The sequence below is a fragment of the Thamnophis sirtalis genome, unplaced genomic scaffold, assembly GCF_051295495.1.
Source record: "Thamnophis sirtalis isolate CommonGarterSnake01/CBP01778 unplaced genomic scaffold, rThaSir2_p1.2 scaffold_5, whole genome shotgun sequence".
Classification (NCBI taxonomy): Eukaryota; Metazoa; Chordata; class Lepidosauria; order Squamata; family Natricidae; genus Thamnophis; species Thamnophis sirtalis.
In genome coordinates this window covers 83,882,190-83,954,278 of record NW_028261385.1, presented here as the reverse complement: position 1 = coordinate 83,954,278, position 72,089 = coordinate 83,882,190, and positions in this window count along the sequence as shown.

The following is a 72,089-nucleotide window of genomic DNA, read 5'->3' as shown; positions in this document are numbered from 1 at the left end:
GGCTGACTCTGTAAACCACTTAGAGCGGGTTGTAAAGCACTATGAAGTGGCATATAAGTCTTAAGTGCTCTTGCTCTGGCTATAGCAGCACCTAAAAAAGTGACTTACGACTGTTTTTCACACTTACGGTAGTTGCAGCATCCCCAAGGTCACCTGATCAAAATTCAGGTGCTTGGGAATTGGCTCATATTTGGTTGCAGCATCCTGGGATCACATGATCCCCTATTGTGACTTTCTGACAAGCAAAGTCAATGGGGAACCGAGATTCATTTAACAAGTGAGTCACTAACTTAACAACTGCAGTGATTCACTTAACAACTGTGGCAAGATAGGTTGCAAAATGGGGCAAATTCACTTAACAAATGTCTCAGCAACATAAATTTGGGGTTCAATTGTGGTTGTAAATTGAGGACTAACTGTACATGATCCAGATACAAGTAATTTCCTTTTTGTCTTCAGAAATAACTTCTGGTTCCTCTAAAGATATTTCAGTAATTTCCCAATCCTATCTGTCAGATTGCCCGATTTGAACGCAGCAAAAGCTTCCCAAACAGCTGATATACCTATGCAAGAATTCTTACTAGGATGTAGCTACCTTAATAGGTGATTTCCCTCTGTCAATACTTATTAGAGATTCCTCTTAAACTAGTCTAAATTTCATTTTGATAATCCTTTTTCCCGCTTGTGCCTTTATGGAGATTTTGCTTTGGGTTTTTCACTCTTGAAAACAGAAGTTGTTGTTTGATAAAACAACTGGTTTCTGATCTTACAAATGCTTTCTCCAATATTACTCTTACATTGCCCATCCAATTTATCCTTTATCCTTTTCCTTTTTCTACTTCTCTCACCTTCGCCAAGTTTATCCCCTTTTTTAGTGCATGATCCACTGACTTCACATATCTGAAATACTGTTTTTGTTTACTCGTCATTGTCTCATGGAACCAGCCAAGCTTACTTGATTCAGGATTGATTGAAGGTCCTAGAAGAGCTGAGGTGGCGCAGTGGTTAAATGCAGCATTGCAGGCTACTTCAGCTGACTGCAGTTCTGCAGTTCGGCTGTTCAAATCTCACCGGCTCAGGGTTGACTCAGCCTTCCATCCTTCCGAGGTGGGTAAAATGAGGACCCGGATTGTTGTTGGGGGCAATATGCTGACTCTGTAAACCGCTTAGAGAGGGCCGAAAGCCCTTTGAAGCGGTATATAAGTCTAACTGCTATTGCTATTGCTATTGCTAGATATTCATAGGGTTCTGGTTGAACATCTCAAAATCCATAATTAAAAGCAGATGTCTTTTTTCTTTTTCTTTTGGTCAGTGTCCAATATCTATAATCATATCTTATCAGTAAAAAGATCAATGTTTTAGCTGGTTCGTGCTAGGAATAGTTGATACATATACATAACCAAACACACCTACATACTATTATCAACTAGTATTGACTAACTTCTAAGACTACAGCTAGATTGTGATTAATTTATTGTTGATCAAGATGATGGACTTCAGGAAATCTGAAGCTAGTACTTTATCAAAAATTGGTCTTGCACTATAGAGTAAAATAGAATAAGAATAGAATAGAATAGAATTCTTTATTAGCCAAGTATGATTGGACACACAAGGAATTTGTCTTTGGTGCATATGCTCTCAGTATACATAAAGAAAAATAAAATGGAATACATTCATCAAGAATCATAAGATACAACACTTAGTGAAAGTCATAGGTTACTAATAAGCAATCAAAGTATAATAGGAAACAAATAAAACAATATAAAATTTAAGATACAAGCAACATGGTTATAGTCAGGAGTGGGAAGAGATAGGTACTAGTAAGGAAGAGAAGAAGAATAGTAGCACAGTCTTAGTAGGTAATATGACAGTTTTGTGGGGATTGGGTGTTTAGCAGAGTGATGGCATTTGGGAAAAAACTGTCCTTGTGTCTAGTTGTTCTGGTGTGCTCCTATAGCATTGTTTTGAGGGTAGATGTTGAAACAATCTATGTCCAGGATGTGAGGGGCTGGTAGTTTTATTAAAAATTGGTTTTGTATTTTAGATATACCTCTATGAATAAAGCTTTAAAAAGTTGAGATCTTCCTTCGCAAGCTCTGTTGTAATATTTGGGTCAGGGAAGATGACCCAAAGTTTTCAGAATCTTTGAAACAGAGAGGTCTGTTTCTTGGGATAGCTGAATGGAAATATCAGGCCTCTTGGAAAATGGTCAAGAAAACTGTCCAAATCTCTTTAGAAGAACTGTAGTTTAAAAGCTCTTCCCTGAGTTATTTCTTGAAAACTTTAAGCTTTTCTACTCTCTTAAAACTATCCTTTTGTCAGTGGAAAAATCCTGTCCATCTCATGCCAACAGATACATTCTTCTTTTCAGATGATAAGAGATTTACACCGAGGCAACAAACTCATGTCTGAAAGCCCTAAATAATAATTCACAAAATTTGTCTTTGAAAGGATAAGTTTCTCTTCCCAATAACTACCGTTACATCTTTATTTAAATTTAGAAAGTTCTGGTTTCATAAATGTGCTGACATACATTGGTGATGATTTTGGGGAGAAACCTCCCCCCCCGGCAAATAAAATCAGTGTTAATCAGCCTATATGTTCCTCTCTGTATTCCCAACATTGTAACACCAAAAGGCTGTGACACAATGGTTTAATTTTGGTAGTGCACTTTTCTAGGCTGGTTTTGACAGTGAGAAGGGGAGCCTAAAATACCAAATATTACAGATGCTACCAAATTCTAAACATTGTTGGCAATTCTTATCCATGTTTCAAGTTGCTCCAAATATAGTGGTACTCAGCGTAAGGTTATCCTTCCCATGATAGAAATGAACCTTAGTAGAAGCAGGAGCTTGAACAATTCACCCATCTGTCAAGTGAAATAGCACTCCAAGCAATATAGTCTAGTACAGTTGGTGGTGACATATGTAGGTGGAAAGCTTTAGTTCAGGAATATCTGGAGAGCCAGGTGTGTGAAGTATCTTAAGTCCAATACGAAGCTTTCTGCTTGTTCACTGGCCTCACTTTTCATTCATGGGATCAGATTGTTGGTCCCAGGACTAATGTTTACAGAAAGGAAAAGTCCTGGGAATAAGTGGTGGGATTCCAAATCTTTTCCTACTGGTTCTGTGACCACGACACTCAAAGACTGCCCTCGGTGTCAGCATTGGTGAGCTGAGCTGTTTTTTAGTTCAGCTGAGGCGTAGCAATCTGCTCTGCCATGTGAATCAGCTGAGCTAAAAACCAAGGAAATATAGGACAGGGAAAGGCGGGGGCAGGAAGGCGGGGCCAGCCAGAGGTGGTATTTGCCGGTTCTCTGAACTACTCAAAATTTCTGCTACCAGTATGCCAGAATGGGTCCGAACTGGCTGAATACCACCTCTGCTGGGAATATAGGTTGGTCATCTTCCATTTATAGTTTGGCCGCAGCCAGATCTTAGTTTCTCAAGTGCAAGCAAGAAGAGTTGTGTACAAAGGATAGGTTCTGCATCATTAAAAATTAAGTCACATGTGTATAATGACTCAAACATCAAGCACTGACAGTATCTGCTGATGATGAACTGCTTCATGTTAAAAAATAATTTGCAAAGTAATGACAAAGGGTTGTTGAGTTTTTGTTTTCTGTTTTCTTTGGCTATTTAGACAGAATTTAATGGGAAAGAAAAACTAATTTCCTTCAGAGAAAGTCTCCCCCCACTCCAATAATTGACCAGAAATAAATACATTTTTTTATCAATATTAGTTTAGGAAATATTTATCCTTCATTTTAATCCATCTCTAGATTACTGTAACTGCTATTATGATTAAGGCTGTGCAGCATTTCATATTTGATGTCAAGTTCACACTCCCAAAAACTTTCTGGAGACTGAATTCATATCTAAATAAGAATAATTCTAATTCCACTAATGCGCCATGGCTGATGTTGGCTGATTTTCTTCAAGATTTTAGCCCTAGCCAAAGATTTGGAAATAATGTCTAATTGATTGTAAAGGGCCAAACAATTCTTTGCAATTAGACTAAAAGTTCAACATTTAGGTAGTACATTTTTCTTTGCAGTATTACATCTACTGTCCCTAAAACAATTAGTATGAGAGTCAACTTCCTCCAAACTATTTTGTAATATTTTTCATTTATTTATCTTCAACATTACAGTACTAACTCTTGAAATGTCTACATCAGTCAAATATGGTCCTTTTCAATACAATGTCTTGTATAATATGTTCTCTCTCCCTCCCTCCTTCCCTCCCTCCCTCCCTCCCTCTCTCTCTCTTATAATACATATGCATGTATTATGTAAATGTGTGTGTGTGTGTATATATTGCATCATTGGTATTGGTCATGAATTGATGATACTGATTAACTGGCCACTCTTTAGGGTAGATTTTAGGATTTTCCTTAATCGTTGCTGGTTGAGTTTCCAAGGTTCCCAAATATTTATAAACTTGTTTAGACCCTAGACCTTTGATAATAGCTTCATTCATGAGTTAGTGGTTTTTCTTGTCTTTACTTCAATGATTATGCATTTATCAAGCCCACATTGCATTGAAATATCATTGCTAGATAGCTGAACAGTACAGTATATAGTAATGATTCCAGATCAGCTTTTGATTTGGCATATAATTTTAGATTATCCATGAGAAAAAGACAGGTGATCTTTTTCTTTCTTTGCTTGGTAACCATATTCTGTCTTATTTAGCATTATGTCAATGGGAAAATTGCCAGATTGAATAATAAAGGTGATAATGAATCACCTTGAAAGATTCTCCTTTTTATTTGGAGTTCACCTAATTTATCACCATTAAGCATTAACTTTTGTCTTCCAGGCTTTTGCAAGACTTCCACAAAACTTTAGATATGTTGATGGGTACCGAAAATGTCCACCCTTTTCAGGATTTAGCCATGCAGAAGGGAGCCAAATATTTTCTTTTGACCAATCCAAGCCCTTGCTAATTAATTTTCTTTGTTTTGATTTTTTTAAGGATTGCTTTATCAACAAATAATTGATCTTTGGCTCAAATTAATGTTTGCAGTTTCCTTTTTTCCTCAGTTGAATAAAATAACTTTTTTCCATGCACCGAAATTGTTGATTGTTGTGAAAAGCATTTAACCTGATAAATAAGCAAGGCATTGACCTGTAGTTTTCAGTTATAGATGTTTTTTCATTATTAAAATGGATCTTCCAGTCATCATCTAATCTTAATTTGTTCTTAATTTGTTTGATATTCAGGGAAAATTTTATGTTACCCATCTGTTGTGGCCCAGCAGGAGCCGTTGGAGCTGCCAATGGACTCCGATAGCGAGGGACCCTAAGAGTCGGCTCTGGAAGATGTGGAGGACCCTGGGCAGGGTTCAGACTCCGAGCAGGGACCAGAGAGGTGGGTTGGTTACCAGGAGGCACCTGAGGCATGGAGCAGTGGTGAAGATCAAAGGGAGTTTGTCCCTAATGCCAGGCAAAGAAGGGTGGAGGAACGGAGGCAGCAGTTACGGAAACAGACTCATAAGAGATAATCAAGCCCAGGTGGTTGTGGCTTGGCTCCTCCCAAGACAGTATATAAAAGAGACTTTGGGAGGAGACCTTTTGCAGGATACAACCTTTCATATCAAGCTGGAGAAGCTCTTGTGTGTATTGTATCTCTTATCTGTGGGAGTCTGGGTTGCTGCCAACGTCTTGCCTGTGAGTAATTGCTGTGAATAAAGCATGGCTAACAGTAAGCCTATGTCGGCATTAATCACCGGACGGAGGGGGTCAGAACACCCATCACTCCCAGAAATACTTCAATTCCTGATTTTCTTTCACTATTCCTGAATCATTCCTTTTTCTTCATGTTTCATATAACATTTCCATTGTTTTTCATTTTAATTAATTCTCCTCAATGGAAATTAATTGTATCCTCTTATTACATCCTATGGAGAAATCTTACACTCCTCCCAGAAATAAATTTATTGCCAATTTTCATTTTCCTCCTTTTTGGCAATATTGGAGCCAATATTCCAAGTCCAAGGATTATATGAATTGTTGAAATGGAGAGTCAGAAACGTATTATTCTTGGTTTTGGTTTTAATATTGTCATATTTTGCAATATAAGTCTTTTAACCCCTCTCTTAACAGAGGGACAGGGATACGATACCACCTATCTCCTGTTTACAATGCAGTCCTTCCAGCAGTTCCAAGAAGGTTCCACAGCCATTTGCACTAATTCAGGTAACCCTGAGGGCACAGATAAACCTCCAAGTGGCCTCAATGACTCTCAGAAAGAGTGCTAACAACCAGATGACTGCAAGGAATATAAATCCTTCCATCCTCCACCTTCAGTCAAAACTGAAGAAACTTCTTGGATGAGAAGTGAAGCTTCTTCAAGGAAAAACAAAGTTCAATTGCCTTTTTAAAAAACAACTTTGGGACAACTATGACCTGGATAACTGAGAATCTCCATAGACATAAGTCTTTTAAATAACTAAATATATAAATAAAGCTGAACTGATACTAAATTTTAAACTTTGAGCATATTGACTTAAACAAGCATCATATCCCTCGATTTTCCCAATAATGTCAAAATTCTCTGTTTTGATTCTTCTTGGACTTCAGCTATAGTTTTAATTCCAAAGCTGCACCAAAGGTGTTTTTTTTTTAAAGAGGCAACTGAATTTTCTGGTTTTTCTTTTAAGACATTTCCCTTCTCATCCAAGAAATTTTTTCAGAGCTGAAGAAGCTTCTTGAATGAGAAGTGAAACATCTTCAAAGAAAAACCAAGAAAGTCCAGCTGCCTCTTGAAAAAACACTTTTGGGACAACCATGACCTGGTTGACTGAGAATCTCCATAAACTTCCAAAGTTATATTAGTCCACTTTCTGTTGTTCATGTTTTTATTTTCCTAGTTTTAGCTTTTATTTTTAATTTGCTTAGATCCACATGCAGTTTTTTCCCCCATTTTCAGTTCTAAGCTAATTTTTCCTTTAGGCTTAGTCTCCTCCCCCTCCCCGCTTTTGTCCTTAATTTCATGTTCACATTCTTTGATGACAGTGTAATCAGCACAATATATTAGCTGGAGTGTTTCACCAAGTGTTGATGTTGAAATGGTTTGCGGTATTTTTCTTCCGTCTTAAAGAATTTCAGATAACACTTTCTTATTGAGACAAGGGCTCTCATTCTTGCTGTCAAGTCAGATAACTTTTATGACTTTTGCAGTCAATTATTTTTGACTTTCAGTTAACTCTGGTTGTTGTTTCTGCAAATTGCTGCATTTTCTTACCTAAAAAAGATCTTTCCCTTGTGAATCATGACTCTCCTTTTTTATTCCTACTAATAGATTGAGAAAACCTCTATTGTGCATTTGTAGTTGTTCAGATTTTTCCAACTCCTTATAGAACTCACATCCCAAAAGCTTCTAATTCTGCTTCAACAAAGACTTTGGTTTGTAGCATGAACCAACATTGGTCATAGAACATACACTAATAGGGTTGGGAGGGATCGTGGAGGTCTTCTAGTCCATCTTCTGCTTGAGCAGAAGACCCTATCCCATTCCAGTCTCTTCTTGAAAACTTCCAGTGTTGGAGCACCCACAGGTTCTGGAAACAAGTCATTCCACTAATTAATTGCTCTTATTCTCAGTAAATTTCTCCTTAGTTCTAGTGTGGTTCTCTCCTTAATTAGTTTCCATCCATTGCTTCTTGTTCTGCATTCAGGTGCTTTGGAGAACAGGTTGACCCTTTTGTCTCTGGGACAGCCCCTCAAATATTGAAAGACTGCTATCATGTCACCCCTAGTCTTTCTCTTCACTAGACCAGATGCACCCAGTTCTCTCAATTGTTCTTAGTAGGGTTTAGCTTTCATTTTTATTCTTTCAGCTCTAGGAAAACTCCTATCCACAATCCTGCTCAGTAATGGTTGAATCCCGATTCGTTTCTTTCCAACTCTGGTACAGGTAGTCCTCAACTTACAACAGTTCATTTAGCGACCCTTCAAATTTGCATCATTAAAAAAAGTGATTGATGACTGTTTTTCACAGGACGGTTGAAAGATCCCCATGATCACATGATTAATATTTGAATGCTTGGCATTCGTGTTTATGATGGCTGCAGTTTCCTGTGGTCATATGGACAGTTTTTGTGAACTTCTGCAAAGTCAATGGGGAAACCAGATTCACATAACAACCATATCACTAGCATAACAACTGCAGTGATTTTCTTAACAACTGGGATAAGAAAGGATGTAAACTGGGGCAAAATTCCCTTAACAAAAGTCTCACTTAGCAACAGAAATTTGGGGCTCATTTGTGGTAATAAGTCGAGGGCTACCTGTACATGAGTTTTGCTTCAAAATAGCATTTTATATGCATCCTGTATTCATCAGTTGACCAGAATTTTCAACTAAGTGTCACACTGGGGCTCAGGATCCTGGACAGCACCCTGAGGTTCAGGATAGCTGGTGAAGTATTTTAAGGGAAATTCGGGTTAATGTCAGGGGTCCAAATGGCATCCAAAATTAAATCAGAGTCCGAGGCAAAGGATTCCTCAAAGTTCCAATTTATTAAAAGAGCCATGTTGGCACATCTGGGAAAACCCAAATCTGAAAGCTTCCAGATTTTCCCTTCCCAGTTGAAAGTTCAAGATCCTGCCCCAACACCCACAAGTTCATCACATAGTCCAATCTTCCACTGTCATGAAGACAGATTCCTCCCATCCAGTTCCAGCCAGGCGCAGAGACAAAGATGACCTTGAATTTCTAAGAAGAATATTATTATGACTACATATCACCCAACTCCATATTTTCCCACAATAGAAAATAGACAATTGAAAGTGTGGCAGGACTGAAGTCCAAAAGAAAAGATGGTTTGCAGGATGCTGTTCTGACTTATGGTACTTGTCATCTGATGCCCAAAAGCTATAGCATCAGAAGTGGTCCTTGTTGATCCAGGTGTTGGCTGATCTGGTTTTCAAATTGCAAGCCATTAGAAATGAGTTGTGTATATAATTATCACTGCTTCTATTGAATCTGCTTGGATGGCTATGTGATAATATCATACCTCTCAATGTTATTGGATCACACAAACCTCACCATCAAAGCAAGACAGAATCCTATGCCTGGGTTGTTGATGATGATCATTACCTTATAAATATTTATATGTGTTTGTGTGTGTGTATGTATGTTTGTATATTTGTAGGTATGTATGTATGTTAATTTATCAGCACTAATGCAACACAAATGTAACAAAGGCAACAGTAAAAATAATGGCTTTCTGTCTGGATGGTCTCTTGGGATGAGCCGATAGACAGAGAAAGGAAGCAGTATGCTTCCTCCCATATTTGGGCATACCAGGGGGTGTGACATTTTACACACACACACACACACACACACACACACACACACACAGAGAGAGAGAGAGAGAGAGAGAGAGAGAGAGAGAGAGAGATGTATAGGTATAGGTATAGGTATAGGTATAGGTATAGGTATAGGTATAGGTATAGGTATAGGTATAGATATAGATATAGATATAGATATAGATATAAAGCTATTTCTATTATGGTGCAATATTGCAGCAGAAAACCTACTGCTTTTGTGGGAATTTGGTATATAATAGTAAAATTAAATTTGCAAGTTAACTTGCCTTTTTAGATTTACTGCAAGGCCCGTTTCATTCTCCAAACCTTGTAATTATTTCTTCTGTTATAGTTCTCTGAAAAGGAATTCCCTTTTTGATTCCCTGAATGTTTACGTATTTTGTCATTGAATAATCAGAGCTTCATAGTTCTATTGAAAAATAAAGCCAACTCGAACAAACAAATTATGTCAAAGTTTGATGTGTCAGACCTGGAAGCCATCTTTTACCTTTTGGACTTCAGGGCTGCCACATTTTTCTACTGTGGGAAAAAGGGAGGGGGGGTTATACAGAGTGTGGGTGATATGTAGCCATAATAACATTCTTTCTCAGAAAGTCAAGGTCAACTGGCCCTGCAGTTGTGATGAGGTGACTGAGAGGCAACTCCTGGTTTGGATGGTACCTGATTGGACCATGTGATGGACATGTGGGTGCTGGGCAGGGGCTTGAACTTTCTTTTGGCTGGGGAAAGCCTGGAAGCTTTTAGATTTGGGTTCTCCCAGATGTGCCAATATGACATCTCTAATAAAATGGAACTTTGAGGAAACTAAAGCCTCGGAGTCTTATTTCATTGAGGGTGATACTTGGAACCCTGACATGATGCCCTTAGAAGCAAGACACCTGTAAGGAGGATGAGATGGATCAAAAATGTCATGATGGCAACTAGAATTATGCAATGAAGCCTTGCCCCCTTTTTTTTTACATGTGTAAACATACTTTAAAAAGAGGCAAGACTTTAATTCCATGGTTGTGGCCTCCAACTTGCCTTTTTTTTAAATATACTATCCTTCATGTTTGTAAACCAAAAGAAGGACAATCTTTGGAGAACTCTGTAGTTCCTAGTCATAAAATGGTTACCCATTCTTTTTAGGGTGATTAAATGGGGAGAGAAACACACATGGCAAAGTCTAAAACTAAAGACACTTTTGCTGATTTAGGCTTGGGTACTTATAGTACTGTGTTCTGACCCCCTCCTACGTCCAGTAACGAATGCCAAGACAAGCTTAGCTGGAATGCCACAACACTTTATTAGCAGGAAACATAAATCTTGGTGGATGAAAGCCCAAGCAGGACGAACAGATAAAGAACCTTGGCAGCAACCCAGACTCCGACAGATACAGATAACAGCTTCTCCAGCATTGATAATTAAGTTGAATCCTGCAACCAGACTCCTCCCAAAGTCCCTCCTTAAATACTCTCTTGAGAGGAGCCTAATTACAACCACCTGGGTCCAATTATCTTCTATATCTGCATAGTTGTTCTCTACATCGATCTGCCCGCCGTTGCCGGACGTCCAAGACCACCTCCCTTGTCTCGTCTCCACTGCTCCAAGGCCTGACATCAGGCGCACACTCTCTTTGGCTTTCACCACTGCTCCATGCCTCAGGTGCCTCCTGGTGGCCAACCAGCCTCTCTGATTCCTGCTCGGAGTCGGAATCCTGTCCAGGGTCCTCCACATCTTCCAGAGCTGACTTATAGGGCCCCTCGCTGTTGGAGTCTGTTTGCAGCTCCAATGGCTCCTGCTGGGCCACAACAGTACTGTATGGCAAAAACAGGCTAGGGTGAATTAATTTTTTTAACAGGCCTACAATTGTAAATAATTGTTTAATAAATAATACAAGATGCAAAAGCAATGTGTTATTTTCTGATGCCAACATTTCTGGTCACAAGTATCAATGCAGTGCAAACCAGAAGTGGGTTGCTCCCGGTTTGGCCCTGCTCGGGCAAACCAGTAGTGGTGGCAGTGGGAGACTCCGCCCACCCACTTGGATGCCTCTGCGCATGTGCAGAAGTGTTGCGCAAGCGCAAGAGCTTGCATACGTGCACGAGCAAAACTAGTTAAAAAAAAATGGAAACCCACCACTGGTAAAAACTATGGATAACTTGAAATGTTGATAGTGGCAGAAAGGCTTTTAATATATAATAAAATAGATTTGTCAATAAACAGCACCCCCCAGCCCAATGTGAATCAACAGGACATCTGTTTTCCAAAGTCCTTTAATCGTATTCCAGCATTGATGTCATGACTATTTTATTTTATTTTATTTTGATTCTCTGGAGCTGATGTTGCAAATCGATGAAACTAAGATACCAACTAAGTTTAAATTTCATCAGCAAGGAGATTTGCATAAACAATGTTGAATTGCGTGACATTAACCTCTATAGGGCTCTGCAGACGGATGCATTATAAGATGCCACTACTATGATCAGCATTGTGCCACATATAAAGAGGAAGAGAACCTTGACTCTGGATAATTTTCAATCTAAAATCCTCTGACATAGCAGAGGATTGCAGTTTATGAGTCAACAGACTGATTATATAACTCCCTTAAGAATTTTGGGGGAATTTTGCAAAATAGATAAATAAATGGTGCCACTGAAAATGGGTCATTTGGTTGTTCAGTTTCAACAGCATGATCTCAGGTTGGCTCAAAATTGTAACCTGGCCTCTAGGATGTTGCAAACAGCTCTCAGCTATAGTTTGGCCACCCTAAACTAGTTTATCTAAACTCAAATTCTTCTAAATTGTTTTCTCTAAACAGTGATATTTGCACATTATCTGTTGTACAGGCAGTCCTCAACTTAAAACCACAACTGAGTCCAAAATTTATGTTGCTAAGCAAAACAGTGATTAAGTTCATGTTAGGACATTAAAAAAGACATATATTCCATCCATCCATCCATCCATCCATCCATCCATCCATCCATCCATCCATCCATCTCTCTTCCTTCAAAGTAAACCACAATCTACTTCTTGGTAAGCTGGAAAAATGTGGGATAGATAGCATCACCACCAGATGGATTTGTAACTGGCTGACAAAACTATTCAAAACTCAATAAATAGTCCTTAGTGGTACTATGTCTACATGGAGGAAGTAAGCAGTGGGGTACCCCAAGGTTCTGTCTTAGGCCCAGTACTCTTCAGTATCTTCATAAATGACTTAGATGAGGGAATAGAAGGGAAACTTATCAAACTAAGCTGGCAGGAATAGCCAACACCCTAGATGATAGGCTCAAAATCCAGATGGATCTCAACAGACTTGAACATTGGGCCCTATCCAACAAAATGAAATTCAACATAGAGAAAAGTATAGTCTTAGGTAAGAAAAACTAAAAGTACACTCACAGGTTAGGTGAAACCTGGCTTAGCAATAACCGTGAGAGGAATCTTGGAATCCCAGTGGATAATCAACTAAAATTGAGCCAGCAGCGTGCAGCAGCTAAAAAAGCTAATGTAATCCTAAACTGCATTAACAGAGGGATTGAATGAAGATCATGTGAGGTACTAGTACCACTCTATAAAGCCTTAGTAAGGCCACACCTAGAATACTACATTCAGTTTTGGTCACCACACTATAAAACAGATGTTGAGACTCTAGAAAAAGTGCAGAGAAGAGCAACAAAGACAATTAGGGGCCTGGAGGCTAAAACTTATGAAGAATGGTTGCAAGAACTTTAGAGAAAGAGAAAGACCAGGGATGATATGATAGCAGTGTTCTAATATTTGAGGGGCTGTAACAGAGAGGAGGGGGACAACCTATTTTCCAAAGCACCTGAAGGCCAGACACGGAACAATGCATGGAAACTGATCAAAGAGAAATTCAACCTAGAAATGAGAAATTTTCTGACAATTAGAGCAATAAGCAATGGAAAGTTTGCCTTCAGAAGTTGTGGGTGCTTCATCATCGGAGGCTTTCAAGAAGAGACTGGACAGCCAAAAAGGTATAGGGCCATGATGGCGAAACTATGAGAGATGGACACAGAGCCCTCTTTGTGGGCGCGCAAGCTGTCACCCCAGCTCAGCTCCACTGCGTGTGCACCGGCCAGCAGTTTTTGGCTCTCTGCTCTGCATGCAGAAGATGTGTGTGCATGTGCAGGAGATAGGGCATGCAGGGGGGTTGCAGAGACATTGCATTATGGGGGCATGCCAGAGGTGGGCTGCTCCTGGTTCGGCCCAGATTGGGCGAACTGATAATAACGGCAGCAGGAGTTCCCTTCCAACTCTTATTCTGTATTCATTCTAATCAGGATATAAATAGCCTTATTATTTCAGGTGCTCATTTTATTTTATTATTTATTTTGAAACACATTCTTTTTTGTTGTTCCAGAAATATGTGTGATGATCTAAACATTCTTCTCCCAGAAGGCCACTGAATTCAAAGAGAGAGAGAGAAAAAAGGATAATCTAGCTGTGGATTTAGAAGGACTTTGACCTTTCTAAGAGGACTACCGTTCTGAAGAACAAAAGCCGTCCCCTTTATTTTTCCTGGAGGAAGAAGGGGCAGTTATTTTCTTTCTCACTTGAATGGTTGACTACTAAACCTTGTTTTGTTCTCAGTTAAGGGAGTTGAAGTAAGAGAAGAAAGCTGCCTTCAGCACACGGAGGTACAATTCAGAGGCAAAGTAGACCTGAAGAGCTTTCAAGGTGAACTCTGATGTTTTATCAGTGGCACGGTTCAGGTGCATGGACAGCATCCTTTTCTTTGCAAGGCCCTTTTTGCCAAGGAAGGCAAAGCTGTTGACAATCACCATTCTTTCTGAAAGAGGCACACACACAACAACGAGAACAGAGGTGCTGGTGGGAAGCACAATCCTGAGAGTGACAATTAGTGGCTAACTATAAAAAATGAAGGAAATAATGGAGACAGATGACCAGATTTAGTAAAAATAAACCCCGTCATTAAAAACTAATTAAATATTTGCATTTCAGCATTAAGTTTTGGCATCAAAGTTTGAGCAAACAGCAGGGCGACTCTGAAGCTTATTGACTAATTTCTTGAAGTTTTAAAAGGAGATTAGTTGCATGTAATGTATGTCTGGTCTACAGCACTCTTCCAAGCAGCTGCTTTATTATTCTTTTGAAAGTGAATCATTTGTAACTGTTCTCAAAGATCTTTTATCAGCCACTTATCTTCTTCAGTTGGACTTGTGATATGGGGAGGGGGGGTAAAATGAATTGCCAGCTAATATTGGGGGAATTAATTCAACCAGAACAGCAGGAGAGTAATAACTTATCTGAATGGTTAAATATTTGCATTTGGCAGGAAAATGAAAGAGGAGGAGGAGGTGGTGGTGGTGGAGGAGGAGGAGATGAAGAAAGATGCTGTATCAGTTAAGGTGGACACCCCACCTTTCCTTGACTTAGTTTGAACTGTTATAACACTGGCTGCTTTGCTGTTAGAAGTTGAATTGCAGATAGCAAAGAGATTGGTTTATTTCTATACATCACAGAGAGGAGTAATTAAAGCCCAAGATATATTTTATATTAACAAAATTATATTTTATTTATGCAATCTGCCAGATGGACTTGGGAAGATCAAAACTCTCTTCTGCATTCTATTTCCTAACTCTCTCCAACTTTTCTACCATTTGAGCTTAGTTTTTAACAAACTTCTCCATCCTCCCTTCCTCTTCAACACCTGGTTGCAGGAGGAAAAGGAGAAAGAATGGCATAGCCCAATGTGTGGACTCAGGCATCCTGCATGAATGTGGGTAGCATAGATTTGATGCTAAGTCATCAAAACATAATTAGGAAGAAGCTTCCTACCTGAGCATTACAAAAATCCAAATGAAAGCGATAGTTATCTTGCTCCTACTTGAGTACATCCTGTTTTTTTGAGATTGGGATAATGTGTGAATTCAGCCATTATGGTTTGCAAACCATGGCTCATTGCTTAACACTGGGCATGCAGTGGAATGGCCTTGGGGGAACAGGAAGAAGAGCCGTAGACTAGACAACTACCATACAAAAGGAATCTCAGTCCTGTAGAAGGGAAGTCGAAAGCATCTCAGAAGGGAACCTCCCTAGCTTTACAGAGAGTAAAAGAAAAGGAGAGGAGAAGCACTTTCCGACTTGCAAGATTCTGTTAATTTAACCTTACAATAGACTTGCAAGATTGATGCCATTCCATTGAGGAGTTTCAGATAGGAAGCAACAGCAACGAACACCAGCTCTATGTTTAATGTAAGGCACGGGTGTTAAAGTTAGATCACGTGATGTGAGATATTGTGACATATCGTGATGTTTTTTGCCTTTGTGGAGCTGGGATGGGCGGGGCCTGTGTGTGACACATCTGCCCCAGGGGCCGCCAGTTTGATAGGTCTGATATAGAATGTAATGAATCTCTACTTCCTGTTCCCCCAACGTCAATCCCATACCATTACAGTGGGGGGGGGGGGCTCAACCTGGGTGATATACTCAACAAGCTATGGTTATAACAAACCATATTTTCATCTAGCGTGTAAACCCAGGCTATGCATGTGCATTTTTGTAGTACTGCAGTGGGAAATCAGAGTGCTGGGTAACGACTAATCAGCTCATTTCATTCTGAAGACCACTGAATATATAACAGTTCTGTTCCAAACAGACCTCAAATGAAATTGATTATTTTCAGAAGCATCCATCTTGGATTGATTCATTGCTATTTTTTTTCTGTTCTATTTTGTTGTAATCCATCCAGGGCTCACTTAAACCTTTCCGAGTGCATCAATTGAAAAGTATTAGGTGGATTTGGAATCACATTTTCGTTATTTCACCCAGATAGTTCCAGATATGTTCATCAATTGGTATTTTCTACAATTGATGTTGACTGAATCCTAACCTTTACTATTATTCACAGGTGGAGAAGTGTGCTCATTTTCCAGAAACATCATCCTGTTTGTTCATGCAAACATCTCATGTTTGCTGAGAAACAAGTACGGATTCAAGCCGCTATATGTTTACATTTTTATCAAATAAAATAAAATTGCCTTTCTGAAAAACAACATGTGTACCTTAAAAAGAATAGATTTGCCTAATCTCTCTGAAATGTGACCTGTAAAAAGAGCTCAGTTTATTCTGGCCTCTGTAACAGAGGTGGTATTCAGCAGGTTCTGACCAGTTCTGGAGAACCGGTAGTGGAAATTTTGAGTAGTTCGGAGAATTGGTAAATACCACCTCTGACTGGCCCTGCCCCCATCTATTCTCTGCCTCCTGAGTCTCAGCTGATCGGAAGAGAATGGGGATTTTATAGCAGTGACGTGTGGTGAGCTTCATGGCCGGTGAGGCAAGCGCGAAAGCCCCGCCGAAGCCCTGGCGCCGTGTCCACCATAGAGCCGGACCAGGACCCCCTCTATGGCGGATATAGCACCGGGACTTTAAAGTCCTGCCACCGGTGCCTGCCGCCACTTTAAAGCCCTGCCGCCACAGCAGGGCCACGGCGGCAGGGCTTTAAAGTCCCGGCGCTGTCCGCCATAGAGTGGGACAGGTGCCTGCCGCCACTTTAAAGCCCTGCCGCCGGGCCTGAGTGGCCATGATTCCCCCCTCCCCAGCCAGCCAGCCCACCCAGCCCATTCCTCCCCCCGCCACCGCTGTGTCCAACAGGCCAGGCGTCTCACGTTTATGGCGGACATAAACGTGAGACACCTGGCCTGTTGGACACAGTGGCAAGAATGTACCTGCCGCTGCCGCGCTCCGCCACCTCGCCTCCCAAAAGAAACACATGCACACACACACACAAATTCCTCACAAAAAATTACAAATTAAATTATCATTTTGAGTCCCCCCCTCCCTCCGTCTGATCCACATACCTTTTCTAGCTGTGGATTTCAACTCTCCTCTTGTCTGCCTGCCATGATGAAAATATAAACAATTAAATAAAAAAGCAACTTACTTAGGCAAGGCTGCAAAGGCATGATTTGCTGCTCCCAGATCAGGAGGTGGGAGAATCATGTGCCTCCTTTGCATAAGGAATTTTTCGCCTTTTAACCCTTGTTTAACTCTGAGCATGGGTTAAAAGGTGAAAAATTCCTTATGCAAAGGAGGCCCATAGTTCTCTCACCTCCCCCTACAGTTAGCACTAAGCAGACTCAGAGTCACTGTGACTCTGGAGTCTGGCCTTTTTAATTATTTTAAAAATTCTTTTCTTTTCTTCATGATACTGGTGAGGCACTGCCTCCCCTGCCTCCCCTGACTGCACGTCCCTGTTTTACAGTATCCTTTCCCTGCCATGCCCACCAAGCCATACCCACCAAGCCACGCCCACAAAACCGTTAGTAAACATTTTTGAATCCCACCACTGCTCTGTAACAATCACATATTTCTGTAATTTATGTAAATACGTATTTACACATTTACACTGCAACACCAGAACATTTTTACACAGAAGCCACATGATTTTTGAGGCTTTGCTTCAGAATGCCCACCTTTTAAATATCCTAAAAAATGTAAAATCGGTTGCTTCACAGCAAGTTTCTAAAAATATTTAACTGAAGGTCTTTAATCCTTGTTTTTTTCTTATGTTGTTCATATATTGCTGTTTCCCCCGAAAAACTTATTTGCTCTGTATATAAATTGCCACATGGATCCTGGATTGCTCGAGTTAGACCTGCTGAGTTACAGGTGGGTAAATGCCAAAGATGGCCTGTTTCTATGTCTTCGGGATTTGCAAAAGATTTCCCACCCCAGGTCAATTGGCAATAAATATAAGCCCTGCATGAGAAATGGAAGTAGGAAGTTAGCTAATATATACTTAAGATTTTTTCTTCCGCCATTAAGTTGCAATGCCATTCTGAAAAAATAGACTGTCACTAACCAATTACATCTTATTTTCGTTCATTCCTTCACACTATGCTTCTGCTTTGCTCTTGCTGAGCAATTCTTTACTATTAATTTTGGCCATTTGAGAGACCAGGGTGGTTTCTCCTTATATGTAAAAATTATCTTCCTGGCAAATGATTTTTTTATGGATCACATTTGGTTATCTGGCACGTTTAGATCTATAATTTCTCTGTAAGCCAGCAATAATCAGCCTGGCTGGCAATTTATACTCTTCATCTAGCTATTACCAAAATGATACAAAACACAAAATCACCTTTCCCTGTGGCTGAATCCTTTCTGTGGAAGGCTTTCTCTGGAGAGATTACATTTGTTACCTTGGCATTTGTCAGTGAGCAATAAATCATGTTCCTTTGCTTATTTATTTCATTTTAATCCTATTGAGAATGAGCCTGCAATTAGAGTGGTTTTATCTACTGTCATGTCTTAAGACTTACATATCCATTTTTGTTTTTTTGCTCATTAAATATGTTTTGTGTCAAACACTGTCTTGAAATACCTGTTGACTGAAAAGTGGACAAGAAATACTTAACATTTTTTTAAAAAATCCCCTGTTGTGACTGGTCAAGAAATCAGACTGTGAGACAAAGGAAAGCAAACATTTCTTATCTTTTTCATTTCATAAGACTTTTATACTCTTCCTACTGTTCTTATGAATTTCAGTTTTCCTTTTATGAGAGGACATATGAGAATGTACCAACAGGATCATTTTTCAGTGATTTACATTTGTTTTTGGTTCATTAAGTAGGCAAGAACATGTTTCGTTAAGTTGTTGGGTGAACTTTGAAGTGAGGTAAAAATCCTCAACAATTAATTGTTGATTAATTAATGTCATGCTTTTAAACAAACTCAAGGAACACTAATCAATAATTACTTAGCTTTATGATGCAAAAAGGAAAAGAATCATTTCCTACTAACATATGCTTGTGGCTGTTTACATTTCATTTCCATCCCCCCCCCCCCAAAAAATGTCTCACTGTCTCACTCTAAAGAACTCTTTAGAGATTAGTTGTGCCTGTTTAACTGGGTTTCCTGTAGAGGTAAAGAGATCTGCAATATTATGAAGAAGCATAAAAAGGCAGTAATTTAGGCCTGCCAGATAACACAACAATTTTTAATGTGATAGGATATTTCTTAAAAGTGAGAGGTTCCAGCTGGAATCTGGCTTGAGCACTGTACAAAATCTCTTGGGTTACAGTCATGTCCATTTCTAATAAATCACACAAGCGTGTCCTCATCTTTGACCTTGGATATAATCAGATATAATGAAGGTTTAGTAAAAAAGGATGATTGTGTCAGAGGTGGGTTGCAAATCCCGGTGCTACTGGTTCACTTGTGCTTGTGCTCCTGCGCAGAAGCATCTGGGTGGGTGGGTGGAGCCTCCCACTCCAGCACTACCGTTTGCCCTATCTGGGCTGAACCGGGAGCAACCCACCTCTGGATTGTGTGTATCCACTGATATAGTAGATCAGCAACTCACCCAGTCAGGAGCAGAGAGAATATTATTCTGAATATTATTAAGAACTAATGAATTTTGTTAAAAACAGAAAGGTAGTCACTTCTTCACATTTATAGGTGGTCCTTGACTTACAACCGTTCATTGAATGACTGAAGTTACAATGAAAAAAGTGACCATTTTTCATGCTTATGACTGTTGCAGCATCCCTGTGGTCATGCGATCCCTTTTTTGGGACCTTACGACAAGCAAAGTCCGTGGGGAAGACAGATTCATATAACAACCGTGTTACTAACTTAACAGCTGCAGGGATTCACTTAACAACTGTGCAAGAAAGGTTGCAAAATGCAACAAAACTCTCTTTAAAACCGTCTCGTAAATTTTGGACTCAATTGTGGTCATACTTTGAGGACCCCCAGTGTTTATTTATTTAGAAAATGTATATGGCTGCCTAACTGATTCACTAGTGACTTGGTCAGTAAAACCCTAAATACAAAACCCAATAAACCCTCACAGGCACACCCAGCAACAACAATCAAATAACCTTTATGGGCTCTGTATCACCCGGGGTCCCCCCAATACTCCTGGCAAAACCAGGGCCTTTCAAAAAAGTATCGAGGTTGGGGCCATTCAGGGATGATGTTCCACAAGGAGGGAGCCACCACAAAGGCCTTTCTTCTTGGTCCCCTCAAATGAATTTCCCTAATAACATGCCCTGCCTCCCCACTTCCCACTCAGATGGGTTGGGTAGATGTAACTTGGAAAAAGATAACCTGGCCCCAAGCCATGTAGAGCTATAAAGGTGCAATCAACACCTTGAATTGGCCCTCGAAGCAAATTGGCAACCAATATAGCTCCTGCAACTGAGGTAACACATGTGAAGATCTAGACTTGCTGTAAACCATGTGGGCCAGGGTTGAAATGCTACTGGTTTGGACTGGTTCTCCCAAATTGGTAGTAAAAAAATGCTACTGGTTCATGCGAACCAGTATTTCCACTGATCAGCTGTGACATGCGATTTATATTAGCTAGTATCATCAGATTTACTGCTTTCTAGCTAATCTAAATTGTGTGGCACAGCAGGTTCTCCCCCCTCGTTGTTCTACTTACCTTTGCAGACATGCTCGGTAGCAGGCTCCACCCACCTGCACGGACATCATCATGTCCCATTTTTGATACTCTGCGCATGTGCATGCGTGGAGATGACACGTGTGCTCACATTTGTGAACTGGTAGTGAAGGTAAGTTTATTTCACCCCTGATGTGGGCCATCAAAATTTGAACCAACTGAAGCTTTCTGATACTTTTCAAGAGCAACCTCATGTAGAGCATATTGCAGTAGACAAGACAGGAAGTAATTAGATTGTGGGTGACTGTGAGCAGGGTTTGTTTTATCTTGATTGGCTTCTTCTGGTCTTCTCTGAATAGTGGCAGTTCTCTTTAGAGGGTTAAGCAGAGACTATTTTCCTCAGGGGAATTATTTGAGTTGTTTAACTACAGGTTTGAGTACCAATTTTCTTTAGTTAGAGTACATTATAATTGCAAGAGATGAACCACAAGGAATCACATTCCCTCTATGGTATGTGTGTATGTGTCTGTGTACACACACTTACATACATGGTTCATATTGGCATTAGCATAGTAAGTTACAGTTCATAGATTTTATTATGTAATTTTGTAGGAACAAATGAGAACAGTTTTTTTTATCGTACTGCAATAACCACAGATAATTTACTTTTTCTAAATACTTTTGTGGATATAGGATGGCTCAAGGGGCTGATAATGGGGCGAACAACCTCTCACTTCGAAGTCATTGATCTGAATCAATCCCTTGTCAGTAGCAGCCCAAAGTCATTATGAGCTGATAGCTGTGTACAGTGATTTATGTTGCTCAATGTACTTTGTGGTAACACAGTTCCTTCTGGTAGCTTATTAAGGGACTGAATAAAATATATTGCATTGAATTCACCTTCCCATCTAAAATGAGTTTGAGGGAAGTTCAGATTGATTTTGAATCTTGACATTAACGTTAGTCATGTGTCTGGACTTGTCTAGCTTTAGCTGACTCTTTCCAAGACCCCCTATATAATATGATTTGTACCTATGAAAAAAAATATGGATAGTGCCATTTTAGTGGTGTTTATGGGAACACCACTTCTGGATTTCCAATCTTAACACCTCTCTGTGTTTAAAATGTGGAAAAATGTTGAAAAGGGTACACAGGAAGAGAAAGGTTTCTAGCCCCAGTTGAAACGTCGAATCTGGGAGCATTCAAAAGACCTGATCTACATCTGAACAATGAGCCTTTTGATTCTGCCATCTAATTTCCACTTCATGTTTTGTCTATGAAGTTCAAATCTAAATGCATATCAACTTCCTTTGTTTAAACTATCGACCACAAAAGGATAAAATCAGAGCCATTCTCTCTTGTGTACAGTAATTTAAGTGCAACTTTGAGCAAGCAAATACTGGAGCGCATAACACCAGACATGTCACTGGAGGGCAAAATCACAAAACTGTGTCTCAGTTACTTTGACCATATCATGCAGGGGAATTCACTGGAGAAAGCAACTATGTTTGGAAGAGTTAGCGGTGAAAGGAAACCAGGCCACCAAAGAACACGGTGACTGGACATCAACAAAGCAGATACCAGCCAGTACATAGAACAACTCAAAAATTAGTGCAGGATCAGAAGATGTGGAGAGACCTGGCCCATAGAATTGCCAAGAGTCGGTCATCATCATCATTGTGTAGATTTGGAGATGTTATATTGTATTTTCTTGTCACATTCATAGGTTATGGGTTATACTAAGGCAGTGGTTCCCAAACTTGGCAACTTTAAGACTTGTGGACTTCAACTCCCAGAATTCTCCAGCCAGCTCTGAGAATTCTGGGAGTTGAAGTCCACAAGTGTTAAAGTTGCCAAGTTTGGGAACCACTGTACTAAGGGGTGACATTTTTTTCTGGCCACAGGCTATATTATAACGACAACCAGAGGGTTAATCTATTGCAGCATTTTAAAAAAAAGATTTTTGTGAATGTGCTCTTAGTTGATTTCATTTATACCATTGTGATTCTGTACTCATCAGAAATCCACAACTGGCTGCAAATCCAGGTTGAATAATTATTTAGTACTAATTTGGGTTTACCCATATGCCGTTCAAAGTGGGAAACACAATGGACATTGCTGTTATTGCAGTTGCTGTTATTCAGTTTCCTTCATTGTTTAGAAAAGGAAATAAAACTAAGTCCAGGCTATGCTTGATATTTTTTTAAGACTAGAAAATGCACCTCACCCCCTTTTAATATTTCAAAGTACATTGTTCTTTTAAAAAGCTGCTTTTAAAATTAGAAAGTTAATTTTTAAGGACAGGGCTGACTGCTCCTATTCCCTACAGCATACTTAAATGGCGATTTTTATCTGAAGAGCCAAATTATTTAGGCATGGATTATCTTTTATCTCTTTGGTCAAAAGTGCAGGCACAGAGATTCAATATCTGCCTTCTTAAAGCGTCAGCTCTAAAAACACAAACACAATGGTAATCAACTGCTTTGACATAAAGCAAATTAGCATGCGAAACACAATTTATTCACTGCTCAGACTGGTCTCCAGATTAAGAGCTGGCGACTGTTGTCTTTCATTACTCCAGGACCTTAAGTGAGGAAGTAACTCATATATTCTGATCCTGTTCATCCAGTAAAACAAAAACAAGGAATCTTGGTTTCAAGATTCCTTCCTAATGAAGAAATGTTAATGCTTAGCTACAATCTTGCAGATGGGGAAAGGTTCGCTCTGAGCTTTCTGATATAGCTCTTGGGAATTGGGTGGAAATAAATAACATTCAAGAAAAGGTTATTCCTCTTGGGTTTATTCTTGATCTTTCAGCTCTCTAAGTAGCTATTATAATAGCAGCAGGCTGGATCTCAGGCAATTGACTTTATGTATATTTGTGTGTGTGTTTTTGATGTGTGTGTATGTATATGTATTATCTATCTATCTGTCTGTCTATGTGTCTGTCTGCCCGCCCGCCGGCCTGCCCGCTGGCCCACCCACCCATCCATCCATCCATCCATCCATCCATCCATCCATCCATCCATTTAATTTCCAAGTACCAGAAATGAATATACATATAAACTAGAAGACACATCAATTAGGTTTGGGTTTATGGTTGAGGACTGTATTATAGGATAAAGAATGACTTTAGTATGAACACTACACCATGGTGTCAAATTTGCAGTGTTGCGCGTGCACTCACCCTGCTGCCAAACCCGTAGCAAAGGTAAGTGGATTTTATCCCTGCACTGAATGATGGAAGATGGAAGGATTTATATTCATTGGGGGTCATCTGGTCGTTAGCACTCTCCCTGAGAGTCACTGAGGCCACTGGGAGGTTTATCTGGGGCCTTGAGGTCATCTGAATAGGGCAAATAGGTGTGGAACCTTTTGGGAATTGCTGAAAAGACTGTGTTTACAACACAGGAGAAACAAAGGAAAAACAAAATCCAGTTTCCTTTTGAAAGGGACAACCAAGGCTGGATGACTGAGAATCTCCATAGACAAAAAAGATGGCAAGGTTGCTTCATCAGTTAAAGTTACGGATGGGACTGCTCGGCGGGAAGCCTTTGATTTATCCCAGTCTTTTTATTTCAATCCCAATGGAGGGAATGAAGGACCAAGTCTAAATGTCTTCTCTATCTATAGAATCAGAAGCAATTATCACTGTCAGTTATGCCTGACTGAAGATACTGCATTTTCTTTTATGATGTATGCGTCATTTTTCATTAATTTTGAGAGGCCTCTTCCTTTAAAAACTTGAATAAACAGTGGTGAGTTGGATTAGATCTTCGGCTGTAAATACATTTCTTTTTCAGCCAGGGAAAAAAAAAAAAGAACGAAAAAAAAAAGAAGAGAAAAAGAGCAAGGCCAAAACCCCTCGGAGCAGAAAATGTCACACTGATTGCTAACACATTACTGCACAGAGAAATGCTTAATAAAACCCCTATTAGGATGTCATACCTGCTTACTGTTGAATTCTCCAGAAAGTTTATTTGATATGCCTAAGCCAATTATCAAAGTCTTAGTGATAAGAAGCAGCTCACTGGGCCCGAATATGTCAGATTAGAATGACTAAATTGTGGGAATTTGTGGGCCTCTGCTTTGAATAATTAACTTGACTTTTTCTACATGCAGATCTTTGCAAAGTAATTTTCTTTTTTACAGGAAGCTTCTTGCCCTTGCGCTGCCTTTGAAAAGTAAAATGCCTGAGAGGGCACTGATTTCATATTCCCCCCTTCCCTGCCTCTTTCTTTGCACCTCTTCTTTCTTCCTCTTTGCCTTACCTTTGCTCAGGTTAGCTGCCACCAATAACTTGCTGTTTGAAGAAATCTTTCCTCCTACAGCATTTTGCTGTAACTACCTGTCATCCTCCACATAGCTGGGCCAAAATAATAGTGTGTGTTACTTGGTGCTTTCTAAGCTTGGTTGTTTTCTTGCAAAAGTTTCATTACCAAACTAGGTAACATCATCAATACATGTGTGAATCATACAGTAGTGGCCAAAATTGTGGAAACTTTTTGGGAAAAGTATATTTTTGAGGTTTGATGGCTAATAACACCACTTTTCTTTGGAGTAGTGCCATAAAGTTATATATCAATGGATATATAGTTTAATCAAGAATGTAATGCAAAAAAGTTTGATCAATTATCTGTATTCTATGAAAAGTTATAGCTGAATATAGCCAGAAATAAAACCCAGTTAATAGAAGCAATCATTCAATCTTGGTTTCACATTATAACAGCTGCAGAACTAAAATACTTGGTTCACTACATGGGAAGACATTGTAAGCCCATAATTCATGCTAAAAGTTTACTCAGCTAGGTATTAACTGACATGGTGATAATTTTTGTATATCTTGTTTTTTCTATGGTGATAATATTTGTAGATCTCATTTTTCTATGTTTTTCACTTTTCTTCTTTATAACTGCTATTCTAATAGCAAATCATTCATAAAAGTTATTGCATTACATTCTTGATTAAATTATCTTTCCATTGATATATACTTTTATGGTACTACTAAAAAAAAGTGGTGTTATTAGCCATCAAATCACAAAAATACTGTACACTTTTCCCAAAAGGTTTCCACAATTTTGGCCACTATTTTACATGCACTGATGACGTTACCTAATTTGGTAATTAAATGTCTACAAGATCAAAGAGCACCAAGGACCCCACAATTCAATCTTGAGCTACACATGTTCTATTCTATCAAAATAGTAATAAAGAAGATGGACTTCAAATTCACCTCAGGGTGGACTACATGATGCTATGAAAAGAGATCATTGGAGGTCCTTCATGAGTATCTTCTTACCTCTAGCATTGTGGAGCAACCTTTTGCATGCTCCTTCAGTGGCTGTCATTCATGAATTCTGTTCTAAGTATCAACTTTGGTTACAAGAAGGAGACAAAAAGTATTTTCCTTGAGTAACTTGCAACATGTTCTAGAACAAGGCTAAGAAACTTGATTTCATTGAGGGCCGCATCAGGGTTGTGTTTCACTTCAGGGGAGGTGGGATGTGTGCGTGGCCAGTGTGGACATAGCCAGCTCATCATCACTCGTGTCAGGGGGGGCTGGGGGAGATCCTCTTGAAGCCCTTTGCCAGTGAAAACAGAGCTTGGCAGGGCCACACAATCTCCATTTTAGGCCACGATGGCCTCCAGCCTTCTGCTAGTTTTCTGCTGTTTTCGCAGCTGAACCCAGAGCATGGGAGGGCCGTGCATGGTCCTCCTGAGCTCCATTTTTGCTGGCAGAGAGCTGGAGAAGGCTTTCACAGCTGAAAACAGAGCCTGGGATGGACACGTGTGGCCCCCTCAAGCTCAGTTTTCACTAGCAGAGGCACCACAGTCTGGTCTTTCGCTATTTCCAGCACGGCCCCACAGGCCAGACCTAAGCACCCTGTGGTCCATATTCAGCCTGCGGGCCTTGAGTTTGACACCCCTGTTCTAGAGTCATCCAACCAATGTTGTGCCAGGATCACAGGTTTTATACCTACCGTTCAACAATCCCTGGTTGATGCTATGAAGGTATGGTATTTTAAGTCACTATAGACCAGTGTTTTTCAATCTCAGCAGATTTAAGATATATAGACTTCAACATACTAGCCGGGGGAACATGCTGAGTTGAAGTCCACGTGTCTTAAAACTGCTGAGCCTGGGAAACAGTGTTGTAGACTATATGCAATTAAAATTAACACACTGCTTTGGGCTGTTTTTGATTAACAGACTATATTTTATGTTTGTTACAGCAGCAGTGACTGATATATTCTCAATAGGTCTGGAAGGACGGTACTCCTGGCCTGATGGTCAGCTGGGAGTGATATAAACTAGTGGCAGAGAATGGTGTTGGTGGGTTATAGTGGATTCTTTTTAAAACCACACATAAGACACAAGAGAGATAGAAAAACCCTGGACACTGGACTAGGTGGTTTTGTCTCTGCCTTGAGTCTCATTGGTTGCGGTTTCAAAAAAAATCTGACTCAAGACTCAATGAAATCAGTACTGTGTATGAAAGAAGATTCTTGGATGAGAAGCGAAACGTCTTCAAAGAAAAATCAGAATATCGAGTAGCCTCTTTGAAAAAGCACCTTTGGTGCTTTGATGGTTGCTTTATCTGCATTCTTCCATCAATAATATTTTAGTTTGCAGCTAGTCCTCAGCTTATAATCATCATTTAGTGACCTGTTGTGGCCCAGCAGGAGCCGTTGGAGCTGCCACCAGACTCTGACAGCAAGGGGCCCTATGAGTCGGCTCTGGAGGATGTGGAGGACCCTGGACAGGGTTCCAACTCCGAGCAGGGCACAGAGAGGCTGGTTGGCCACCAGGAGGTGCCTGAGCCTTGGACCAGTGGGGAGGAGACAAAGGAGTGTGATCGTGACGTCATGCATTGGAGCAGTGGGGAGGAGACAAGGGAGTTGTTCCGGGATGCCCGGCAATGGAGAGCTAATAGGCGTAAGGAACAGTTATGCAGTTACAGGAGATAATTGCACTCAAGACTATAAAAGGAATGATTGTGCACACGCCCTTTGCAGGAGGCAACGTATTCACTAGAGCTGGAGAACTCTTGTGGCTAGCTTGGCAGGCTGGCTTGCTGCCAAGGTTAGTCTGTGCTGGATTGCTGCCAAGGTCTGGTCTGTGCTGGATTACTGCCAAGGTCCTGTCTGTATGTTAATAAATCCTTGCAGTATCTTTGTCTTGGCGTGCTTTGGTGTAGGACGAGGGGGGTCAGAACAGTGACCATTTGAAGTTACAATGGTACTGAAAAAAGTAACACAACAATTTTTCACACATATAACCAGGGGTGGGATTCTATCGGTTCGGATTGGTTCTGGCGAACTGGTAGCTCCAACTAGCAGCTGGGAGCGAACCGGTTCTCTCCAACTTTGAAGTGGGACCATCCCCCTACCCCTGCACTATACTCACCTATATTTCCTTTTCTGAAGCTCAGCTAATCCACGCAGCAGAGTGAATTGCTGCATCTCAGCTGTTTCCCCTGCCAACAGTAATGTCGAAGGTGAGATTTCTGTAAACCGCACATCTGTATACGCATCGTTGCAATCTCCCAAGGTCACCTTTTGCGAACTTCGGACAAGCAAAGCCAATAGGGAAGTCAGAGTCACTCAATAACTGTGTTACTAGTTTAACTGCAGTTACTAGCTTAACCCTGAGCCCTGGTGGCACAGTAGTTAGAATGAAGTATTGCAGGCTAACTCACTGCCGACTGCCAAGAGTTTGATTCTGACTAACTCAAGGTTGACTCATTCCTCCATCCTTCCAAGGACAGTAAAACGAGGATTGTTGAGGGTGGGGGGCAATATGCTGGCTCTGCAAACTGCTTAGAGAGGGCTGTAAAGCATTATGAAACGGTACATAAGTCTGAATGCTTTTGATACCGCTATTAACATCTGTGGCAAGAAAAGTCAAAATATGGGGCAAAAATTCACTTAACAACTTCTCATGCTTAGCAATGGAAATTTTGGGCTCCATTGCAGTCATAAGTCAAAGATTACCTGTAATGCTTTGGTTTTTATTCTGCTGAGAAGAAAGGAAATATATTTTTGCAGGTACCGATAAGTTTAGATGCTACGGCAGCACTGTAGAATGCACAACAAATTTTATTAGGTCTCATAATAAAAATAATGAAGCTGGCCTTGAGAAAAGATCACCTGCGGTAATATATATATATATATATATATATATATATATATATATATATATATATATATATTTGTGCTGCGTTCTAATTGGTCGGGCGAAGCACAGCCTGTGATTGGAGGTTCTAATGACAGTTGGTGACCTGAGGGTATAAATATCGGACAGTTGTAACGGATTTCTGAATCGCTTGTCATCTTGTCATCTGGTACTAATAAACATCATTACTCTCATGATCCATGGCTCCTGTGTTCCTTTCACCCAATCTTTAAAACTGGCGATGAAGGTGGGATATGTGATTCCCGCAGAGCCTGGAATAAGAATAAACTAAACAATAAGCCAGTCGCAACGCAACCAAGCAAACGCGAACAGAAAATACTTTGAAGACCTGTCAGAGCTGCAACAGCAGTTGCCACTGCCTCAGGTTTCGCCTCCGATCAAGCCAACCTGAGTAGATCCACAGGCACGGACTCCTTCAGTCACAGGGACGGGCAACCTATGCTTAACCTTGGCTGGAGCCGCTGCCTCTGCTCAGGGACGAGCTACAAATCACGTTGGCTCAACCGTGCCTGAAGCTGCCTGTCTGCCTGCCTCTCTGCCACGAAGATCTACCAGACACAACTCTGCCTGCTGCCTTCCTAACGAGCCAGGAACAACTCAGCCGCCTCCAGGGCTGGTCTCCGCTCTCTAACAGAAGCCTCCACAGCTGTTTCAGAAGCCTACCATTCTCTGCAGCAAAAGTCAGCAGAAATCCTGTCAGCTAAAACTTCCAGCAACAGCGGAACCCTGCCTGCATGCCGATCGAACAAAGCCCAACAGAAAAGTTACCAACAGGACTTCTTTGAGTTTCCCTCCATGTAAGCTCTCCAGCCTCCATGATTTGTGAGCATGCGCAGAGCTTGAATATGCAAATGTAAATATGCAAATATGAATACGCAAATATGAATATGCAAATGTGAATATGCAAATGTGAATATGAAAATGTGCCAAATAACTGGGGGGAAGGAGAGTTTGTAAAAGAGTTTGTAAATGTTGAACATAAAACAAAAACAAAAAAATGCAAATACTTGTAAATGTTGAACATGAACACAAAAATGCAAATAAATAAACAGATAACACAAAAATGCAAACAAATAACACGCAAATTGACAATACGGAAAATGCAAATAAAATACACGTATGTAAATAACTGGGGGGAAGGAGTGTTATAGCCCAGCAACAGCCTGTGCTGCGTTCTAATTGGTCAGGCGAAGCACAGCCTGTGATTGGAGGTTCTAATGACAGTTGGTGACCTGAGGGTATAAATACCGGACAGTTGTAACGGATTTCTGAATCGCTTGTCATCTTGTCATCTGGTACTAATAAACATCATTACTCTCATGATCCATGGCTCCTGCGTTCCTTTCACCCAATCTTTAATATATATATATATATATATATATATATATATATATATATATATATATATATATATATATGTGTGTGTGTGTGTGTGTGTGTGTGTGTGTGTGTGTGTGTGTGTGTGTGTGTGTGTGTGTGTGTGTGCAGGTTCGAATCCCAGTAAGGGTATGGCTAGCTGATGAGAGCTAAATAGCTTGAAATAGATCTATACTAGTCTCCTTTAATTTATTTATCAGCACAAATACAACAAAAATGTAACAAAGGCAACAGTAAAAATATTGGGTTTCTGTCTGGAGGGTCTCTTGTGACGAGCCGATAGACAGAGAATGGAAGCAGTAAGCTTCCTCCCATATTTGGGCATACCAGGGGTTGTGACACTAAATACATACCTATTTCCCTGGCTCAGCTGATAAAGGAGGAGAACCTTGTGGCTTAGTGGTTAACACATCTGCCTAATATGTAATACAGCCCAGGTTTGAATCCCAGTAAGGGTATGGCTAGCTGATGAGAGCTAAATAGCTTGAAATAGATCTATCCTAGTCTCCCTTTATTTATTTATCAGCACAAATACAACACACACGGGCGCGCGCACACACACACATAAACATGTTGCATTTGTGCTGATAAATAAATAAAGGGAGACTATTTATCAGCACAAATGCAACACAAATGTAACAAAGGCAACAGTAAAAAAATAATGGTTTCCTGTCGTGATGGTCTCTTGTGATGAGCCAATAGACAGAGAAAGGAAGCAATATGCTTCCTCCCATATTTGGGCATACCAGGGGTTGTGACACAATACATATATATATTTAAGGTGTGGATTCTATCTATATATAAAGTCCTGGTAGTAAAATTCTGAGCAAGAATTTTTATATTTAGCAACGTTCAAAGTCAGTTTGGGCTAAGATCTGCAAATGATCTGTATCTTTATACTTTTCTTTTGTGCTTGTATATGGGCACAGCTCAGCATTTTTTACAGTCCAGAAGCAAGAGGCTGGACTTTCAAGACTGCTGACATGAAAGTAATTACATTTTATGAATGCCTCTATAATGGCTGTAGGATTTTTTTTTGCAAATATGTTAATTACTTTTTAAAGCTGAAATCAGAGATGGAAAGAGATAGACTGTATCTTTGACAGAACAAGGGAAAATAATATTTGAAATGCTGCTTATATTCAAATTGCCTGCTTTCTGTTCTGGGATGTATTTGGACTTCTTTCATAAAGAAAATGCTACACATCTGTTCTTTGACAATTATTTTTGAGATGCAAAATGAGAAGGGAAAAAGTTTTATACCGTGATATGGTGTTTTTGGAATCATTAAGAATAGAAGCGAATGCTGGAGGAAGACATCTAAAATTGTTAGGTGCTGGAGAACATTTGGAGAAAGATCCCATATATTCCCATTGTTTTGTAGAAGGTGTGGATTCTACTCAAACCACAATTTCTGACTTAAGATCTGTGTAGTTTTGCCTTCTTGCCATGGACAGAAGCAGTTTAAATTTTTCAGTAAGTGGGGGTCTTCCCTTAACTGTGTCTGTGAAATGTGTGTGCTTGGCATCTATCTCATAGATGAAAAATAGATGTTGAAAATAAGATAAAATAAAATAAAATGGAACAATAAACCAACAAGTAAATGTGTTTTTTAATAACCTATAGCATTGTTTCTCAACCTTGGTGACTTTAAGTCCTGTGGACTTCAACTCCCAGAATCACCCAGCCCCATGGTAAAATGGGGCAAAACTCATTTAAGAAATGTCTCGCTTTGTAAGGGAAATTGTGCTCATAAGTCAAGAAATTCCTGTAAATGTATTTCTAATAACTTAAACTACTTCTATTTTCCTGCAAGTAACCATGGACAAATGTCCTAACGTAAACCAGATAATCCCTTTCAAAGCCCTATAACTTGCTTTATAAAGGGGGCAGGGACTACCATAAAGTCATCCCAGATTTGCAGAATTTATTGGTCATTCTCTGGTCTTAGAAATCTGAAATATCTATTGTGTGTTGTGTTTCTAAGGCACCCTTGATGAAATATCTGATTAAACTTTGTCTTTAACTATTGTTAAGATACCATTTGATAAATGTATGCCACGAGACAACAAATAATTGGACCTATCTTGTTCCCCAGAGATGCAGTTTTAGAAGGCTGCATTGGGCTAGGGAAAAGGCTGTTGTTCTGACCTAGGCTTCCTGAGAAAGCATAAATCACAATCTTAGTCCCAAAAACCTTCTTTTATTTACATGGCTGTGAATTATGGTCATTCACAGCCCACAAGGCTTCCCAAACAGTCTGTGAAGATTCCAACAGATGTCTGCTTGAGCTGCCACAGTCTTTCATGATAATGTTGATAAACACCCATGCTATCTCCCTTGGAATGCTGCCAGAGACCTAATTGCAGAGCAAGGCCAAATTTAGCACAGAGTCAAACAGAACTTTTCAAATCTTGAACCAACCAGATGAACTAATTGCTTCCTGCAAAAGTTCACATCCTGTTCACTCCTCTTTTATGTCTTATGGGAGGGGCCAATCGTCTCCAAGCCTTACTCCCAAGTCGACCCTGTTTTCCTAATTGTTCTTGCCTTCTGGCAGCTCTGTGCATTAGCACACTGGGAACAGGCTCCCGTTGTTCTTCTGCCTTGCTGATTTCAGACTCCGGAGGCTCCAGATGGCCTTGGCCCGCTCTCTGCCTCTGACACAGAACCCTTGGCTGAGCCTTCCCCAGACTCCAGGATTGGTCCATGTTCCTGTCCAACCTCCTTATTGTCTGACTCTGCTGCCAGCTCCGCAGGCCGACAGCTGATCACAACAGCTGTTTTCTTATGGCAGCCGTTTTCTGTGTTCTGGTTAGCTACTCTTACAACAATTTCTGAAGATAGCAGAACTACAGAAATAATTCTTCTAAATAACTACAGTATTTTTTTTAGAAGTCTTAATAAAGGAAGAACATTCTAACTGGAAAAAAGATTTAATGTTTTATCCTTTAAAAGCTTTTTTCACTTGCTAATTAGCTCAGGTTATATGCCTTACGTGTAGCCACTCTTACAGAAAGTAATAAATAGAAAATTATCCATAAATACAGAATGCTTTTGGGGAAACTAGTTACAAGGCACTGGAAATCTTTCTTCAAAAGAAGATATATATTTTTATTGTTATCATGCTTAGTTTCAAAGCGGTAGATTAACTATATTTCAAACTGATGTAACCAGGAAAGTAGTAATAAAATATAGGATAAAATCTCCAAACAAGATCTGAAATATTCCAAATGATAGGCCACAAAAAGTAAGAAAAGAACTAAGAGTAATGTTTGATTCTTATAAAGCGCAAGCAAAGTAATGAATACTTTCCATACAACTAACTAAAGTTTACAAGTAAAAAAATGATATACCCAGCAATCCCTTCTCACATTAATAAAGAAATAAATAACTGCAAACTTAGAATATCAAAATGAGAACTCTAGCCTACCCTTCACCAGTCAAAAAGTTGAAAAGATATGTTGTATAAGGAAGGATTCTATAATGAGATTAGCTCCCTAATTCTGAAATCAAGTCATTATCACATTTTGTCTATCCACTGCAGGATGAAGGCCTCTTCTGCATGTTTCCAACCTATACTGTCCTGAGCTTTCTTTTGCCAATTGGGCCCACGATAATTGATGATGTCATCTATCCATCTTGTTTTGGGTCTCCTTAGTGGATGCTTTTTATCAATTGGAATTCATTCTATGACTGCCTTGGTCCACCTGTCACCAGTTCATCTTGCTACGTGACCAGCACATTTCCATTTCAATTCTTTTCCTCTCTTGATGATATTGTATACTTTCCTTTGTTCTCTAATCCATGTGTAGGTTTTTCTATCTTGACCTGTAATGCCAAACATGTATCTTTCCATGGCTCTTTGTGCCACCCATAGCTTTTGTACAGATTGTGAGGTTTACATTTAATGGTACAAAGTTGTTCCTTTCCAACTTGTGTCATTAAATGTACAAAGTTGGAAGAGACCTTGGAGGTCTTCTAGTCCAACCTCCTGCTCAAGCAAGGGACCTTATATCATTCCAAACAGCTGTCCAGTCTCTTATAAAAACCTCCAGCGATGGAGCACCAACAACTTCTGAAGTCAACTCATTCCATTGGTTAATTGTTCTCACTGTTAGAAATTTCTCCTTAGTTCTATGTTGCTTCTCTCCTTGATAAATTTCCATCCTTGTTTCTTATCTTGCCTTCTGGTGTTTTGGAAAATAGATTGACATCCTCCTCTTTATGGCAGCCCTTCAAATACTGGAATACGGCTATCATGTCACCCCTAGTCTTTTTTTTCTAGACAGGCCATACTGATTCCTGTAACCATTCTTCATATGCTTTTGTCTTCAGGCCTCTTCTAAGTTGGTCTAAGTTCTTAATTCTTCTAAGCTGGTCCTTTTCTATCTTCCCAGCTGTATTCTGAAAAGCAAAGTCAATGGAGAAGCTGGATTCATTTAATGTCCAATGGCAAAAAAGTTCATAAAACTGGACGCAACTGCTTTGCTTAGCAATGGAAATTCTTGTCAATGAAGCTTGCTTCTCAATTGATACCTGGAAAGTTACACTTTTAAGACACAGCCATTTGTAGAATCTAACTATCCTGCTACGGCATAATACATTGTTTGGCATGAATGACCTTACCATTGATTAACTCTAGTTAACAATGGCTTTCTATAAACTGTGTAATCCACTATCAGTTTCCAGTTTTGAGTTCCAAGATACTGAGTTACAAATTCCATCATCGCAAACTGATAGCCACATCAGTCAGAGAAAATGGAATTGGTATCTGGGGAACTGAGGCTGTGAATCTACATGTTTGGAACAAAAAAGTTCTTGCAGCATCCATTTTTAAGGAATTTAAAGAACCCTGGTGGCTCAGTGGTTAGAATAGAAGTACTGCAGGCAAATTCTGCCTACACCTTGGAGTTCGATCCTGATGGGGCTCAAGGTTGACTTAGCCTTTCATCATTCCAAGATCAGTAAAACGCAGACACAGATTGTTCGGGACAATATGCTGATATAGTAAACTTCCCAGAGAATGCTGCAAAGCAATATGCATTGGCATATGAATCTAAGTGCCATTGCTGTTGCTATTTTTGTTGATCCTTAATAATCCATTTCTTCTCATGTTGAAAAAGGAAGGCCAATCTCTCCATGGACTTGCTCTTCTTGTATTGCTGTTGAAGTGCTTCAACACAACTTCATTCTCTTTTCCACCTGTTGTATTTGTCTGCTAGTAACCTATGGAGTGTACTAAGTAAGCTGTCAATAAATCAGGTCTGTGTGATTTGCTGATATGCCAAATGAGAGGGAAAATCTGTCTGGCTTAATGCGCTTATGACAAGGGAATGACTTTTTCTGAAAGAAGCTGGAGGCGTCCTGCAGCTCTCAGTAAAGCCTGCCCAAATTGTCTGCCAGACACTGGAGGATGAAATTGACTTTAGCATTACAACATGTACCGCCAAGTACAGACCAGTGGTAAATATTTAAAAGATGCCGTTTAAGCTTCTCTGGCTTCCCCACCTGAATTTCTCTAGGATAACAGGAGTAGCAGAGTGCACACTGAGCAAGATTAGATGCTGGGAACAAGGTTGCAAAAATTAAAAGCTTAGTTCCCAAGGAACTTGTCAAAATGGCTAAATGGTTGTGGACATATCTCCTGGGGAAAAAAAGTTCCACTCAGCTGCACGATTAAGCATTCAGAAGTCTCTGTAATTGGTAATATATATTTTTTAATATACCCAAGTAAATAAAAGTCTTTTTATAATTTTCAATGTTGAATACTTAAAATTTTGTCAGCTAATAATTCACACGAGACAGGAAGGCATAAAAGTGTAAGAACAAGCATTAATGCTCTGTTTCTCCCACCCCCACAAGAAAATACTTGGTAAAAGAAATTTTTGTGGCTGTGGAATAAAATCAGAAGAGTAAAAAAAAAACCCTTCTGTTAAAAAAAAAGAAGTGGATTTAACTTCTAAGAAATATACAAGTTACATAATAAAGCAATGCTATGATAATAACATTCTCGTATGAAATGTAGTTTAAATAAATTAATGATTATGTTTAAACAAAGGTATTTAGGTTTATAAACTTAACTTTGGTTTACCAAGAATTAAATAGTTTTTGAATTCAGTATTAGGTCAGGATAGCATAAAGCTAAGCCATAAAGTGGTTTGTTGATTTTGGTTTTAGTGTGACATGGGAACTCAACCATTATGGTTATAGGGGATCCAACACTATTGTTTGCTAACCACATTTAGCATTGTGTGTATATTCATAGCCAATAGCCAAACACACACATTATGTTCAATCAGTAGTTTAAACAGTGGTTGGTTAAATACGTCATTTTTATATTAACAATAAACAACAACAAAGCCTGGCTACAGATATTGCATTTAGACAAAATCAATAAACTGCATTATGGTTTAGTTTAAGTTATGTATCCAGATATAATATTATTTTTTGCAGTTCTATTATTTGTTGAACTTTGCTCCTATCTTTATAAATTCAGAGATTAAGTATTTTCTTTAAAAATATTTTTCTATTCAGTGCTTATACTGTGTGCTTATTCAGTGCTTATTCTATATGTGGGTGGGTTTTTTTGTGTTTTTTGGTGTTTTCCCTTAATACCAGGGGTGAAATGCTACTGGTTCCGACCGGTTTGCCCAAACCTGTAGTAAAAAATGCTACCAGTTCAGGCACACTTGTATTTACGACAATCAGCTGTGATGTGTGATTTATATTAGCTGGAATTGTCAGATTTCCTGCTTTCTAGCTAATTTAAATCGCTTGGCACAATGGATCCCACCCCCCCATCCTCACTGTTCTACTTACCTTTGCAGGTGTGCTTGGTAGCAGATTCTGCATCATGTCCGTTTTTGATGTTCTGTGCATGCGAACTGATAGCGAAATTAAGTAGATTTCGTCCCTGCTTAATACCATTTACAACATAGTTGCTCATTGTTTTCCTCCCAGTTTCAACAAAACTGAATTTTAATTTTAGATTTTAAAAAAAACGTTGGCAAGTTTGTGTCTTGATAATAAATGAGTTTCTTTTGATGGTTATTTCTTTTGTACCTCATTCCTTGTCCTCTCAGACATCACTTTGACTATATATTTTCTGCTGTCTTCAAAGTGAATCATTCTTTTCTTTCCTTCTTTTTTCTTCTAACATGCCTTTCAATGAAACATTGGTCACTGCAGCAGTAGCTCTGGAAGAGAAGATGAAGAAATACATACAGTATATTAATTTGCCACTTTTAAAGCAGCATGTTTGGTTCTCTTCTGTATAGGAACAGTGAATTCATTTTAAGATTAAGGTTTCCTTTACACTTAGAAAGACAGGCCATAGAGTTTCTTATATGCCATCTATTTTCCCCCCATTCCAGAAAAGGTTCCTTTTTTAGACTTTTGGTATCTGTTTATTAAGACTGCTGGGGTAATATCCATTTGGAAAGTGGGACTGCAGCAAAACATTAAAAGAAACAATACGGGAGAAAGTGAAATGAAACCAAATTATCTTTCCATTTAATAAACTAGCGTTGACTTCCACTTAATGTAAGGACCAGATTTCATATAATATAGTAGTTAAGGTGTTTAATTAAGACAAGTTCAGTCTCAGACATGGAAGCTTCTTAGATGATTTGAGGCTCCTGGCTACACTCAGCTTATCTTATTTGATTAGATTGTTGTTGTAGAGATGCCCATGGAAGAATCACCACGAGCTCCTGGAAGAAATGGTCCCAGGAACTCAGATTTGGCCAGGTATAAGGATTTTGCAGTGGCTCAGTGTCTAAGATACTGAGCTTGTCGATCAGAAAGGTTGGCAGTTTGGCGGTTCGAATCCCTAGTACCATGTAATGGAGTGAGCTCCCGATACTTGTCCCAGCTTCTGCCAACCTAGCAGTTCAAAAGCATGTAAAAATGCAAGTAGAAAAATAGGGACCACCTTTGGTGGGAAGGCAACAGCATTCTGTGTGCCTTTAGTCATGCTGGCCACATCACCACGGAGACGTCTTTGGACAACGCTGGCTCTTTGGCTTTGAAATGGAGATGAGCACTGCCCCCTAGAGTTGGGAATGACTAGCATATATATGTGAGGGGAATCTTTACCTTTTTACCTTTAAGGATTTTGCATCACAAATGCTTTTCTGATCCCTTCCTGTTGTAGGATAGAAAATTATTAAGACATTTGCTAAGTTCACATATTGCACTAAGCCACAATGTGAGTTTATTGGTGATGCCTCACAGTGTTGTTGTTTCTAAAGCCTAGGGTTTTTTCCCCTCTGTGTTCTGGAACAATGAAACTATAATAAAACCAAAAAATTAATAACAATACAGGTAATCCTCAATTTAGAACCATTCATTTAGTGGCCATTCGACCATTGAAAAACCTATGACCATTTTTCACACTTACAACCATTGCAGCATCCCCATGTTCAGGTGATCAAAATTCAGATGCTTGACAACTGGTTCACATTTATGACGGTTGCAGAAATCCCTGGGTCATGTGATTCCCTTTTGCAATGAGCAAAGTCAATGGGGAAACCAGGTTCACTTAACAACTACATTACTAAATTAACAACTGCAGTAGTTCACTTAACCACTGTGACAAGAAAGGTCGCAAAATGGAGCAAAACTCACTTAATAACTGCCTCACTTAGCAAGAGAAAGTTTGAGGTCAATTGTGGTCATAGGTTAAGGACTACCTGTATGAAATACTTCTTTTTAAAGTTAGATACTATAATTTACATAAATACAAACTTGGGACAGCATAGAAATTTGCTATGAAAGTATAATCTATGCTATGCTCACAAAAGTATTAGTAAAGGCCTTTTTATATTAGTCTGCTAGCTACTCAACAAAACTGTTTTTAAAGTATTGTGATTACATCTAGGCATTTCTGCCCAGAGGCAATTATTACAAAATAGTAATTTAGGGAGTCTCTATTAATTATTTCCAAATCTCTTCTGTTCTGCCCTGACTCCCACTGAGTTTCTACATTTGTTTGTATCTCTTGATAACTTGATTCATGGTCACTTAAATTGTTAATTGGCTCCACTGATAAAACACTATTTTTTTTTAGAAAATGTGAAACTGTGGTACATAACTTGCAATAATCTTCTCAATTCAATCCACATTATTTACCTTCCTATGATGAACATGAAACAGTGTCAGTGAAGAGCTGGCTTGCATTAATCTGGTTCAAAGTTAACCTGATATTATGCATTGCTACAAGTAGAGGGGTAGATCATGACTAAGAACAGATTAATATTTATAGTTTGGATTATAACATGAGACTAAGCTTTAATATGGTCTCTAGGGCTTGGCTGCACATGTGCTATAAACAGAGCATGGGAGTACATAAGCCAAACAACTTTTTCAATGAACTATGTCAGGGATGAGTTGCTGCTGCTATTACTCTCTGTTCGGTGCATGGGGGCATCAGGGGTGGGTTTCTCACCCCGTTCCAACCGGTTCGGTTGGAACGGGGCCGGCGGTGTCCTCGTGCACGCGCGCAGTGCACGCATGTGTACTAGCGTCTGTGTGATGCTCCAGCTGCTCCTGGAGGATCACACAGGCGCTGTATGCGTCCTGCGCATGCGTGGAAGCGCAGAACTCATCAAAACGCTTTGGTCGCGCTGATCGATGATCTCTGGCGGGCCAGGGATAGGGGTCACCCCTCTATCCTTGTGCTTCTTGACCTCTCAGCGGCCTTCGATACCATCGACCATGGTATCCTTCTGCGACGGTTGCCAGAGGTGGGGGTGGGAGGCACTGTTTTGTGGTGGTTCTCCTCCTATCTCTCAGACAGGTTGCAGTTGGTGTTGGTCGGAGGGCAGAGATCGACCCCAAGGCCCCTCAAGTATGGGGTGCCACAGGGTTCAGTCCTGTCCCCCCTCCTATTTAACATCTACATGAAGCCGCTGGGTGAGATCATACGCCGGCACGGGATTAAGTATCACCAATATGCAGACGATACGCAGCTGTATCTGTCTGCCCCGTGCCAACTCAGCGAAGCAGTAGAAGTGATGTGCCAGTGCCTGGAGGCTGTTAGAGTCTGGATGGGAGCAAACAAGTTGGCACTCAATCCAGACAAGACCGAGTGGCTTCTGATGTTCCCTCCCAAAGATTGGCTAACTGTTCCATCTCTCAGGCTGGGGGGTGAAATTATACGCCCCTCAGAGAGGGTTCGCAATTTGGGAGTCCTCCTGGACCCACAGCTGACTTTAGAACACCATCTGTCGGCTGTGACCAGGGGGACCTTTGCCTGGTCCGCCTGGTGCATCAATTGTGACCCTACCTGGATATGGAGGCCCTTCAGACAGTCACTCATGCCCTTGTGACCTCAAGACTGGATTACTGTAACGCGCTCTACATGGGGCTGCCCTTGAAGAGTGTTCGAAGACTTCAGCTAGTCTAGAATGCAGCCGCGCGAGCAATTGTGGGTGCACCAAGGTACACCCATGTTAAACCTATCCTCCGCGAGCTGCACTGGCTACCTATTAGTCTCCAAATCCGCTTCAAGGTGCTGGTCGCTACCTATAAAGCCCTACATGGCATCGGACCTGGGTACCTGAGAGACCGCCTCCTGCCGATTACCTCTCTCAGACCAATTAGATCGCACAGGTTAGGCCTCCTCCGGATTCCATCTGCCAGCCAATGTCGGCTGGCGACTCCCTGGGGGAGAGCCTTCTCTGTTGCAGCTCCGGCCCTCTGGAACGAGCTCCCTGTTGAGATCCGGACCCTTACTACCCTCCCGGCCTTCCGCAAAGCCACCAAGTCCTGGCTGTTCCAGCAGGCTGGGGGGAGCTGAGAAGCATCTACCTCCACGCAAATTGTGAATGTTGGTTTTGTTTTTATTATGTTGTCTTTGTCTCATTTCCCCCCTTTCCCTTGTCTTTTGTGAGCCGCCCGGAGTCCTCCGGGAGTGGGTGGCATACAAGACAAATAAATAATAATAATAAATAACAATAAAAAATCGGGTAAGGAGCGCGGGCGGGCGGCTGGGCCCTTCGCCGTTCCCGGAAGCTACTTACTTCCGGGTTCGCCGACCAACCGGTTTGCGGGGACCGCCGCGAACTGGTTGAAACCCACCCCTGGCATGCATGCAGTTGCCCATAAATAGGTCTGTGCATGCACAGAATATTAAAAAATAAAATAAAAACTATGCTGCGCCAACTGGGGAACTGGTCCGGAGGCATGGCAGGCCTGGGTTGCTGCTGGCGACACAGGGTGACAAAACACTACCGGTTTGGCCGAATCGGTCCGAACCAGTAGGAAGCCACCTCTAAACTATGTGTTGCTGGCTAATTTTTAATTTGCAAGTCAGATATTGAAGAAAGTATATATGCAGGAAAATATGCCAGGATGATTTCAGTTTGTAATAAGATGTTAAAACTCCAGTTCTAACAACGTCAGAGAATTTGTCTTGCAACTCCTTTGTTGAACCAAAGTGGTGGTAAGGAAGTTTCATGAAATTGACTTGCAGAAAGTTTATAGACTTTACGATTCCACTCTTCTTCTTCCTCTTCCTTTCCCTGTCCCCTTCCCCCCTCTTACACACTCTCCTTAGTTTAAGCCCCAGAAAGGGAAATTTACACATTAATGAAGATTTGGTATAGTACATTGTTAAGTGCCCAGCAGAATTGGGCTCCCAGCTAAGAAAAAAAGGGGAAATAATTATCTAACTGGAGTGAGAGTACAGAATTTATTATCTCACGTTTTGTGAGAGTAAGTAGGAAAAGCTAGCTTGTCTAAGTCACCCTCTCTTCCTGGTGTTAATTAAAAATGTGGGTCAATCCCAGGACACCATGTTAAGCAAACCTTGCTTTAATGTAGTGTATGATGAGTCCAGGCACTGGGAAGTGATAGATTATGCAATTTATGTGAAGCTCTGAAGTAGCTATATAGAGGTTTCCTCTTCTCTTTCTTTTCAGAAGTGTATTGTAGGAAGTTAGCACCCACACCTCTCCTAGGAGAATGAAATATTATGGGGAATATTAAAAAGGAAGAACATTATATTTCCCTGGATGAGAAAAGGAGAAACATGTTTTTAAAGACAAAGCCGCTTCCTGCAGCTCTCTGTCCCCTTTTCAGCTCCAGGGTGATGGGATTAAGACATGGCCTTCAGGACATGATAGGATTAGCCCTCTACCCATCTCACCACATGGCACCTGGGAGAATTACATCACCCAGCAAGGCTCAACCAAACCTGGGACTCAGGACAGCCTACAGAGTTGCCCCTGCATGGCCCCATGGGAATCTGACAACCAATCAGAATACAAGCTCAAATTCAAAAGCCCAGAGAGGATAGAAAACTCAGGCACACTCAGCATCTCTTCCCCTTTTTTCTTCACCCAACATCTTCAAGGCATGTGATCCTGTCCACCATTAAAACCATCTTTCCAAACAGCCACCATGTTTCCAGTCTCTTTCTCTCCACTTTGAACTGAACCAAGATGGACATTTCTTCCAACAGTATCTTGTCATGGGAAGGTTACTGCAAAATCCCCATTCCCCCCGATCAGCTGGGACTCAGGAGGTAGAGAATAGATGGGGTGGGGCCATTCAGAGGTAGTATTTACTGGTTCTCTGAACTACTCAAAATTTCCGCTACCGGTTCCCCAGAACTGGTCAGAACCTGCTGAATACCACCTGTGGTTGCCTGCACTGGAGAGTGACTTTTCAAGTGTGAAATCTCGTGGCTGATCTCTCTAATTGTTCCTCAGATATGCAACCTGGTTATGAAAACTTAGAAAACTTAGATTCTATCTCTTGTCATGTGTATACACACCGAAGGAGGAGGGCCCCTTCTGAAGTAGCTGCTTTGTTCCTCTTTCCTTGTCATACTGACATCCATCCAGCTGAGTTGATGCCATGTGAAGCATTTTAACTTCACTTGACTGATCTGAATAAGTGATAGGTCCCCCCCTCTTATTTTTCTCTTTAAGCAGCCCTGGAACCTTGGTTAGAGAATTTCAATAAGAATGGTAATTTACTTCAGTGCTGGCATGTTTCTTGGATTAATGGCACCGAGATAGGAACCTAAGGGGAAGTTCAGAAGTCCCTGTGTCTTCTATCCATCACCCGTAACAATGCAACCACAGGGGTGTGTGAGTGTTTGAAATAGAGAATTTTGAGTGTCTTTAGCACAGGTTTGAGACATGGGAAGGTGGCTAGTCATCTCAGATGCATCTATTTATTTCAACATTTGAATGGGGTTGATTTTATTATTCCTTTCAAATTTAGAAAGGAGTATTGGGTTAAATAAAAATAAAAATCAAATTACTCCTGGGCTGGAAAGAATCACATACAAGAAAATATTATTTACTTTTTGATATAGCACTGATGACGCCCTTGATACTATGTAGGACTGCTTGTATGAGTTACAGAAATCGTATAGGACTTTGGGGTTTTCAGAATGCATGGAATTAACTAGAAAATATTCTTGTTTTTACCAAAAACTTTTTGTTTGTAGATTCAGACAAATATTTTTCCTGTTTTTTTTTTCTTATTTGTTTTCTCATTTCTTTCAAACATCTCTGGAATGTTTATGGTTCTGATGTGTGCCATAAACCTGATCTTTTTATATATACAGTCACACACACACACACGCGCACACACACACACACACACACAAACTATATTTCCAGCCACAAAGAGTTGCAGTAAAATGATATGAAAGCAATAGCAATAGCACTTAGACTTATATACCACTTTACAGTGCTTTACAGCCCACTCTAAGCGGTTTACAGAGTCAGCATATTGCCCCCAATGATCTGGGTCCTCATTTTACCAAACCCAGAAAGATGGAAAGCTGAGTCAACCTTGAGCCAGTGAGAATCGAACTGCTGGCAGTTGGCAGTCAGCAGTCCACAGAAGTAGCCTGCAGTACTGTATTCTAACCACTGTGCCACCACAGCTCTAAAAGTGGCATCAAAAGAAATCTTTGGGATGAGACGTATTATTATCAATAATATTTAGTTCTTTAATTCCAGTAAGTCTGCTCAATGCTTAATATACCTTATAATTAAAGGCCATCTTCAGTGTACATTATATCTATAAAAATAAAACACAAAAACACATCCTACACATTATATACAATTGAATTGAAAACCCGATGTTGCATTAATATTGCACTATACAGTAGAATTCAATATAGTTAGCCACCCACATCTGATTGAAATGAATATATTAGTTGGATTAACACCTTACATGGAGCTGTCCTTGAAGAGCATTTGAAAGCTTCAGCTAGTGCAGAATGTAGCTGCATGGCTAGTAGAGGTAGTTCTTGACCCTCAATCAATCAAACAATCAGAATAGAATTTGAAAGGATCTTGGAGGTCTTTGAGTCTAATCCCCTGCTCAAGCAGGAGACCCTAGACCATTTCAGACATGTGCCTGTCCAATCTTTTCTTAAGAACCTCCAGTGATGAAGCACCCATGACCTCTGAAGGCAAGCTGTTCCACTGATTAATTCCAGGTTGCTTCTCTGCTTGATTAGTTTTCATCCTTGTTTCTTGTCTTCCTTTGGAAAATAGGTTGACCCCTTCTTCTTTGTGGCAGCTCCTCAAATACTGGAGTACTGCTATCATATCCCCCCTAGTCCTTCTTTTCTCTTGACTAACCCAAACCCAAGTCCTGCAACTGTTCTTCGTGTTTTATCCTCCAGGCCTTTAATCATCTTAGCTGCTCTTCATTTCACTTTTTCCAAAGCCTCAACATCTTTTTTTGTAATGTGCTGACCAAAACTGGATGCAGTATTCCAGGCGTGTCCTTACTAAGGGTTTATAAGCAGTATAATACTTCATGTGATTTTGATTCTATGCCTCTGTTTATACAACCAAGGACTGAATTACCTGTTTTGGCTGCTGTCACACAGGTTACTTACAACCATTCATTTAGTGATGGTTTAAAGTTACAATGGTGCTAAAAAAGTGACATGATTGTTTTTCATACTTACCACCATTGCAGTTTCCCCATAGTCATGTGATCAAAATTCAGGCGTTTGGTAACTGACATGTGTTTATGACAACTGCAGTGTCCCAGAATCATGTGATCCCCTTTTGTGACCTTCTGACAAGCAAAGTCAATGGATAAGCCAGATTCATATAACAACTGTGTTACTAACTTAACAACTACAGTGATTCACTTAACAACTGTGGCAAGAAAGATCATACAATGGGGAAAAATTCACTTAAAAACTGTCCCACTTAGCTAGTTGTCACTTTAACATGGCTTGCTACCAGTTACCTGAGGAACTTTTCCAAGAATCTTTACCTGTCCAATTTTGGTTCAGCAGACTGGGAATGTAGCAGATCTCATCAGCCAAAGGCAGGGGGTGGGGGACCAGAAGATGCCATTTCTCTGCTGTATCTCCTGCCCTATGGAATATTCTCTTTTTGGAGATTAGAATGGCTCCAACCTTCCTTCCTTCCTTCCTTCCTTCCTTCCTTCCTTCCTTCCTTCCTTCCTTCCTTCCTTCCTTCCTTCCTTCCTTCCTTCCTTCCTTCCTTTCCCCTTCCCTTTTCCTTCACTTTCCATTTCTAAAAATACTTTATTATATTGAAAACTTTATAGTTTTAAAGTTCAATGATTGTTTAGTTTAATTTTGTTATTCTAATATATCTTGGTATTTTGTTTAAAGTTTGCATTCTTCTAAAATAACTATTAAAAAGACTTTTATCAACTCTCAGTTGATTTAGGGTAAAGAAATATAATTGGGTATCAGCATATTTATCAGAGATTAACTGAGATCAAGAGCTGACATACTTTGAAATCTTATTATAAAAAGAAACACTCATCTTCTGATTTTAAGCCTTTGTGGGTGCTGCAGGCCTCCAAACGAGCTCCATTGTGATAGTAGGCTTTTTGTCTCTCTTATTCTATTCCATTTCCATTCTGCTTTTCCTTCTAGAAAAGCTGCAAGTGGATCATAAGAATGCAGTGCAATGCAAATATTTTAATCAAAATCAGCAAGCCTGAAAAAGTAGGGGAGAAAAACCCAAGTTCATATGTCAGTGCAAGAACTGGTATATAAACAATAAAACAAAAACAAAAACAAATCTCAGCCTGGATTAGACTATTATCCTACAGATGCTGGAGGAAGAGACATGTCTTAATTGCATTTCTCTTGGATGGAGTTTGCATGAATGGGACAAGAGCTGCGAGAAAGATCTGCTCCTTCCTGTGAGTCAAACCCATTAGCAGATTCACATGCTAGAATTGGCTGGAGGATGATCTTTGCAGACAGGGTGTTGAGGGATTCATAGACTGTGTCAACACCCTAAATTGGTAGCTGACAGGCACCTCCAGTCTAGCATTTGCAGGAGAAGAGCTAGGTGGTCTCATCCAGTCATTCCACTTATCACTCAGATGGGGAAGACCTCATGGGCTTGTAGGCAAGGCAGATATCTGTCCTGACTTAATTATACATCATGACAACACTGCCAGGTGTTGTCTGAGGCAGATTACCGAAGTCTCCCAATGTATATGGTATCTACTAATGTCTACTAATATACATGGTATCAGTGGTGGGTTGCTCCAGTTTGGCTCGGTCTGGCCGAACTGATAGTAGGGATGATGGGAGGCCCTACCCACCCACCCAGATGCTTCTGCGCATGCGCAGAAGCATTGCAAGTGCATGCGGAAGCACGCCCGAACTGGTAGCAAAAATATTTGCAACCCACCACTGCATGGTATCCATATAAGTGTATGGTATCCATGACTATATATAGGTCACAGCTTACTCTTCATGATCTTCTCTTTATTCTCCATACAGGTAGTCCTCGACTTACGAACATAATTCTGCCCAAGGCTTATGTTGTTAAAGAAGTGAAATGACCTTTTGACCCACTTTACAACCATTCTTGCCACAGTTGATAAGTGAATCACTGCAGTTGTTAAGTTAGTAATATGGGTTGCTAAGGGAATATGGCTTCCTCATGGATTTTCTTTGTCAAAAGAGCACCAATGGTGATCACATGACCCCAGGTCACTGCAACTGTCATAAATATGAGGCGGTTCCTCAGCATCTGAATTTTGATCATGTGACCATGAGGATGCCACAGTGGTTGTAAGTGTGAAAAATGGACATACATCACATTTTTCAGTAGCTTCAAATCAGAGTTGGTATTCAGCAGGTTCTGACCAGTTCTGGAGAACTGGTTGTGGAAATTTTGAGTAGTTTGGAGAACCGGTAAATACCACCTCTGACTGCCCCTGCCCCTATCTATTCCCTGCCTCCCAAATCTAAGCTGAGTGAATTGGGATTTTGCAGTATTCTTCCCCTGACAGGCCCACAAGCCACACCCACCAAGCCATGCCATGCCCACCAAGCCACGTTCACAGAACTGGTAGCAAAAACCACTGTTTCAAATGGTCACTAAACAAACTGTTGTAAATTGAGGACTACCTGGTGGTTTTTTTTTGTCTATTCTTCTTTCTCATGGTACATAGACTTAGGAGCTTTGGAGTAGAGAGGGTTTGTTTCTACTTTGTATACATATTTCTTTCCATTCATATGTCCTCTGGTGGTTCAAAGAAGCAGACATTGGAAAGAATATAGCTGGTGCACTTATTTTTCATGGGAAAAAATATTTCTTATTGGAAATGTATTCGCAGCAGATCTGTCTAGTTGCATTTTTCTCTATCGCTTTGCTGGGTGAACTCCAGCAATCTCAACTGAGCACTAAAAACTATCGGCAGTAAGGGCGAGAAAGAAGTCGTACATCTAATGTATGCATGAATAGGTGTCTAAGTTAGAATCCTGTTATAGATAGTAACGTATCTATGTTACTTTTGTGAGCGGCTTCGGAGACAGTCATAAATCAGACTGGTACATTCTGTGAAGATCTGTGGAATAATCTGCATACTGTTCATAAAAGCCACCCTTGTTGGTGTCAAACAGGCAATCAAGCAAGTTTTAATTGATGAGAAAGACTTAGGCAGGCCATCTTTATTTTAAAAATAACTTCAAAAGCTGGAGATAGGAGGAGGGAGAGAGAGACCAACCAGGTATATTTTATTTCTTGCCTCTCCAATGGTATCACCATGTCACTACCTTGTTCCATATTCGTCTTTGGAATACTTTTAAAAAGCTATCTTCCAAATTATATTGATTTTCTGTTGTCTGTAATATCCCACATTATCTTGTTTCTTGCAAATATCTTAAACCCTATTATACTTCATCAAATAGTTGCCCCCTCACCAAAAAAAAAAATCAAGCAAAACAAGCTTTTTGAGATGAATATGGAAAAAAACCTGTGCTTTTGTTTTGATATACTATTTTTGGGATATTAAATGGATATATTGTTGTTGTTAGTTGTGAAGTCGTGTCCAACCCATCGCGACCTCATGGGCAACATTCCTCTAGGCCTTCCTGTCCTCTACCATCCTCTGGAGTTCATTCAAGCTCATGCCTACTGCTTCAGTGACTCCATCCAGCCACCTCATTCTCTGTCGTCCCCTTCTTCTTTTGTCCTCAGTCTTTCCCAGCATTAGGCTCTTCACTAGTGAGTCCTTCCTGCTCATTAGGTAGCCAAAGTACTTGAGCTTCATCTTCAGGATCTGGCCTTCTAAAGAGCAGTCAGGGTTGATCTCCTCTAGGACTGATCGGTTTGATCACCTTGCAGTCCAAGGGACTCGCAGAAGTCTTCTCCAGCACCAGAGTTCAAAGGCTCAAATGGATATATAAACCCATTTATTTACAGGAGCCCTAGAAACAATCTAGGACTCTGCATTGTATCATGGCCATTCTGGACTCAGGTTCTGAAAATTGCAGTCCATAGCATTAAGTTAGGAAACTTTGCTTAGTTGTATCGAGAAATTTATAATCTGATTTTACATTCGGATGTAAGCCAAAACAGCACCAACCAATCCCAAAGAAGAAGTAGCAATGAGTTTCAGAAGATCTCAAATTTGAACCAAAAAAATTCAGAAAAAAAAGTCCTATGGTACAGAAGTATCTTTAGGGATCAGCAATGCTGACTGATGGGTGAAAGAAACAGAAAACCCTGGAGGCTTCTGAAGAATAGAACAGCATGGCCTACAAAAGGACACTATTGTTTGGAGTGCAACCTATTTGGCAAATTCTGCTTAATAATGCTCAATGTTTTTTCCTTTCATGATTTTTGTTTTGCTCTTGAAATATCAGAGTGGAATGACTTCCTCTGTAATATGTAGATTTGAGAACACTTAGTTCCTATTCCTATTATCTCATTGCCAAGGGACGTTCGTGAAATCAGTATCTCAGTTTAGATTCAGCAGCTGAATATCAATACTCTGTTTTGTGGGTTATTGGCATTACAGGCATTGCTTTTTTTCTATTCTATTACATTTGCTAAAAAAGAGAAAGTGAATTGAGTAAAACACTTTAAAATTACGAAGGTCTTTAGAATAAGGATTGATAATAAAAAATGGGTTATTCTTCCTTGTTGAAAGTATAGAATTATCAATACAGGTGGGAGATAAAATTAGCAAAGAAATTCATACTGTAGATCTGTAATATATTTAGACAATATCCTTAGTTTGTGTTGCCATCTGCATCAGCTAGTGAATGCATAGACAAAAAGTGCTGAATATATTTATTGAGGCATGATGGCGCAGTGGTTAGAATGCAGTATTGTGGGCTAATTCTGCCCACTGCCACTGTTTGATTCTGACCGGCTCAAGGTTGATTCAGCCTTTCATCCTTCTGAAGACCCAAATTGTTGGGGGCAATATCTTGGCTCTGTAAACCGCTTATAGAGGGCAGTAAAAACACTATGAAGCAGTATATAAGTCTAAGTGCTATTCTGTTTTCAGTTGTTTTAAGAACTATGGCTGAATATAGTCTGGCCTAATCATAGCTACTCTATATTATATTAGATGAATATTATAGCATCACTGAACAGTTGTTGGTCCTACATGTAGAAGGTAGTCAAGAAACTTGGAGACAAAGAAACATGGTTTAATTCCTGCCAGCCATATACCTTCTTGAAGCAGATCTTGCCTCATCTTGTAGAGATCTCATAGAGACCCACTGGATTTCACATAAACTCACTTTTAAAATGAATTTAGGGAACTTATTGCTGGTGAAATGTCTGAGAAGCTAAGAGAAAGCAATGCTTGAGGTGGAGACTTTACAGGATTTATTTTCAACATGGCAATATTTTCTCCTATGCTCTGTTTCCAGGACAATCCTCAGTGTTTAGTTGTGGAGATAGAAATCTCTAGTTGGATGAGCCTCAAGAAACCCTTTTCTAAACTGTTTCATCCCTAAAGTGTGTCCCTCAATAAATGTTGTTTATAAAGTATTTTCCCATTTGAAGCAGAAGGTCACCAGCTTGTGTTCCTATGTATACCTAATGAGGCACAGTGGCAAGAGGAGAAATTACTGTTGGTGACCTTCCTGTTAGTCATCACTCAAAGGGTTGCTGTTATTGTTGTTTGGTCTAGTGGCACCTTTAGAGCTGGATCTTTGTTTATTTGCAGTGAAATTCAGTTGTCCTCCACCTTCCATGACCATTTAGAGCAGAGATGGGAAAAGATTTTGACTTGGGGACTTCAACTCCCAGAATTCCTGATCCAGCCATAGTTCCCCACTCCTGACCTAGAGAATGGAAATGATGGAAGATAGCAGCAGTGAACAGGATTTGCATCAGCATCTGAGGTGGCCCCACCAGGGAAGAGGCTGATCCTCTTCTTGTTTTCTACTCTTTGAGAGCTGCTTCAGACATATTCAAGGTTAATGTGGAATAACACAGTTTTTTGAATGAAAGGGGGAGAGAGTGTTTTTATGGAGTGATTGTGGTTGTATTTAAAAGTCGGACAGCCCAAGGATAGAAACTATCTTTATCTGTTTGTTCGGCTGGCTATACTTTGATGCCTTCTGCCTGATGGTAGAAGTGCAAAGAGATACTGACCAGTGTGTGAATCATCTCTGAGTATCTTCCTTTCTCTGCTAAAGCAGCGATATCTGGCGATGTCATCCAGTAGTGTTAGAGGGCAACCAATGGTTTCCTATGCCGAATTGATCACTCTCTGTAGTCCCTTCCTGTCCGCAGCTGTTAAACCAGCATACCATACTGTAATGCAATATGTGAGGACACTTTCTATGGTGGACCAGCCAAGGTTATAGTTGGCTTAAATGTGTTTGACGAAATTTTCCATATTTTCTAATCAAAACGACCCTGGTTAGGAGATGTGGTGATTCCCTTAGAAACACTGAGTGTGGCTTTCAGATTATGATATACAACTTATAGAATCAGTAAATCATGTGATAAATACATAAATGTATGTTAGTCTTTTCTTTGCTCTTTTGCTGTAGTCTTGCCCTGTCTCACCTATCCAGGGACTGGAGCTTACATGCTCCAATTTTGCATTTTAGGCTATTTGGAGGTATTTATGTATGAAAAGGTTATACTGTTCTGTTCATTCCCTTGTCTCTAACTTCATACACAACCAAAAGCTTGCAAAAACTCCTGCTCCTGAGATAATTTCATCTCCTACTATTCTTTTCTGAGGGGAAAATAAGAGTATAAATCATATCTTCTTCTCCTCCTCCCCTTTCTCCTCCTCCTTCCAAATCCGTCATCGGATGCTGGAGATCATGTTGGCAATCCTATTTTTGTCAACAGCGGCATGAAAAAGTGCTGCCGAGTTTTGTCTAAACCAGTCCCTTAGGTTTTGAAGCTGTGATGTTCTTCTTCTGCCTGCACCTGGTTTGCCTTGATAAATTATATCAACAAATAAATAATGAAACACTTGAGGACCAGCAACACCAATTCTTGATGATCAAGTCCATTTTTTCCCTCCGCTTCTTTGTGTTGGAATCAATTTTCTATTTTGAAGAGCATTTTCCTTTTCATATTCATTTTTTTTAAAGGATCTTTTATAGTTTGAGAGTGAAGTGATAACAAGATAATGATCTTAGTGAAGAAAAGATTTTAAGAAAAATTAATTAAACCCTATTTTTTAACTCCATCCTTCATTCAGCAGAAAATTCAATACTAACCTGCATTTACATATAGAGGTGACTAATGTTGTAACTGCATCGGTATTTGAATTAAAAGCCCACAATCTGCATAGGTGCATCGATTTTGCCCTTACATAGTGAGGACACAACGTTTTTTATTCATCAAAAATTATCAAGCAGTGCTCATTTCATCATTTTTTTTTAAAAAAGCCTTTATCCCACTACCTCTGAAAGTGTACTATTCACCCACACTTACAGCTCACTTCTTCTATAGATTTTGTGAAAGGGTATCTTTTTTTAACCTTCTCATCCCCTCCTCATTGCCATTTTCTTATCACCTGCATTCCTGAAGGTGGGGTTAGAAAAGATTTCTAGATTAAAATGCAGTTATTACCTTTTGATGTAATGGCACAGATTAAAAACACTTGAATGTAGCTGAGTTGCAACAGACACAATTGAAAAAACTTCATCACTCTTGTGCTGTCTTTAAGTGGGATGATTAATGTTCCATTGCAAGATGATATATATGCCCATAGATTACTATTTGTGTTTTATGACTTATTGTTTGCCCGAGATCTCTGAACATTTTATTTAAAGATCAGTGAGGGATTAAAGCAGCGCTTGCCTTCCATCCTTAGAAAGACTCATATAATTTTCCTTCTAAAGGGGTGGAAATGGGTAAAATGATGGCTGGTGCCAGGCTGAAATTAAGTGTCTGAAATAAGATCAATCATTTGTTGCTGAGTCTTATGAAAAGTTAAATGTACATATAATGGTAAACAAGCCTAGAAAATAGATGGGCCTTAATGTGGATGTCTGTGTGGCTCCAACCTTCTGGAAGTGAATTGTGAACCAGTGAAGCTCTGGTGTGGTATGCAGAAATTGTAATGCAGTTGCACAAGCTTCAGCTTTGAGCTTGTTTGTCACTAAGACAAAGCCAACCTTTTCACAAAAGAATTTCTGAGCTTAACATAATAACATTTAATGGTCCAGATGGCTCTATACCATTAAATGTTCAAAGTTGGAAGGGACCTCTGAGGTCTTCTAGTCCAACCCCCTGCTCAAGCAGGAGACCCTATACCATTCCAGACAAGTGGCTGTCCAGTCTCTTCATACAAGCCTCCTGTGATGGAGCACCAACAACTTCTGAAGGCAAGCGTTTCATTGGTTAATTGTTCTCATTGTTAGAGAATTTCTCCTTAGTTCTAAATTGCTTCTCTGCTTGATTAGTTTCCATCCATTATTTCCTGTCTTGCCTTCTGGTGCTTTGGAAAATAGGTTGACCCTCCCTTTTTTTGTGGTAGCCTCTCAAATATTTGCTATCATGTCACCCCTAGTCCTTCTTTTCACTAGACTGGACATGCCCAATTCCTGCAACCGTATGTTTTAGCATGCAGCCTTCTAATCGTTTGTTTTTCATAAACCCACCCACCCTCCCTCCCTCCCTCCCTCCCTCCCTCCCTCTGTCTCTCTCTCTCTCCCCATGACAAATGCAAAGTTGAAGAACTTTCTGCCAATATTTTGCATCATGTTCTCCTGGGGTTGCCATTTCCCTATATTGGCATTTTGTATGACTCTCTCTGCCATTGGATTCAAACCATTATTGCAGTTATTCCTACAGATGGGCCTGGGTTACAATAAGGCTGATTGTTTGTAAGTACACCTGTAGTGTTTGTGGTTGTGAAAACCTCTGGGATAAGGTACCATGGGAAGGTGGACAGGATCTTTTTCAGGTTTCTTTAAAGAAGATCTGAAAGCAGATACAGATGACCTTGCTTTTATAGCTTCCGTGAACTGCAAAGCTGCCATTTGTAATTTGGGTACTTTTCATTATTGCATTATATAAAATGGATAAACATCACATAACCATTCCAGTAAATGCTGAAACAGGGGGAAAATGTGGTTAGTGCATTGATCTTTTTGAAAAAAAAAAGAAGTAAGAAATAGTATATTAAAAGAAAAAAGCTAGCACAGTCTTCCAGTTCTACTTTGGATGTTTGTGTGGCAAACCATGAGCAAAACTAGCTTTCTCTTTTCAGTAGGTTTTGTTTTGCCATTTATTCCTCTGGGATATATATACCAGATGAATCTCATATGGCATTCTGGTTCCCCCTCGCACATATGTGCTAGTCGTTCCAGACTCTAGGGAGCAGTGCTCATCTCCGTTTCAAAGCCAAAGAGCCAGTGCTGTCCAAAGATGTCTCTGTGGTCATGTGTCCAGCATGACTAAATGCCAAAGGTGCACGGAACACTGTTACATTCCCACCAAAGTGGTCCCTATTTTTCTATTAGCATTTTTACATGCTTTCAAACTGCTAGGTTGGCAGAAGCTGGGACAGGTAACGGGAGCTCACTTCATTACACGGCACTAGGGATTCGAACAACCAAACTGCTGACCTTTCTGATCGACAAGTTCAGCATCTTAGCCACTGAGCCACCGCATCCCGTAATAGAACGTAATAGAAGGTGAGAAGTAATAGAATGCGGCATTATATTACTTCTCTAACTATGGAACTGTAATATTTTGAAATTCAACACATTTGTTGTAAACATAGCTTTTCTAAAGGCACGTGCAAAGATAAATAAAATGCATCTGTATAATTTCATAAAAGCTGTATGCGTTCTGAGAGATTGAACTGAGGAGACTCACGGGTGATTCATGTTGTTTGGGTCTGCTGATTTTGGGACAATGCTGTCTTTTGTAATAGATGGTGTTGCACTGCCCCAAACATCCCTGATGCACAAGTTGTGGGTCCTCTTGGAAGAGAGGTGGCAGTTGTGGCTAGGAGAGGCTTTATACAGTTTTGGGTTGTGTGCAGTTACCTATCTGGTATGTCGGCTCCTGAATAGAGAGGCTCTATTCATTGTCACTCATGCCCTGATCATAACTCAGATAGACTACAGTAATGCACTCTTCATGGTGCTATCCTTAAACAGTATCCCAAAGCATCAACTGGTATAGAAATGGCAGCGTGGGCAATTATATGGCACACATTATACCTCTGCTCCACAGACTGCATTGGTTGCCAGTTTGTTTCCCGATCCAATGCAAAGGGCTGTTTTTGAACTTTCAAGCCCTTCATGGCATAGGGCCTAGTTATTTGATGGATTGCCTCTTCCTAATAACATTTGCCTGTCCCATCAGGTCTGGGAGAAGAGGCATGTTGCAGATCTTGTCTGTTGAGGAGTTATATCTAATGAGATCCAAGAGACAAGCCTTTTCTGCTATGGACCCCGCTCTGTGGAACATTAGCTCTTCTGAACTGAGATAGCCCCATCTACCAGCATGATAATTAAATTAGATAGCTTCATTGTTTATACTCTGATGCGTTCTCTCTCCTTCCTCCCCACCTCTCTCAATCCTCCCTCCCTCTGTCTGTCTGTCTTTTATAATAATATTATTTTTGGTACTATTTGGATGTTTTAAAAATGCTTTTATGGTTGGTTGCATGCTGCCCAGAGTTAAGCTACCTGAGACCATAAAAATATGATCGATCGATCAATCAATCAATCAATCAATCAATCAATCTTACAGAGACTGAAGCTACTGTTTCTCCAACCCCATGGGTGAAAGCCATATGAAACATCCATTTTTAAAGAACTGCACTTTTGCCCTAAGACATTCATATTATAGAGATCATGGTCCTTGTAAAGAAAACATGAGTGAAAAAGAAATAAATTAATGGATTGATGACTATTTCATATGAAATTATACCAGTGACCTATACTTAATGCATGCTAACTACAGTTATAAACTATGAGGAATCAGATTGTTGTGGGCAATATGCTGACTTGTTAAACCAGGGGTCTCAACCTTGGCAACTTTAAGCCTGGTGGACTTAAACTCTTTTATTTGGCCTGTTCAGACAGCTTTGCTCACTGGGAAATTCTGGGAGTTGAAGTCCTCCAGGCTTAAAGTTTCCAAGGTTGGAGACCCCTGCTTTAAACTATTTAAAGAGGGCAATAAAGCACTGTGAAGTGGTGTCTAAGTGCTATTGCTATTGGCAATGCATGATTAAAAATAATCTACATGCAAGTATTGTTAGTTTCACCAAATTCTGGACCCAGCGAACTCTCCCAAATTCTATAGGCATATGAGATTAATAGAAGTTGTGCTTTTGCTGCAATGGATAATTGATTTACCAAATTGTCAGAAAAACTCTGTTTCCAATATTAGCAATTTAACTATTCAGTCAGAAAGGTTTTATGGCAGACCTCACTTAAGGCTATCCTATGGACTGGAAAATCCATTGTTAAGAAGTGCAGTTGTTAAATGAGGCATCCTGTGACTGCACTTGATTCTGTGACTTTTTTTTACCACAGTCGTTAAGTGAATCATCACTGTCTTTAAGCAAGAGTTCATGCGATTTGCAATATAACCTGTTGGCTTTCCCATTGTCTTTACTTATTGGAAGCTGGTGGGAAGGTGGCAAATAGTGATCATGTGACTATGCAACTGTCATAAATGCACAATGCTTGCCACAGGCAATGTATTTGTGGTAAACTTCAAAAATAATTCTTTACAAAAGTTGTTAGTAAGCAGCTATCAGATGCCTGATGTGACCTTCTCTTACTGTAGAAAACTCTTAAGGAGCACTCTGGATCAAAAGGTAAATTTGAATTCCACCCAGACATAAGACATAAATGTTATCAGAATCATTTTAATTTTAGCTAGTTTTTTTTAAACTTTGTCCTTTGCTGTATATTTCATTTTAGTGTAATTTGATAGCAATTCTTTTTTTTTTTAAAGTAAAGATGTTTGGTTGTAACAGTGGAAAATAACATATAACTCACATTTGATTATGTTAAAAACAAGCTGCTTATCTTTGCAGGCTTAATGAGGTAGAAAGCAAATAGAAAGCCTTTAAAAATTTGGCATTAAGGTGGTTTATGAAACGATGAGGATTAAACTTTGAAGCTAGAATGCATTTATATTAGATGCTTGGTTTTTAGTCCTACATGGCAGATGGCTGTATGAAAGAGATTTCTGAATTGTGTAGGAAGGAAGAGTCTCTTTCATCATGGATGGTTAGCATTCCCAGGCCTGGGTTGCAAATCTCCAGATGGCCATCAGATAGCAGCAATGTTTTTTTTTTGGTTGTTTTTTTTTGTATCTGTCTCATATCACACAGTGGCCATCTGGATCACTGCAGCTCAGCTGTGGTTAGCCCTCCTTTTGTAGGTCATCAAAAGTTCAATCAATATTCCATTTATTTATTTATTTATTAATTAATTAATTAATTAATTAATTAATTAATTAATTATGCAATTTTAAGGACATCTCCCTCTCTCCCCTCTCCTGAATCGCTGCAGAATTTGGTGGTAGGATTGCTAAATATCCAAAGTAGGGTTACTCATAAAACTAGTATGCACTTAACATTTACAATATAAATTTAAAGAGTCATAGGTCTCCTCTCCTGAAAAAAATATATCCTCTTTTGCATCTGTTCACACTATTTACATCAAGCTCACAGGATTGACTGAACTTCTGGTGACATGAATCCAAGGTGGATGCGTGGACATTTGCACAATTGAGAATTGCACAAGTCGTTTTCAAATGGCAAGTGTGCCCTCCCATCTTCTCTGATTTGTCTGAATCAGAATTCTGAAGGAGTAGAGTAGTCTTATTCAAAATTGGGCTTCCTTTATTTGCAATTAGCATTTGAAGGGGAAGGAGAAAGCTTACATTAGATTTCTTGGTGGATGGGCTTGTTGAGAATATTGATATTCCAGTCAACTCTGAATGGAATCCACCCCAGACAAAGAAAACCTTGCAAAACTGTGCCTCCCACTCTTGACTCCAAAGCGGGACTAAAGGAATGCCACCCTGGATGGACTTAAAAGTTTCTGATACTGCTGAGATGTTAAGGAGAACTCAGAGGGCCATGCTTCCCCCGTTACGATCCCTCCAGAGGTCATCAGTGCCATTTCACTCCTATGACTGGGCCTGAATCTGACCGAAAAGGGTTCGGATAATCCGCTTTCTCCTGAGTCAGCCGTGCTTTCCAAATGTCCCTTAATATGTTTAGTTTTATTTTATGGGACAAATTTATCTGCTGTCAGCTTGAAAAGCCACACTATGGGGCATGGAGGCAATTGATGGGAGGCCAGGCAGTATAATAGCAACTGTACTAAAAAGGTTATTTGCTCAGATACTGAATTTGTCAGCTCAGCCATTCATTCATTTCTATCTATCTATCTATCTATCTATCTATCTATCTATCTATCTATCTATCTATCTATCTATCTATCTATCATCTATCTATCTACACACACACACATACACACACACACAAGAGTTAGCAGCTCTTTTTTTGATGAGCGTGTAGAACAGTTTTCTTAATCTTGACAACTTTAAGACATGACCCTCAACTCTCAAAATTCCCCAGCCAGCATGAAGCCAGAATACTCTTAAATAAATGAAAATATGAATAAGCTATTCATATTTAGCATGTGTGTGCATGCTCATCTGTTCATACACAGATGAGCATGCACACACATGCCACATACTCACTGAGACGGTTCACCTGCCTCACATTTTGGCTGCTGAAATAATTCAACGTCGCCATTTTCACATCGAAAACTTTCTTGGGATGTCACTCATTTGACAAGATGTGTCTCCCCACTTTTATTTACTACACTGTTTTAATGTTTTAATGAGTAGACAGAATACGACAAATAAAGAAGCAAACCACACTCTAAAAAGCATTGAAAAGGGAAGCCAAGACTAATTATTAAATTACAAGGTGGACACCCCTCCACCCGGGGGGGGGGCGCTGCTGGGGGTTCGCAGGGATTCAGGAGAACCTCTAGCTGTCAGGCCTGCAGTTATATTCCTTTTAGGATCTTTGGCCTGCCACACTCTCTCTCTCTCTTTCTTTACTATGCTGTTTCATTAGTGGGGAATTGGGAGGGGGAATAGTAAGGAGTAGAATAGTAGAATGTGTTGTTGTCAAAACAAAACATTCCTTTCTAGAAGCCCAAGGTCATCTTTTGTCTCCACACCTCTGCACCTGACTGGAACTAGATGGGTGGAAATGCCAGCGTGGCAGAGGAAGATTGGACCATGTGATGGACTTGTGGGTGTGGGGGCAAGATCATGAACTTTCAACTGGGTGGGAACCCCAGGAAGCTTTCAGATTCAGGTTTCCCACAGATGTACCAACATATCTCTCTTATTAAATTGGAACTTTGACGAAACTCTGCTTTGGACTCTGATTTAATTCTGGATGATATTTGGAACACTGACACTAGCTAGGATTCTGCGCAGTTTGAAGAACCCCCAAATCCAACTCCTGGCTGACCCTGCCCACCCCACCCCTCCCCTCTCCATCCAGGAATCCCCACATAACCCATTTTTTATTACCTTCCCAGAGGATCAAAAAAAGCCTCCGGAGCCCGGGGAGGGCAAAATCGCCCCTCCCCGCTGTGGTGCAGGAGGATGACTAGGACATGCTCACTCATCAACCAAGCAGATAACCCCTTGCTAAAAATTTTAAAGCCCACCCCTGCCTCCACCCCAAAAATAATGATAAACAGGATACCTTTTTTCCATGGAGCTGAACAATCGTCAGTGGTAGATCTTTGTGATGATTGAAAACCAAGTTCACAGTATGAAATGTCTCTGCTTGGAACTCCCCCACTTCTCCCGTGGCACTTGCATCGCATCCCTGTGACAACTAATTTTACTGCTGTTCTCCAATGACAGGATGCTTTATTTGCTGTATGTATCTTGATAGTAATTGCCTTGAGGTTCAGAAAAGGACACAGGATAAAATCATTAACACTTAATAAGACCCCCTCCCCTTCTCTCTCTTTTACAAACATCCGGCATTTTCTGGGAAACAAAGACAACCTTTGCCTGTATTTATGTTTATTTTGTTCAGACTCATGATTCCCTTTGGAGGTCGTATGGCACAAATGAAAAGCACTCAGATGTTTTATAGCTTCGTAGCAATTTAAAAAGTGCTTGTGATATTATCATTCCACAGGTTTCCTAAAAACCACAGGAATTAAAAGAGCTTCTCTTATACAAAGGGAACATGAGAACTCTTAAAACTGTGGGAAAAGTGAGGAATTCCTAACAATTTCTAGGATTTCACCGTACAATCATGGTTGCATTCGGATAGTTTCTTTTGATATTATTATTTATATGATTCGTATTTTTGTAGAACAGGAAAACGTCGGTCTGTTTGTCTCTCAGAATCATGAGCCTCTATTTATCTGTGGCCTGTGGTGCTGAGTGTTTGGAGATAAATGGTTCCGGATTTAGACATAAAAATAAATGACTATGTTTTCAGAATTTATTTAGCCATTCCTGCTGGCAGGGGAGCCAAGCAGGATTGAATGAGCATCCTTTACCAGCATGTTGCTTGTTTGTGATTAAGTCAGAATTTTAGCTTACTTTCTCGTCTTACTATGTCAACAATCTTAAAAATATCAAATGTATTCTGGTTATCTAGATGCATGAGATTGTGTGCGAGGAAGCTAAATGGTCATATTTTGGACATAATATGCAGAGACCTAGGTTTCTTGAGAAAGCAGGGAAAGGGACAAGGAAAGAGGAAAAAGTGGACAATCAGCAGCAAGGTATAGAAATTTATAAATAAAATAAATTAATAAATAAGGGGAATGGACTCCATTATAGCGTCAATATGTAAACCATTGGAAGGTCCAAAGGACTGGATGCAGACTGATTGTCCTAAAGAAAAGCTATCTGCGTGATTGCTAAGAATCAATATTGATATGATGGCACATAATCAGTCAGAAAGTGCTATTAATGCATTCTTGCAATATCTCTGTCTGTCTGTCTGTCTGTCTGTCTGTCTGAAAAGTATAGGTGGAATTGTTCCCCGCCCAAGATAAAAACTCAGTGTAGTGAAAAATTTCTAGAAGTGCCAGAGTTGGTTAAACAACTTTTCGTATACACAGAGATTAATCCATCACTGCAGAGGGCTTACTAAAAGAAGAACTATAACAGTATTTGTTTTCCATTAATTATTATCATATGTATTTGCAAGCCACAGTATTCCCTGTGAACATTTGGAGGCAAAAGTTGAACTTTGAAGAAGCAGGATAGGAAGGCTTTGTTGATGTCTCTGAACTTTGATGAAACTTCTGACTGAAAGTCCAGGTTGTTATGGAGAAGAGGAATTGAAAATGACTTGATGGCACAGAATCAGTTTGTTTCCCCACCCCATTCTTCCTGGGTTAGTTCACACTTGTTAAAAGTAATCAAAAAGTCACCTAAAATTAACAGGTAAATTCTAGAGACTGGCAGGTTTCAAGCAGTAGATAAATCACATGTACAAATAAATGAATAATGGGGAGGAAGGATTTGAAGAGAACTTAACTATTTTCAAGCAGCTAGTACCATGGCCCCAGAGAAATTGAGATGCTCTTGATCACTTCTTGATCACTTCTAAAAAAGATAAAATTTCTGAGACAGTAGAAATTTGGGGTAATGGTCTATAGCTCTATAAGTAATAAACTCCCTGTTTATTGTTTATTGTAAGGGAGACTGGATAGCTTCAAGAGAAGAAATAGAAAGTAGAATAAATGGCTTTTGTTGCCAATACTCCCAAAGGGAAAGAGACTGCTTTGTTCAGTGCCAACAAAGTCACAATAAAAACATACTTATCCATTGGATTTTTCTATTCAGGAAAGCAACAAAAAAGAGTAAGGTTTGTTCTGTTGTTTCCTACAGAGGCAGTGGAGTGAACAGCTTTAGCATTTGAAGTAATGCTAATATTGTTTAATTTTTGGCTCTCTCCCCAACCTGAAATAGAAGTTGGTACAAAATGAAATGGAGAAAATAATTTTATATTTATAAATATAAAGCTAAAGATTTCTCCTCTCCAGTCATGTCTGACTCCAGGGGCGATGCTCATCTCCATTTCTTAGCCAAGGAAACCAGCGTTGTTCCGAAGACATTTCTGTGGCCACTTAGCCAGCATGAGTATACACCAAAGGGGCATGAAACGCTGTTACCTTTCCACCAAAGTGGTACCTATTTATCTACTTGCATTTGCATGCTTTCAACTGTAGGCGAGAAGGAGCTGGAGCAAGTAATGGGCTTTCACTTAGTTGCAAAGCACTCGGTCTCAAACCTGGGCTGTTAGCTTTCTATTTGACAAGTTCAATGTCTCCCATATTACCTTCCCATAATGGGGGCAGAGGGGGAATCCAATTATGGGTGGACAAAATTGCTGCCTTACTATTGCTGATAAAAATCGGTGATTCATTGGATAGGTAGTTCACAGAAGAGAGGTCAGGCTGCTTAGCTCTAACTCCATCAGGATCATTTACTTTGCGAAAGATAGAAAAGACTGCATTGAAGATCAAAATCCCCAGTCTTATACTTGGCTTCATCCAAGATTTATGGCAGCTGCTTTCAAGGGGAACTAAAAAAAAGTTACCAAATTGACATCTGCACCATTTTTCCCTGCTTCATTCAATATTTTATAAATGTTACCGACAAAGTCAACCTTGGGAAATACTAAACTTACATATCCCCCCCGCTTCTGGTGCTTTACTGAATTAATATTGATAGTCTTCCAGTTGAAGAGTGTCAGGTAAGTTCGGCCCCTTTATCTTTAAAATAGTAGCTGGGCATATTTACATTTATTTTATGTCAAGTATAATTCAAATGCCTAAAATAATTTATTGACTTTTTCTCCTACATCAGTTGTGCTTTCTTGCATAAAAGGTCCAGGAAGTGGTACAATGTGGGTGGCAATATCCATCTCTAAATTGCTCTCATCTCCAAATTGTGTCACCAAATTTATGTTGCAAAATGTTTTGTGTGTGCTTTTTAATCTTCTTGGTTCAGTGGACTTGACTGATTGATTTATTGATTGATTGTGTGCCAACAAGTTGATGTTGACTCTTAATAGCCCACATACATAGATTTTCTCCAGGAGAATCTGTTTCCAACCTAGTCCTTCAGGTCTTCTAACAGACAACCATCAATGCTGTGACTGAGTCCAACTGCCTTATTGTTGGTCATCCACTAACTTTTCTAACACTATTTAGTTTTAACAACAGAGTTAGGTCTTCACAGAATGCCAACAAAATAATAATTATTTGAGCTTGGCCACTCATGCCTTGAGTGAGAACTCTGAAATGACTTGTTCTTTGACCCATTTGCTTGTTTATTTGGCTATCCATGGGATTCTCAGAAGTCTCCTCTAACACCAATGTTCAAAAGCATAAACAATCTATCCATCCTGCCTCTTCAAAGTCCAACTTTCACTTCCAGAGAGAAAGAAAAAATGGCTGCACAGTTTTGATCTTTGTAGGCATAGACTCATCACAGCATCTTTTTCAAGGTTTTCACTGCTATCCTGCCAAGTGCTAATCTGAGGGCATTTCTTGACTGCTAGTTTTTATAATACTGACAGTCAATCCTAAAGGGCAGAAGCTATCCACTGTTCAATATCTTCATTGTTGGTTCTAAATTGGTTTCTGTACCTATCATTATTAATTTGGAGTCTTTTACATTTAATCTTAGTGATACCTTTCACTGTGCTCCTTGACTTTCATTATTGGAATTTGCAAATCATTTACATTTTCAGTAGACTTATTTCCCTACAAAACAACCTTGGACTCCTTTAATAAAATTGCAATTGTGCTGAATGTTTCAGCTTCATCTTATTCAAGGACATCATTGGATCATTGCTATGGCCTCTGCAGATCCCTCAGCAGAAATAAAATAAGTTGGAAAGTTGAAATGTTGCCCCAAGCTTAGATAAGATGCCCTTTCTGTCATATTGGAACAGAGAACTGAAATACAGGTAGTTTTGGATCCGGTAGACATGGAGCTAATGATAGCAGGCAGAAGAGCTGTTTTAAGTGCAGAAAGCAAAATATATGGGGTTTTTTTTCACTAAAAAGGGAAAGGAGGTTAAGTTAGTTTAGGAAGTGTCGATTTTGTTTTATTTGAGGTCCTCAGCATTCACATCCATGAAATTCCAATCTTATTTTTAAAACATTTTTACAGGTCTTCGACAGTGGTCTATTTAGTTGTTAAAAACATTGCACAATCATACTTCTGAGTTTGAAATCAGCTTTTTGGGCACACATGGTCCCAATGCAAAATGATCATCACCCTCACTGCTATCCTACAGCACAGATTCTATAACCACAACCATAAATCATGGTTTGATACTGATGGATCTGTATTGAACCTTGTACTTTTAAACATCATCAAAAAAAGCACAACAAAGAATGTTCTTGTTGCGCCAACTCAGAAAGCTCAAACTGCCCAAAGAGCTGCTGATTCAGTTCTACAGAGGAATTCTTGAGTCTGTCATCTGAACCTCCATAACTATCTGGTTTGGCTCTGCAACCAAACAAGATAAACATAGACTTCAACAGATAATTAGAACTGCAGAAAAAACAATTGCTACCAATCTGCCTTCCATTCAGGACCTGTATACTTCATGAGTCAAAAACAGGGCTGTGAAAATATCTACAGACCCCCCACATCCTGGACATTAATTGTTTCAAATTCTGCATTCAAAATGACACTATAGGCTACTACACACCAGAACAACTCGACACAAGGACAGTTTTCCCTGAATGCCATCACTCTGCTTAACAACTAATTCCCACAACACTGTCAATAATTTATTAAGAATGTATTACTATTATTCTTCTCTTTCTTCCTAGTATCTATCTCTCCCCACTTATGACTATAACCATGTTGCTTGTATCTTTCAATTTATATTGCTTTGTTTCCTAGTACGAGTTGATAGCATATTAGTAACCTTGACTATCACTAAGTGTTGTATCTTTTTATTTTTGATGAATGTATTTTATTCTCTTATGTACACTGAGAGCATATGCACCAAAGACAAATTCCTTGTGTGTCCAATCATACTTGACCAATAAAGAGTTCTGTAAGTCTATATTAGAGCCACTGCCAAACTCTGGATTGGTTGCTACCAGTTCAGGTAGCATAAACAGTAAAGTGGGACATGAGAAGATGGAAAAATGGCCTCCTTGTTGTTCCGGCCCAATCTGTAAATTAGAATAGGCTGAGCTCAGCAAAAAAGACAGGGATAGATAGGAGATTATCAAATAGATGATGTCAACCACAATATGATCTTGATATGGGACTCCTACTGAAACTTTATCTTCCAAAATCAGGAACTAGCACTGTTTCTGCGAAGTGGTATTTTGTTTTGTTTTTGAGAAGCAAACCTTCTCCCATTCTGTTTTTATAGATGTTCCAGATGGAAATCTTATTTGGTTAGAAAAAATAGAAAGAATTTTTTGGAAAACCAGAATAGTACGTAGATTGTAAACCTAATTTGGCCTGTGTTCTGACCTAGGCTTCCCCAAAAAGCACGAGGTAAAGTCCTGCTTCCGACAAAATCCCTTTTATTAAACTAATGTGAATCCCTCTCATTCACATTCAGCAAGGCCTGGCAAACAGTCTTTCAAAGGAATACTTATGACTACAGACCTTATCTATCCTGAAAAGCTGTCATATAAATATTTTCCAAAGGAGGTGCTGTGCAAGGAAAGACTGAGCACAGAGTCTCTGATATTCACGGACAGATCTTCACACTCCTGAAACAAATCTAACAACCAATCAAACAAATTGTTTCCTGCAAAAACCCACTCCCCTTTTGCTTCTCTTTTATTTCCTATGGGAGGGGCCAATCACCTTCCACCTTCCCAAGTTTACCCTGATTTCTGAGTTGTTCTTTTCTTTTGGCAGCTCTGCGCATGCAGGGAACAGGCTCTAACTGTTCCTCTGCCTCACTGCTGTTTAGCTCCATAGGTACCTGATCACTGCCAGATGGCCTTGGCCCTGTCTCTTTCTCCAACTCAGAGCCCTTATCCGAGCCTTCCCCAGTCTCCAGGACTGGCCCATGCCATGCTCCTCCCCAACCTCCTCACTGTCCGACTCTGCTGCCAGCTCTGCTGGACACTGGTGGTCCACAACAGCCTGAAGTACATATTTTGAATAGAGAATGCTGTCAGAAAGAGAATATCTTGCCCTTTATTTTTTGTTATGTGTGTCCCAAACAAATATTACTATATGGATGCCAGTTTTAAAATGTATTGTTGCAGATGTTCATAGAAAGGATGAATGAGGGAGATGAAGAACTATAAGGGAAAAAAAGGATTTACTGTTCATCTGAGCAAAATTTCCTGAACAAAATAACCACTTTGCTCTATATACAGTAAAATGTAAGCCTTCGTTGATCACAGCTATTTATTTTTTGTGTATGATGTTGCAAGACGAATAGAAGAATGGAGTCCTTTCTGACAGTTAGATCTGTTTGTGAGAAAGAACTTCAGAACACATTAGTGAAGGTGTGATACTCTGATTTGTCTTGGCTAAACCCTCGATGATTAATTATACTATATTCTAGGCACAAACTGTGTTAAACGTAATTCTGGAAATTTGTAAAAGAAGCATATTCAGTGAATAATAGCTCAATGCTTGTTTCTTTAAATAAAGAATGGATTATGTCCAATAGCTTTGATAAAACTCAAAAAGAAAAAGGGTAAATTGTTCAATAACTCACAAAGAGCAAAATTCAAGAAGATCTATGCAGAAAACATTAATCTTCTGTTATCACATGACTATGCAACCAATCTGGCTTCAGAATCTATGATGCTACTCAATAAAATTTATCATTTTTGATAGGACACCATTAATTTACAATAGTTGCACTGAATGGTATGGTTCTATGGTGTGAACTCACCTTTGATATATCTCAACTGCTTTACCATGCTGAATCTTATTATAGATTCTCTCCCCTTTAAAAATGCAGCTCATAATTTGTAACACTATAGTTACCTCTAGACTAAAGATTAGTTTTTTATACAGACAAAATGGATGTCAGCCAAGGACAAAAAGTTTATTTTATGAGAAACTTACACCCTGCTCATTCAAAAGCCACGTATGTGATGTTAATGAGGTTTTTTTTTGTCTCCCTTTAGGATAGAAAGGGATTAAAGGTGCCACATTTAGCCCGTGGATCATATTTACTCTGCCAGCACCCCAATATTTCAAGAATCATGGTGGTGCAGTGGTTAGAATGCAGTATTGCAGGCTAATTCTGTTGACTGCCAGCAGTTCGATTCCGACCAGCTCAAGGTTGACTCAGGTTTCCACCCTTCCGAGGTTGGTAAAATGACACAGATTGTTGGGGGCAATATGCTGACTCTGTAAACCACTTAGAGTAGTAAGGACCGTGCAGTAGTATATACGTCTAAGTGCTATTGCTATTGCTATTATAGGCTTTGCAGGAAAATGCCATAATCTCAGTTTCTTTTTCAAGAGTGGGGTTCATTTTAAAAGTGGAAATGGGAATGGCTGCCTTGTTAGGTCTTTTGCTTTCATCCCCATCTTTGAAACTCCAAAAGGGATAGAAATGTTTTTCTAAAACCCTATTTGAGAAAATTAAAGTGCAGATTTTTAATTTTTTTTCAAGTGGCAGACCCTGTTAGTTAAAAAGAAACAAATCCCAGAATTCCTGATCAAGAAATAAAACTCTGGTGATAGAAACTTGGATGTGTTTGAACAAGTGCTTGTTTTTTTGGCTGACAGACATTCGTAGAACCCTATTAGGCTCCTATGGGATCCTGCGTTTCTGTGGAATAGAATTTGAAAAACTCTGGTTTAAAGAGTGGGGATGTGATATATTTGCCTATGGGAGAATTGCTGCTTCATCCCCATCCTTAAATCTTTTCAACCCACCCATCATGGGTTGAATAATGTCAGTCAAATCCTTTAAAACTCCATCAAATGCCTTCCTAACCTACAGAAGGTAAGGTAATGAGTCATGTGTCATGACTGTTTCAACATTCTTCACCCTTACGTGAAGACAGTAGCTTTTAAACTTATTGCTTTCTCTGAAATCTTTCTATATTGGCTTGAATCTCTGCATTTGCTGCAAAATGTATACAGATTATAGAAAAGTTTGGATGGATTTTCACACTTACACATTCAATTTCTCCATTATATGAAACAATCTTCTCATTAGTTGTCCAGAGGAGACCTTCTCAACTTCAAAGTATATTTAACAGCATATTCATTCAATTCCAAATTGTAGATGATGGACAAAATATCTGTCAGTGATGGTTGCTATATCATTACACATTTTCTAATTGGAGAAGTCCTAATATGTCTCCAAGGAATTCTGAATATTTCTGGAATGCAGCTTAGAAGCTAGTATGTTAGAACAACACTCTATGAATCTATTGGGAAGTTACTCTATGTTCTTCATTTTATATGACAATTGTATTTACGTACATCAGTATACGCAACATATCATGAAAGACACAATACTACCACAAATGCTCATCTCAATACATGACACCTAATTGAATCAAGTGTGTGTACTAGCCTTGGGTGATCTCAATAAAATTAAGCAGAGCCAGTCCTGGTTAGTGTTTGAATAAAATCACCAGGAAATCCCAGTTGTGTAGATTCATGAAAAGTTATAAAAGTACTGTGGGAGACAACAATGGTGAACCAGTTCCATTTTGTTGCCAGGAAAGCAACATGAATATGGACATCAAGTCACCAGATTCAAGTTTGACCAAGTATGGCTCTATACGCACAGTTCTTTGAAAACCAGTGTGCATCATTATTGTATTGTTGGACCAATTCCAGAGAACAAGCTATATAATATGTAGTTTGAATTATACAAAAGAGGGCTGTGCAATCAGGGCCAATGCTAGTACAAGAGAGTCGGCTTCAAATCCTACTCAATTTATTGAGTTCACTTCGGTTCATCTCCTTCCTCTTACCCCAAGCTGTACATTCAAGAGGTATATTCAGGGATAAATGTAGAGAGACCTTGAATTCTCAAGAAAAAAAAGCTGGGTTTAAATGCAACAATATATGTGTACCTCTATACCAGAGATGGCGAACCTATGGCATGCGTGCCAGAGGTGGCATGCAGAGCTCTCTCTGTGGCCATGAGCACCATCGCCAATTGGCGGGTGCCGGAACACCAGAAAATGACCTGAAAATGGCCAAAAAACCACCCCAAACCCAGGCTGTTTTCTGGGTCATTTTCAGGCTGTTTTGGGGCCATTTTGGGGCTGTTTTTGGAGCTGTTTATGGGCCTGAAAATGGCCCCAAAAACATCCTGAAAAATGACCCAAAACCAATTTGTTGGCCCTTTTCAGGCTTTTTTGGACTGTTTGGGGGGCCAAAAAGGTCCAAAATAATGACCCCAAAATGGCCTGAAAATAGCCTGAAAATAGCACAGAAAACAGCTTGAAAATGGCCCCAAAAATGGCCAAAAAACCCAGGCATGTGTACGCTGGCCAGCTGGTTTGGGGGTTTTCGTTGCTCCAATGTGCACACATGCATGCACATGTACACGCATTCCGGTTTGGGCACTCGGTGCTGAAAAGGTTCACCATCACTGCTCTATATAGTCCATTTTCTATATGAAATAAATCCCCACATGGAGAAATACATACTTTGCAAAATATGAACTTCTCTTGCATTCACTAATTCTCATTCCAGAAATGATTTAACATACCAGATGCCATCATTTTAATGAACTTACAGGGACCCTTATATCAAATTACATTCCATTTAGGTTACAGTAGCGTTATCGATGTTAAAATGCACCAGCCCTATGAAATTCCCACCAGGAGTTTTTTTTCCCTCTCCCTCTACCCCTTTACTGAAAAAAACATTAACTGGGAATATTAGGGATTAAACTGAGATGGTTCCATATGCAAGGCACGTTTCCTGACTATTCAACTGTGAAGTCAATATGTACTTGTCTTAGTACTGCCTTTGAGTCTGTAACTTCCCACGTTAAATTCTTTCTTTAACACGATACTGAGCATCATTGGAAACTGTGATCAAAACAACTATACACTTCTGCAGCTATGCAGAATTTTCTGGCATTGTGTGCATAACAACCTGATGTCAGCCTCCGCTTTGCTACTGCTTCGGCTGCCATTGAAACAGGGAGGGGGGGTATGGTATTTGGCAGGGGAATCATTGTTGTGCTGGAGGAAGTTTCTAGACTGAACTGACCACCTTACTGCGCATGTGGAGGAGGAGTGTTTCCCGCCAAGGCCAACGGTCCAGCATTCCATCCTGGTGATGCCTTTCGAAGTTATCTCACACCTGACATTTGGGAGAATTATGATTGGACTGTGCATGGGATGCCAAGGGGAGGGGAATGAATTATACAATATAATATTCGCTTTCGCGCCTGATTAACCAGACTTAGCTTAGCTTTGCAACTGTTCATTTATAATTAGTAAAAGTACACTTGATTTCAACAAATGGAGCCCAGTGGTTTTCTTTCCTGATTACTGAATGAAGAAATGCTGACAATAAGCTAAGTCTCATTTTTCACCCATCCCGGAGCTACAACCTACCGAGGGGGGGTGCCCTCACAAGAAGAAAAGAAATGTCTTTGCATGTGAGTGACCAAGAAGAAGATGAGGGGGTGACTGCAGGACCATCTTTAACCGAAAGGCTGGCTGGGCTAAGAGTGGAAGAACCAGTTGTTCGTCCCAGATGGACTTTGAGTGTGGGACAAAAAGAGGAGTCGGAGGAATTGGATGCCGGAGTCACGAGAAGGAGACCAAAGAAAAAGTCAGCGGATTGGGGTGACTCTGGGGAACAGGATTACAAGCTTTCCCATGCCATGAGACTCCTCAAAGAAGCTTGGTCTGAATGCAAAAGCCGTGAAAGAGCAGTAGAAAGGGAGCCGGCAGAAGATCTTGAGCAAAGGTACTCGATGCATAGTTTAAGGGAGGGTGAAGAAGCCGAGGGGGGCTGGGCACAAGAAAACCCAGAACCAGCCTCCCCCCCTCCAGCTATGGCCTCTCAAAGAACAGGGGGGGCAGGCGACGCCAAATGGCAAAAGATGAAGACCCTAAAAATTTAGGACTTTTTATCATTCAGGTCTGGAATTATATGGAAATCTATGGACCTGATTTAGAGACAGATGAAATGAAAGTAAGGATGGTGTTAATGTCCCTAGAGAAGAAGGCAGCCGAATGGATGGTGGGCCTACACAAATGCAATTCCCCCCTCCTGAGGAATTTTAATGACTTTATGGCAGCCATGAAGAGGAGGTTTGATGTCCCATTGACCGAGAGACGTGGGCGCCTGAAATTTATGGCTCTGAAGCAGGGAAATAAATCGGTGCCAGATTATGTCCAGGAATTTCAACAGTTGTCAGCCTATATGAGGGGGTGGTCAAAAGACGCTTTGCTGGATCAGTTCGCTGAGGGATTGAATGAAAAAATATACCAGCAGTGCATAAACAGACACATTCCCCGCTGAGTAACTGCTTGGTATGAACACGCGGCAGACGTTGAGTTGGATTTAGTCAGGCTTCAATGCATGAAGGAGGGAGAAGCAGAGAAATCCCCTCAGCAGCTCCAAAAGCCCCCCCCTGCCCCAGGAGTGAGGGAAAAGGGAGTTTCACCGGCAAAACCAAGCCTTTCACGTGCTTCTGCTGCGGAAAGGAAGGCCATCCCGCCGTGAATTCCCACGTAAAATTGGCTCAGACTGCTCCACCCCCTCCCCGAAAAGATGGAAGAGCAATAAAGGCCCCGGGCAAGAAGAGAGAGGCTGCGTGCGCCACTGAAAATGTTTCCCAGCATTTCCAGATGGAGGAGGAGGGAGGCGTTAGCTCCAGCTCGTCTGATGAATCGGATGAGGAACAGTCTCATCGCTGGGTAAGTTCCAAAAGGGGCCCCATGCTTATCCCAACTGAACTAAGAGTGCCACCTTCTGGCACGACTGAAAAACTTTTAGCTCTCCTGGATTCTGGCTGTTCTCGCTGTATGATAAGTCCTGAAATGGTGGAGAAACTTGGCTTAAAATTGAGGACT